Raw genomic sequence first — 59,561 nt, 5'->3', positions numbered from 1 at the left:
ATTGTTCATTATTAGTCTATTTATTAAATACATTTGTAGGGAAAATTAAATAATATAAAAAATAATGATGTAAAAATGAAATGTTGAGTTAGGGAGAAATAAGGGAGAAATAAGGGAGAAACCAATGTAGCACTTGGCTAAAAACTGGGGATAAATTTTGGTGCTGATGTGGCGCTGATGTGGCAGGAGTTAGGGAGAAATAAGGGAGTTTTTAGGGAACTCCATTGGGAGTGCTCTAAACCTGCTTTCTGAGGTTGAGAAGAACCTGATGCCCAAACCCCCCTTTTCTTGCTTTTCTCTCCCCTTCTTCACTTCCAATTTCAATTCTCTCTCTCTCTCTCTCTCTCTCCATTATACATCCGATAACCTCAATTTCACACCCGTTTTTCTTCACTTAGCAAAGAGTTTCAAAGCTAAAAAGGTGTGTATGGAAATATCCTGCTGTTTTTCTTTTCCGTGGTGGAGGGTTTGGAGCAAGATTTTCTTGATTTCTTCTGCTATTTTCAAGATTTTTTTGGTTGTATCCTCTCACATCTTCATCTTTGTCTCTTGAACTAAACCCCCATTTTCAATTTTTTGGTGATAAATTGGTTGATATGTCTGTGATTTTATGATCTGTGAATAGAAATCTTTGACGGACTTTACACAAAGTCTTCCCTTTTGTGAAAGCAAACCGGTAAATCTGGTCTTCCATCTTCTTTGAATGATAGTACTGTTCTCGATCGAATTAATTTTGTGATTTCGAATCCGAAATACAAATATCGCTTTCTTGAAATTGGGTTTTGGGAGTGCGTAAGCGCTTAGTTGTCTGCCATCGACGAAATTTGTGTACTTTGCCTTGGTTTGCCCACATAAAATGACGATTGATTAGGGTCTTATCTCTACTTAATCCCCCCAAAATTGGGCCTTTTTCTTGCTCTCCCATGCCGCTCCAAATGTGTCTTAGATCACTCATTACGACCACATAAAATGACGTTGAAAGAAGGGGTCTAGAATCTACTGTTCCCGTCTGAAAACATTTCAAACTTGTGGTTCTTGTGTTGACGCGTTCTATTTGTGTGTAATCCTTGCAGGGTTGATGGATTAATTGGAAAAGTTGAGATCTTTTTTCTTTAGGTGAGGTGGGGTTTGTTTAATTCTGCGGTGGTGGGGTAGCGGAGGCGCGGCCTACTGTTGTTATATATATCCGGCGTTTTTGGGGAGGGGAAGAAGTTCTTGTGACTGTTTTGGCTAAACAGCACAAGGAGGAAGACAAGGATAGCAGCAGATGTTATCCACTGAAAACCCTCCTTCAGATCTCTGTGAAATCCCTCAACTGAAAAGTGGTGATGATGGCAGTTGTGAGAGTAATCAGCAGCAGCAGCTGCTTGGGGTAGATCTGTTGAAGTCAGGCCTTGATGACAAAAACCCACTTCCCAACTTCTCCATAAGGTAAAAAAAACACTCTCTTTTTAACCTGTTGTAAAGTCCTCCTCTCTCATGGTCATGTAATTTCTTGGGGCCTCCTTGATTGGTCAGATCCAACCAGTATCTGATGATCTGGTTGTGAGATATAGATTTGTTTCTTTGCTGTGGCCTTTGAATCCTCTGTCAAGAGCTCTTTTTTTAGTGGTGTTTATGTTTGCTAAATATAGGCCTTTGTTGTTCAGTTTGGGTGATTTGATGGTCTCTTCTCTGATGCAAATTGTTGCTGATTTTTTTTTGGTTTTAGTGTTGAAGTCTTGACTGTTTTGCTGCAGGGATTATGTATTCAATACAAGAGGCAAAGAAATCAAGAATAACTGGCCATTCTCTCAGAAGAATTTGCAGCTTTGTTTGAAGCATGGAGTGAAGGATGTATTGCCTCCTTTCCAGCCTCTGAGAAACCCATCTCAAAGTGTAGTTGATAGTTTGAGGTATTCTGATGTGAAATTTCCCGAGTCGAAAGGCTGCGGTGTTTGCAAACGGCCAGCTCTTAACGTTGACAACGTGAACCCGAGTGAATGTGAAGAGGATAAAGAATTTCCATCAATTCGAGAGTCCAAGAAGGCTGAAATCAATATTCAAAGCCCAGTTAAGAAGTGCAGATTGATTGTTGAACAAAGAGCAAACGGAGATACTGCTGTGGTTTCGGAAACAATGACTTCGAAAGTGTGCCCAGTGTGCAAGACATTCTCATCGTCTTCTAACACCACTTTGAATGCCCACATAGACCAATGCCTTTCTGGAGAGTCAACAATCGAATGGACAGCAAATCCCAAAGTGAACAAACATAGAATAAAACCACGGAAAACAAGATTGATGGTCGACATATATGAAACAGCGCTACGCTGTACCTTGGAGGATCTTGATAAAAGAAATGGAACAAGTTGGGCTTCGAATACGGGCCTTCACCCTCAGGATCTGGAGGTGTCGATTGAGGAGGAGAAGATGAATAAAACATGTTCTCCACTGGATTTTGAAGACATCAACTGTGAAGGCGGTGCTGTATATATCGACTCATGTGGCACTAAACTTCGAATTCTATCAAAGCTCAACCATCCATCTTCAAAGTCGAATGTTAATGATTCCGGAGCATGCAAGTTGGTCAAAAGAGATAAAGGAATCCAATTGCATTTGACTAAGAAGAAGAAGAAGAAGCATACTGTCCAGAGACTTGAGGTTCAGAAGAACTCTCTTGATGGCCAAGGAAGTTGCTCCCCCGTTCCCGATCAACTTCCAGACTGCCCTCCACATGGTCCTAAAACTTACTACCCCATGCTTGAGGTATGCCATGTCTTCACTTTCTTTTTATCTTCATCTGCAGTACTCTAGTTGAATGCTCATTATATTGTCTGCCTTATATTCCACGAGTCGATAGAAAGATTTCTTTGGGAAAAGCTGAGAAATTAGCTTCTAAATATTTGTTTCAAGCTAATATGGAGATCTGTTGCTTAGCATTTTCATCTTATATCTAACTATTTGTCTATATTCATTCTATATAATCATGATTTTGTGGAGTCAGGCTCGTGACAATTAGTATGTATCGAATGCTTAATATGTTTGTCATCTCTTCTTTGAAGTCTCCCCCGTGTTGTTCACAGATTAATGATGGTCAAACGAAGGTTCATCCCTCTGAAAGTCACAAGGAGGACGATCCTACAGAGTCCCCTACAGCCTCTGATCATATGAAGTTCAATGATTTTGGAATGATTAAAGGGTGGGTACGCTCCAAGCGTACTGGTCTTAAAAAGAAGAACAATCTTGAACTAGAAATTCAGCATCCAGATAAAAGTTTGAAGGACTTGCAAGTAAAAAGTGTTTCGTTACTTGGTGATAGAGGAAATAGTGCCCCAATATCCCCGATTTCATCCAATGAAAATCCCGTGTTACCTCCTGAAGGCCTCAAAAGAAAGGAGAACCCATGCAGATCTCTTGAAGGAGTCCATGAACTGCCTTGTTTAAGAAAGGGACCCGGATTTTCTTCATTGAGATCTGAACACAGAACTGTAAAGAAGAATCATTTGGCGTCCAAATTTAATGTTAAGCAGTCAAGAAAAGACATCTCATCAGGTCATGAGCGGCTTTTGGATCCTCCAAATTGTGCAGAAAATCAGGCCCCTTCTCGCAGTAATAAGAGAATCGGGAGCAGCAGTCTGACGTTGAAAAATGTTAGCTCTTTTGGCGGCTCAAGCATCTCCCACCATCGTACTTTTTCTAATGAAGGTGTGATAGCTACTCCCAAAAAAAGGTCGTTGGGCCATGCAATATCACCTGGAGGTAGGAAATTTTCGTCTTTGAGGACAATGCTGTTGTCTGTTAAGCATCCATCTGGTGAGGAACCGAAGAAGAACTTAGGGAAAGATCTTTCAAGTTTCAAGAACCCTTGGATGCATTGCACATCACGATCAGATGATGAGGCAGTAGTCTCACAACCTACATTTCATGTAGAAGATAATCTTGTAGTGAAAAAGAACCGTGGTGAGCCTTTGAGAAATAGAACTGGGGTTTTGAAACTTCATAAGAGGATAGGGAGATTTGTGAACACAAGTGAAGGAGACATGACGTCTAAGGGTTCAGAAACATCGCACGAGTCTGATAGTGATAATGTTGGGAACAAAATTGATTCTTTTATGGCTGGCAGTGTTCCTATTGATAGTGTTTTGGGAGAAGAGGTTGAAATGATGGATGATTTTGTTTGTGAACCAGCTGAAACTGATGGAGAAGATTTTGTTTCCTTTAACAAATCACTGGATTCTGCATTTCCTGTTGGATCCGTTTCACAATATTATAGCAAAGCATATGATGGACATTGCCCGACTGAGCTAGTGTTCCATTCTGACCGAGAGATGTTTCGTGCAGACAATGCCGGTGAAAACTTGGTTACTCCTGATAGTCATGAAATGTCAGAAATGGATGGCGATGAAGCTCAAGGAAACTACTTTGTTGATGTCGATCCAATTCCCATACCGGGACCACCAGGCTCGTTTTTGCCGAGTCCTGGGCGTATGGGGTCGGAAGAACTATTGGGACATTCATCATTGACCACTTGCCGGATACAATCTTCTGATGGTGGGCATGAAGTTGTTGATATGTATTCATCGGATTCTCCCATTTCTGCAATGTCAACAGTGTCGAATTCCATTGCAGGAAGATCTAGTTCGATATCCACCACTAACTTATCTGCACAATCACACTTCACAGCAGAGAGGAACAATCCTGTTGTTGAAGGTTTTCCTCCCTTTGAGCAGATTGGTTGTGTAGAAAAAGAGCCTAACCATGTCAAGATGAGTTATGAAGTCCAGAATATCCAACCATGTTGTTGCTCTAGGAAGGATGCCTCGCTGCAAGGTGGTTCTTTGAATTATCAAGAATCACAAATTTTAAGGCGACGGGCTGTGACTCCACTCTCAGCTATTCCCCAGGAGAAGAAGATAACCAAGAATGAAATCTGCTTCATCGACTTAACTGCAGAAACACTCTCTGAGAAGGAGCCGACGAATTCAGCCTTAGGTCATGTTCCTCATAATCCCGAGGCAATGTTCCGAGATATTGAGTTTCCAAGCCCTTCTACTTCAAATCCTGTCCTGAGACTGATGGGGAAGAACTTAATGGTTGTGAATAAAGAGGATAATCTGCCTAGCCAGTCGAGCACGATGATAGAGCATCCCGGTGTGAGGTTATGTGCTGAAAATGGCAGACATAACCAGAATGAGCCCAACTCCTTTCACCATATGCTATCTCAAGGTCCTTCTTACATGCCTGCACACCACTCAGACTACAATCCTTCTGATCCTTTCAAGATTCCTCCTAACTATAGGCCACCTTGTCATCCGCCAACGACAATGAATCCGAGTGTGAAACCCACTTCTGCTCCGGGATATCACGAATATGGTAATGGGTTCAGTTTGATCAGCCCTGACACCCGCACAACAGCGTATGATAGCGAGTGGGCACTCAGAAGGAAGATTCTTCTGGTGGCGGATGCAAGGAAATAATCATCATCATCGATGACTCACCAGAGAGCGAAGAGGTGCTTGACGAACATGGAATCAGTGCCGTTGCCAGGTTCTCGTGATGACCGGTTAAGCGACTTTGTTTTGCATCGAAATGTGGCATCTGATGGCTTGAGTTTTCATATTTGAAAGGGGCAAGATAATATATAGAGTCTGATGAAGGTGATGATGAGAGATGAGTGTTGATCTTGTATACCGAGTTGCATTAAGATAACTCTTTTTGTGTGTAAAAGGAAAGGATCTTTCTTTGAATAATAAGTTGAATTAAGATAGTAGTAACTGTTTTTGTATGTTTGCTTGTAGTAGAATGCATTAGGATAGATCACTTTGTTTTAATCCACATATAAAGGTAAAAATATGCATGGCAAATTCATGGTTGATATAGATAAATACTCCCTCCGTCCCCGATAATTCGATTCAGTATTTCATTTCGGGCCGTCCTACATAATTTGTCCCACTTCACTTTTACCATTTTTGGTAGTGGACCTCATATTCCACTAACTTATTCATACTCACATTTTATTATAAAATTAATACTTTAAAAGTAGGACACACATCCCATCAACTTTTTCAACTCACTTTCCATTAGATTTCTTAAAACTCGTGTTGGGTCAAAGTGTCCCAAATTATCTGGGACGGAAGGAGTAGCATGGTATGGTGTGAAGAAAGTAAAAATATTAAAGTGAATTTAATTAAATAAACATAAGTTGATTATGTTGGGGTTTGGTGATGGAATGTGTATCAGTGTATGGACATGTTGAAAGGTGGACAGCTAGCTACTCTACTCCATAGTAGTGATAAATGAATAATGAGAATAATAAATTAAAAGATAATGCTACTAATAATAATGATATATAATCGTTTCAGATCGCATACGTTGATAAGTTGTCTCCCATTTATTCATCTTTTGCTAATATTCATAGATCACTAACTTAGTCTCTCAAATAATTATTACTCCTATTCTCTTTTGAGGATTCGCTTCAAAATATTCTTAGGTTATTTATCATGAAAATACACCCATATGCAATAATATGGACGAAGAAAGGAACAGAGATAGCATGCATGACATGACAAAAATGAGGTAGAGCAGTTATAGAAGTGGAATTTTATTCACAACTTCACTTTATTCTTTCTATATTAAATAACTAAACACCACTTTATTTCACTAACATTTTTGGAGTATTACTACATTTTCTTACAAAATTGAAGCTTCTGATCAATCAATCTCTTTTCCGATTCTCAAATGACCTCCGTATCCACAACCAACACCGCAATCCCGATATCCGGTATTGAAATCATTTTTCGATTGACAATGTATTGACATTTTCTGTTGGGGTCCGGTGGTGTACACCTAAACTCCACATTAATATGATATTGTCTGTTTTGGGCAAAGCCTTCACGGTTTTGCTCTTGGGGTACTTCGCAAACGACCTCAAACTGATTAGGGTTGGACGGGAATTATGTACACTTTCTAGCTTTCCTCAGACTCCCCGATGTGAGATTAGTTTGTATCAACAAACCTCCCCTCAAACTAGATCACATCGGGAACAGATAGACGCAGTCGACACATAGAGACATTACGGGCCCAACTCGAACTTGACAAGAGCAAAACTGTAAGGACTTTTGTCCAAAACGGACAATATCATACTAATATGGAGTTTGGGTATACAACTTGAGAAGATTCTTGAAAGTGAGAATCTCAACATTTTCTATCTAATGTTATCTATCATTAACGTCAAAATCTTGAAATCTATCACATATAAAATATAGGATTGATGTAATATTGAATGGACAAAGAAAGGAACAGAGGTAGCATGACATGACTAAAGAAGTGGAATTTTATTCACAACTTCACTTTATTCTTTCTATATACTCCCTCCGTCCGCGAATAAGAGTACTGATTCATTTTTACCATAAATGGTAATAAGGTCTCACCTTCCACTAACTCATTCCACTCACATTTCATTTAAAACTAATATATACAAGTGGGACCCCTATTCCACTAACTTTTTTCCACTCACTTTTTTTAACATTTCTTAAAACTCGTGTCGCTCATAAATGAAACTCCTAAGAGCATCCGCAATGGTGCTTAGGCCAGCAATAGGCCAGCCATTCTCTCCCCTGCCACGTCAGCAACGCTAAAAAATCTACCTGCCACATCAGATTTAGGCCAGCCATAGGCCAGCCGCAATAAAAATAATTCAAAATATACTACATTTACGGAATTAAAATTACGATTAAAATACGGAATTAAATTTACGAGACATATACGGGAAAATTCCTTAATTTTATTTAAATAAAAAAAAGTACATTAACTAAAAATCATAAAAATAACATAATAAAAAAAAATCCGGGCTTCCACACACGAGCCACCTTGAATCTGTTATAGTTTGCCGCTAGCCGGACGGGGATGACATGTTTCTGTTTTAGGTCTTAATTTTGTATTGGGCTAGTTGTTGTTGTCCATCGCTAGATGTTGCTCTTGTACAGAAATTTAGAGATAGAGAAAATCGCGTTTATATATTTTTTCAAAAATTAAAAAAAGAATTAAATTTTTTAAAAAAAAAAAAGAATTAAAAAAATTAAAAAAAGAATTAAAAAAAAAATAAAATTCGGCGCTGGCCGATCGCTGGCCGATCGGGCCGCCACAATGGCGGCCAGCGCCGAGCGATCGGCCAGCCCACGCCGATCGGCTCGCCAATTTCGCGCTGGCCGACTCCAATGGTTCGTCTAGCCGATCGGCCAGCCCACGCCGATCGGCTCGCCGATTTCGCGCTGGCCGACTCCAATGGTTCGTCTAGCCGATCGGCCAGCGCGACGAATCGGCTAGCCGGTCGCTAGCCAACCATTGCGGATGCTCTAATGGTGGACGGAGGAAGTAAATAGTAACTAATCAACACTTTATTTTACAAACATTTTAGGAGCATTACTACATTTTCTTACAAAATTGAAGCTTCTGCCAGAGTTTGACCAATCAATCTCTTTTCCAATTACCCAACGACCACCGCATCTGCGGCCAACACCGCAGTCCCGATATCCGGCATTGACATCATTTTTCGATTAACAATGTGTTGACATTTTCTTTCAACATTATTTATCGCCCGTTAACATAAAATTTTGAAATCTATCCATTTAAAATCTAAATTATAGGGTTGGTTTGTTGAAAAGAGTACATAATATATAGTTGATATAATATTGAATTACATGATTACCTATGTATAATAATGTGTATATAGTAAAAATTTGTCGAATCAAGAAAGAATTATATTTGATAAATTTCAATATTATTATAATCCACTCTTTTATTACAGAGAATGAATATGAATAAAAAAGGGCTGTAAATTGGGGCCCATAAACGTGGGCAACACTTGTGCCTACTGTGCACTGTACACCTCGTCGCATACGATCCGCTCTCCAAATCTAACCCCAACAAAACTGAACCATCATCTGCCGGAGTTTGACCAATCAATCTCTTCTCCGATTTCCCAAAATGACCTCCGCCGCCGCGGCGACCTACACCACAATCCCGATCTCCGCCATCGACGTCATTTTCCGATCCACGCAGAACCTCTCCGCCTCCCTCTCCCGCTGCCGCCCCTGGTCGGAGTTCCTCGCCACCGTCTCCGCCCTCGACCTCCCCCCCTCCCTCTCCGCCGCCTCCATCCGGTTCCGCCGCAACGCCGCCTACTTCTCCCCCAACTACGCCGTCGTCGTGACCGCCTGCGCCGCCGTATCGCTGATCACCACGCCGATCGCGCTGATTCTGCTCGGCTTCGTGCTGTTCCTGTGGCTGATCCTCCACTTTTTCCGGGAGGATCCGCTGCTGGTTTGGGGGCACCACGTCAGCGATTGGGCTGTGATCGCTGGCCTCGCGATGCTGTCAATTTTGGCTCTGTACATCACCGGGCCGCTGCATAATCTGTCGATTGGAATCATCGTGGGGCTGCTGATCGCCGTCGTCCATGGCGTGTTGAGGAATCCGGAAGGGCTTTTCCTCGACGAGAACGACGCCGTTTCCACCGGTTTGATCGCGTCTCACTCTACTAATCGGAGTGGTGGAGCTTCGTTTACTCCGCCTGTGTGAATAACAATCGAATCTTCTTCTGTTTTTTTCAATTTTTTATTTTTATATTTTTCCTTTTAAATTGATTTTTTGTGTTTGTCTGGTGTGATTCTTTGATCGAAATTGGTGAGGTTAATTTTGTGTTTTTGTATTCTGGAAAATTATTGATTACAAAGAATTATTTGGGGGTATTGTCTGCTGCATTATTTGATTTTGATAACTCAGCATCAATTCTCAAAACCCTAAATCTGGATTCCAGTTGATTGTCTCTTTGGGAAATGTAAAAAAAAAAAAAAAAATTCTCGGAACAATGACAGATTCGGGTAGAGTTAGGGGCATGACTTGACGGACCTATGGTTGGTCTATGAAGAAGGATAACTTTCATTGAATTCGATTTTTAGAGTCTTCGTCAATCTTAATGTACAACAACTCTCTTATGTCCGTTGTTGGCAATGACCTTCTTTGTTGTTTCCTAACGTACAACAACTCCCATAAACCAAATAAATGAAATTGACTTCTGTTTTTCTTCCGTCAATTTCTGCCGGGCAATATTAACGATGACTTTCTTCGTTGTTTCCTAATGTGCAACAACCCTCTTAATCCAAATGGTTGAAGTTCACTTTCATTTTTCTTTCGTCAATTTTTGACTTTCTTCGCAATTTCTAATCACACGAGTTTCGTTTTCTGCACACATTATTGTCTTTCTTGCGAAGGAAAAGGCAGTTTCGTGAAGATTTAATCACTCTTTCTTGTAGATTACCGCAATTAAATTAAGTAAATCAGTCCCCTTACTTAAAAGGCTAAACAATTTCCCTCGAAAGGGACATGTTTTGCGTTAAACAATTTGATTTTGTTTAGTGGAGTAAGTAAACATTTTTACTTTTAAAATTTGAGATTTTCATTAATGTGGATGCAAAATATATTAATCCTAGTTTTTAATGACCATCTTCTTTCAGAATTCTATGCACAAATAATCAGAAGATATTAATCAATAGTTACTAGTATAATTTAATTAAACTATAATTACTGCTTAGCATTATTAAGCTCTATAGGGTGGGCCCCCACTCAACACAAAATTGCATTCAGCAATTGAATTGAAGTTCAAAACCAACGCCAACGGTATTCCACTTAATTTCATACAAACCCCACATTTAATTAATTGCCAATTTACCAAAATTTAAAACACCAATCATCTAAGAGCATCCGCATCGCGTCTTCATGCGGGCTCTATCTCGTCTCGAAGAGACGAGACGGTGATGCGGCCTCCATCTCGTCTCGAAGAGACGGGACATCTCGTCCCGTATCTCCTTCCGAAGAGGCCGGCCACGAGACGTCTCGCCACGCGCCTTGGCGACGTGGTGAGCTGTGGTTCGTGCGTGACGCCCACTCGCCGACCCGCGAGTGGGCGTCGTTTATATCCGTTAAAATTGATTTTTTTTATTTTTTTTTAAATCAGAAAAAATTCAAAAATTAAAAAAATATATAAAAAAAAATTCCAAAAATTATACTAGCCGTTTATAGCCGCTTTTTTCAATTTTGCAATTTTTTTTCAATTTTTTTAAAGCCTCCAATCACTTCTATAAATACCAAATCATTCCCACAAATTATCTACCATAAAAAAAACTCTCTATTCTCACTCAAATTTTTTTAATGGTGTGTTTTTTTTTTTATGATTTTAAATATGTATTTCTAATTTTTTTTAGAATTTTAATTATGTATTTTTTAATTTTTTAGGCTTTTAAATTGTAATTTTTATTTTATTTAATGAAGTGTGTTTTTATTAATTGAATTTGTTGGAATTAAAAATAAAAAATGAAATTCAATGAATAGTTAAGGGATGAGATGATTAAGAGATGGAGGGATGCAGGTGCTGTCTCTTAGTTAAGAGATGAGGTGAAAAGTATAGTGGGGCCTATAAATAGTGAAGAAATGAGATGGTTAAGAGACGGATAAAAGACAGAGATGCAAATGACCTAACAGCCGAGCCACACAATTAAAATAATAATTAATTATAGTACATTCGATCCAATTCAAATAAAATAAAATAAAAAAGCAACTTTGGAAAATATTGATCTTGTCAGATGTATTAATATTATTAAAATAGAAAATAGTCAGGTCATGAGGTGGGGTGGGCCCAAGCCCACGTTGATTCCACCGAATTCATCTTCCAACTGTTCTTTTTTTCTTGATTTTTTTATTATTATTAAGAATAAGAATATGAGGATTAAAATTTCCTGATCTAAATCCATCGATCTCCGCATCTAGGGTTTCCATTTCTCCCCCAAATAATTTTCAACCTTTTTTTTTTAATTTATGGAGACCAAACCCAAGGTACGTTGTTAATCACACTTTACTTCCTCCAATTTCGTTTTGGCCCCATGAATTGTTTGTTTCTAGCTTCGGAATTCACTTCTGCTTCAATCAATCATTGCAATCAATATTCCGTTTGGGGAGTGAATCATTGATTTTGAGGTATTGGATAATCCCGTGAGCTGGAATGATGGTTGGTTGTTCTCGATCTTGATCTGGATCATCACTTTGGAGTGTCGTACTTGAGTAATGATGTTTTCCAGCTGCGATTAGGCGATTTTTCTTATATATGGAGAACGATTGTTTGGTTCGTGAATTAGTAGAGGATAATGAGGGAATTAAGAGTGATTTGATTTTGGATAAACTGGAGAGTGCGAGTGAATCTAAGGTTCAAGCTAATGGTTCTCATGGAGTGGGAAATAGCGATAGGGATGAGTTGAATCTGAAGGGAGCTGATGTGGAGCTGAAGCCTGATGTGTCGACCTCGACTCCTACGAGGAAAGGGTTTGGATTGAAGAAATGGAGGAGGATCAAGAGAGATGTTAACAGAGATGGGGATAGTGGCAGTGATGCTGTTGCTGTGGTGGCGCAGGACTCTCCGCGTGAGGTGTCGTCTAACCCTAGCAAACGGGTGCAGAAGAGCGAGGGCTCTGTTTCTTCCACGAATGCTGTGGTTAGGAATTTCGATGGTTCTGCGCTGCTTGATGAGTCGAGTTTGGGGCTGAGTCCATCGTTTGCAGCTGGAACAGATTCTGAGAATAGTGAGGATCGGAGTAGCAAGTCCTCTACTGCAGCTAGTGCTCCAAGGATGAGGTATGAGATACCGGTGATTGGGGGATTTCCACGCGATAAGAGCAAGATAAGTAGTTACAATGGGAAGAATTTGACGCATGCTGTGCAGTATGGCCAGCATGGAAAAGGTCGGATTGAGGGCAGCAAGAAGGCTAGAGGAGAACGGGTCAAAATCGAGAAAGAAAACTCTCATTCCAGCGTGGAATCTGACTCGCGGAGCTCCAATTTTGTGTTTATGCAGGGAGCCTTCTCTTTGAATAATGGGAGACTGAGTGAAGGAATAAATGAGTATGATGGACAAAATGGCGACGAAGTTCAGGGCATTGAGAAGCACGTAAACGATGGAAATCAAAGTGTATATGGCAATGATAGTGGGAGGGGAGGGTTTGAGGACTTGTCACCTGAAGAAGGAAATGAGAATCATGGTCCCATAAGAGATAAGGATCCGCTATCTGAATCTATGCGCGCACTCCAATCTGCACAAGAAGCACTAGAAGCAGGTTTGCATTCTTTTCGATCACCCTGATAAATGATAATTCATTTTTGCAAGTTTTTCAAATCATATGCATTGAAAAAATGTTAGCTTTGTGCGATTAGTATTGTTGTTCTTTTCTGATCAGTTGCCATGGTGTATTATGATGCAGAGGTGCTTAAGTTTAAGGAAATTGGAAATGATGTATCAGTAGATGGTCCTGTTTCAGATTTATGCAATGAGTTCATAGATGTAGAGCAAAAACTTCAAGAAACAAGCGGTGAGGGCTCACAAAGCTTTTTGCAATTACAAAGAGAAACTAGTGATGTTGTAACCGAGCTGGAAGACCTGTTCAAGCAGAAGGTTGAAGCTGAACTAGAGTATTTGGTATTATCAAGAACGGTACAAAAGATGAGGGTAGCAGCTGTTGATCAAATTACTGTATTAGAAGAACAAAAGGCTCTGAGTTCAGTGCAGACGCAGGTACTTGACCAGCTCGGAGATGCTGAACACAAGGTTGCTTCGCTTAAGAAACAGGCTGACAAGTTGGAGAACTTCTGCGAAGAAATTGCAAGTGCGGACGAAATATTGAAGCTGCAGAAGGGGGCGTTTAAGTACGGTTCTTGTTTCGTGACGCAACTAGTTTTGTTGTTCGTCATCTTGGGCGTATTTATACTCCAATTTTCGGGAGATTATGCGGAGGTTGTTCCCACCTAGTTCTAGCTCTAGAGCTCTTGACTTCCTTCCCTCCTTTTTTTACCGGTGATGGCTACATCTTTTTCTTCCAGAAGTAGATGTGTAGATCAATCCCTTGAGTAAGCTCTCCTTATAAAGAATTTCAATGTGTATTGCCCTGATTTTGCAGCCCTTTCTTTCTTCTTTTTTTTCTTCACTTTTTATGTAATAAAGATTATCCCTTTATAAAAATTCAGGATATGAAGATGTTGATTGTTGATGAGAATGAATTTGTTTTGTGATATAGTAAAAAATTGTAGTGTCGATTCTTTTGGTTCAATAGAAAATATTGTGTTGGTTTAGACATAAAATCAGAAAGAAACTGGTTTTGTGATCAACTTGTCGGCGGTTATTACAAATAAAGATTGTTGGGGATCAATAATAATTTTCTATTTATCCTAATTATTTCGACGTATTTAATTAATAATGGTTTCTAATATTGTCACAAATAAGTATTTTCCATATACAAGTTAAACACGTGAGTTTTTCCTAAACATTCCCTCAATTTTTCAATTTTTTTCTTTTTATTCACAATAAATTTTACTGTCTAGCGACAACAATTTAAATCAATGGCTATATTATGTATATTTATTTATAGATTTAAGTATTTTTCACATACTAGTAGCATTTACTAAAATTCACTCAATTTCCCAATTTCTTGTTTTTTGTTCACAACAAATTTTACTGTCTGGTGTGGTGACACCAATCAAAACCAATGGCATGATTGGTTCATTCGTAAAGGCTATGATCTAATTTCCCTATTATTTGAGGTTCTGCTCAGTCATCAGTGTATATCCCCGGCATCCCTACCTAAGTATTGGCGACATCCAACTTTTCCGATGAGTTGTCCTTATGCAACATACGAAGCGGATTTGTGAAGGGAATGTCAAGCAAAGATTCGATCGCTAAAAAGAGCCAAAAAGCCAAGGCTATCGGAGAGAGAGCTGTTGAATCGCAGAATGTGGTTAGTCGGCATCCTACTGCGTACTATATTTGATCACATTTCACACATGACACATAACAAAAAAGTCTTTCAAGTAAGTTAAACTTGGGTGAAAGTTCGAAACATTGACAAGTGGTTGAGTGACCTAGAATTTGGTTGAAGCACACCTCAGACGGCTAATACTCAACAAGCAAAGGCTCCGGGACCACCGGGACCACGGGTTGCCCGATTGGTGGGCCTAAGTTAGTCAAAGTCAATTGACACACTAATCCTTCAAAAAAATTTAATAAAACAATACTCGAAGTTATTAGATTTAAAATATAATCAACCAAAAATAAATATATGTAATTCAATTAAACTGAATTTACATAAAATAATTTTCTTTTTGTTGGAATTTAAAATTGAAATTCTAATTTCTTTTTTTCAGGTGCTTTCAGCTATAGGCCAAGGGTGAAAACAATGGTCTCGAAATCCTCTTGTCGACTAATTTCCAGAGAAATCACAGACTAAATGTAAATACATGGAACAGTTGACATAATCTGAAATACTCATGGTAAGGCGTAGAGGAAAGATCATGAAAAATTAAAGAGCGTCAATGGTTAAACGTCAGCAACAACAAACTACAGTATGCCATATTCCTCAAGGAAAAACGTTCTCATTCTGTTCATATGAATTCTTCTTCGTTGTCAATTAGAAAGATCGCAGCAACTTCTCAGTCGTTTCTCTACAAACAATATAAAAACGAGAGAGGGAGGGAGGAAAATGAAGACCTGGAGTCCCTCGAGAGCAGACATCCCAAGTAACCAACAGTTAAAGCCTGTTAGCCTTGCATTTGTTGGGATGACTTGTACTCCAACATTTCAGCTTTGTATCTTTCCTTGTCTCGTAAACCCTTCTCCTGGTATACCTGATATCACCGCAGAGTTAAGCAATTATTTGCAAGATACAATTGTGCCATACAATTGTGTGTATGAGTTGGAACTGAGAGCTCCTATCAATGATCAAAGAAGTATTTTACATCCTACAGAAAACACAACGGTGAAGTTCCAGGTCAAGTGAATAGCACAATTCCAAAGCAGTTATATTAAGGCCTGATGATAGAGACAATAATAAATATTTTTTGGGGGGTGGGGGTGGGGTTACAATTGACAATAGGTTGTGCAAACAAGACAGCAAGAGTGAATATACATGGGTCCTGCCTTGTTTCACTACCCTTTATCTATTAATATCGTAACTTACTACAGACAAGGAAGAATTAAACCGACAACACTTGAGCAAGTCATTACGCTAGTCCCTGGATATACACAGATCTAGTGGCTATAATAAAGCCTAAGCCTTATCATCTTTGAGGTTTCAAGTTTCTACAACAAGGGGCCAAGGGTCACACAAAAACATGCTTTGCAAAGGAAAATAACTAAAACAAGAATTGGCTATTGATAACTATATTAGCAGCTATAATCTATTTTAAGCAGAAATCTGAAGATACAGCAAATAAGTTTCCTAAACTGTCAAGAGTACTTTTATTTTACCTGTTTTTCAGCCTCCGTCAAATTGCTCCATAGATGCCCAATTTTTTTGCTAATAGCTCTTTCTTGTCCATGGTATGAAGGCCTCAGTATCTGGTATTGCTCTGCAAAAAAGAAGGTGTAACCGCTTCTATTTCGCTTGGGATGAGCTGGGTCTTTAACGGCTGTATGATTCTTTCTCCGGCTAAGGTGAACAGGCTCGTCAGAAGTGCTACGACTTTGGTATGCATCCTGTTCTGGACATGAGTGATAAAGGACGCCTTTCAGAACTTCAGATCCCACCTTCATTGTAACTAAATATCCATCATCAAATTTTCCGTCTATTGTTCCAGAGATTAAGCTTCCATCGCCCAAGTTAGAATTTGCTGCTTATCACAAAATGTGATCCCATGTTAATATTTTCAAGAATAAGCAAGTTAAGTAACACGAAATAGACCACAACAACGCTATATATATAGTTATATTGAATCCCCACCTGAGAGCTTCTCAGATGCAGCACCATCATCATCCCCATATGACAATGTTTGACCTATTTAACAGTTTTGGGCAGATTAAAAGCTACACACCAGGAATTGAAGACAAAGAAGAAGAATACTATAATCACGTTGTGAAGGTACCTGCTGCTATGACGGTTGGTTCTTCTTTCTGAAAATAATAAACCTGCTCAAAATGATAAAGCAACGAGAGATAGTACTTCCGCAAAACAAATGATGCACTTGTAATAGAAGTTGGGAAGTTGAAAGCAGCAATGATTTCCTTCCATCTGCGTTCTTTTATGACCTGCCACATGTATATATAATAGTTAGCAAAGCACATCAAAATAAACTTTTAAGTTATGGAAATAGTATAAGTGTAGAACTAGTAATCAGCTTCAGCCAATCAATAGGTCTCGCCAACTTTGCCAAGTTATTTTAGAGCATCCATTGAATACCCACTATCTGCTGGCACTGCTGCTCATAAAATAGTGTTGCTGAAGAATCAGCTAACCACTAATAGTTCACAAAATTTTCATTTTCATCCGAAAAGCACCAGTCATCTTTTCTACAGAAATCTGATGTAAAATTTAAATCCACATGCTAACGTCACAAGTCCCCTTATCCTTTCCCTAAGGAAGAAAGGCAAGTTTACAGATTGAGTCATAGAATAATGACATATAACGTTTAATATGTAAAAAGTCATACCAATTCCCAGCCTGTAAATGAATTTTCCCGAGTAATTGATCAGAAAAAGTTAGAGAAAGTTTAATGTCAAGTGCTATTCAAAATCTTATACCAAAAACTCAAAATATATAACTCCTCATATCATGATTTTCATGATTCAATAATGTTACTTTTAAACAGTGGGTATCTACGAAACATTACAGTAACATTTTTTTCAACAAATAGAAAAAAACTTAATTATGAAAGGTAAACGCACCATAAGCAGTCATTTGTTACAATCTAAAATGTACAATAAAAAAGATACAGATAGTAATGATTCGAAGAGTTAAGAAAGCATACTTTTTCAATACCACCTCGAGTGGTCACCTCTATAAAAAGTTGATGCAGATCTAAAGAACTCCCTCCCACAATAGGGACCCTAAATAGCGAAGGACAGAATTAACACAAGATAATAAGTGATTTCTCAACAATTTTGCATGCGGTTGCAATGATCACCAAATTTGCGTCAACGAAATCACTATATCATCTATTGTGCCGAAGTCAGGTTTCAGATGCATGCAATAGGAATATGCAGGTGAGAAACCAAAAGATTATGCTACTCTAAAAGCAGTAATTATAGCTACTATCATTACACAAAATATATAACATGTCTCAGATATGAAACTTGATTCACAAGGAATGAGACTGAAACAACTAATTTCACTTGAACTAAAAGTTCGAACAATTGCCAATTGATCTAATCCTATGTCATAAGCAAATTCATACTTCCAACATCATGAACTTGTTCATGGATCAAAAAATTATTTTCTTCTTCCATGCTATAGTTATATGTTAAAGTAGTAGCCAAAGAGTGCAACGAAGATATACATAAACGGAATATCTATATTTGGAGTCCCTACTCCCTAAGATGTCTTACTGTAAAGGACCATAATTATGAATAGCCAAAACAGAATTCATGATTTCATTAGAGAGGCAAATCCTAGTACAACAGGTACAACATTTCCCTGAATCACAATATGGCATGTCATATAGTGTGATGTAACCTCTGACCTCTCTTGCAAGTTTAAAATTCAAAATTCATTTTCACGGAAATACCTCCCAAACGAGACATTTTTACTCTAAAACCTCATTCTCTATATAAAAGTCATGTATGACATGATACTAACACTCCAATAGCTAATAATCGCACATGTAGGTTTAATTTTCTACACACTAAGCTCAAACGCTAATAAAAGCCAAACACCAACACCAGCATTCGAGTGAAACAAATCAATAATTACACAGGACAAAAAGTAAGAACCGGTTTCTTTATTTCTACACATATAAGACACTACGTACATGCCCTAGATGTGCACAAACAGAACCCCATCGAAGATACAGCATAAAATTGCAGCACCATCTGTTGAACTACCATAGTATTTGCAAAAATAAACTCAAAAGGTAACAAAATGTATTCCTCAAAGTAAATTGGATTAGAAACACTGAAACACATTAGCAGTCAGTATAACTAATTAACTATCAATAAAATAGTGCAGTACATAGGTTTTTCCAACATTACTAAAACATATTGATATTCTTCCACAAATTACTCTTTTCAAACAACAAAACCAGAAATCAAAAACCCCTACTAAATCCCTACCCCCAAAAAAATTGGAATATATTAAATCAAAAGCACAAATCAGCTCAAATCAGGTCTAGAAACACTCCAACACCGCCAAAACAACATGCACAAGCGAATTATGCAGCTCGAAACAAATTATTCAAAAAAAAAGTAAGTAAAACATAATCGCAGCAGAAAAAAAGCAGTAAACAAAGTGAAGGAGGCGGAGCAGGAGAGATACCGGAAGTTTGTGCCGTAGAAATCGTGAAAGGCGCGAAGCTTCTCCAGAAAAAAATCAGGATTTTGAATAATCTGTTGATATTGAGCTTCGGGTTTGGGATATGAACTGTATATTGTCATAGGCGCTTCCGAAGATGGGCCGTTTGACATTTTATTCAGCAAACAATTATGGTTCAGATAATAAATACCATTTTAATCATTTCTATGATAATTATTGAATTAAAATAGGGTTTTTACACTCTACCCCTAATGTAAAACCCTTCCATTTCTAACCTCCGCCGCTCTTCACATACTCGATTATTTTAATTATTTATTAAATATCCCTTCAATAAATTTCATTAAAATTTTTTTTATTCTTTATTTATACCGTAGTGTAAGAGCACTTACAATGCAGTTGTTTCAGGCGAGTGCTTTATGACACAGAAAATGGGGGACATTCCAATTCCAATTCCAATTCCAATCCCGTATGGCTGAAAGCCCAGTCGTTCGACGACCGGGGGTAACTTTCATTTTTATTTTTTTAAAACTTTTAATAGGAGTACTTAATATTGTCATTTCCTACTTATTTTTCACACTATCTCATTTGTACATAAATACTACTCCATATGTCTCATAAAATTTGAGTCACTTCATTCTGTGCACTCGTTTTGAAAAAATCGTAATAAATAGTTAAAGTGGATAAATAGTAAAGTAAATTTAAAAATAATGTAGAGAAGACTTTTATCTTACGTTATTCTCGATTTTACTTTACTATTTATCCATTCTACCTATTTATTATGATTTTTTCAAAATCAGTGCAAAAAATGAAGTGACTCAACTTTTATGGGACAGAGTGAGAGTATCATGAAATATGTTTAATTCATAAACATCTTATTCCCTAAATTTGTGGTTAAGAAAAGTAGTTTTATTTTTAGACTAATTAAGTCCGTAAACTTTTTTAGCTATATATTCTTACGTGTAGAATTGCAACACATAAGTTTTAGTCTTCCAAATCGATTTCAAGATTAAATATGGAATAAATATATATTCATTGTGAATAGAAAAATTATAATGGGTGGTGAAGAAAGAAAAGTAGAAGAATACCGTGACTCTAACGCTTCTGAGAAGCCCTTTATTTTAGAGGATCAGTCAAAGAAGAAAAATAATGAATTACCTATTTATTTTTATTAGAAAAAGGGGAGAATTATAAAATACTATCGAATTCAAATTTGAATTTATAAGTATTATGTAACATAACTTCATCCCGTCGACAATCTGATGTGATTTGAGTGTTTTCAAAGCCATTTCACCCTTTTTTGTTTATGATAAAGAAAAGAGAGAATAATCATCTTATACAATAATTTTCCCAAAGAAAAGGTGTGTTTATCTGCAAGATTACTTCAAAGTTGTACTACTATAAAGTAGTTCTAATTGAGAATAAAATTATGCTCCAATTTGCATCAATAAAATAAATGTAAAATTTAAATAGGAATGCTTTCGCAACAGCCTAACTTATGATTATATTTTACAAGTAAACCGCATATTATGGGTTCCAAATGTCATAATTTAAATTGTCTATAGTGTTATTTTTGGACATCAACATCGCGACTGTGTTTGGCTTCGTATCGGTCAAAATAGCAATGCGGTGCTATTAATTAAAATTTTTATAATTTCGATTATTAGTTTGTGAATGCAGACATAACTCATTTTCACTTTCATCTCAATTGACGGAGTGGCGGATCTAGGGGGGCAAAAGGGGACGGTCACCCCCTCCCTGCCATTTGGAGAGCCTAAACTTTCCCTTGAATCGAGTCGAAAATAGCATATCCGCCCCCTCCGTAGAGTATAGAAATTTCAATAAATGTCATATAAAATGGAGTAGTCTATTGGTTTGGGTATTGGCTTTTTTCTAAGGGGACAAGAGCATATTTTTTTTCATTTTTTACTCTTTTAGTTTATCAATTCATATTTCTTTCTTATCATCGAAATAATACCTTTAAATCTAAACTTTTACTAATTTGCATATGTTACGTTATTATATTTATTCTAGTTAAAATTATTTTAATCTTGTGTTAATGTTTTTTTTTCCTAAAATATTGATCCATGCATCATAATTATTCTCTATGTAACAAAATAAACATTTAAATATTTTTAAAATCTAAATATTTACTAATCTACTTATACACTTTTGTAGTATATAATATTTACGATGATTTTCAATGTAGGAGTATATAATATTTATAATAATTTTATATTTTAAAATGAATAATACATATTTGCAAGCTAATGCATGTTTATATTTTATTAACGAAGCTAGTGCTACTTAATATAATATTATTTATTTTATTGTTAAAAATAATATTAAATTTTCGCCCCGCCATTTTCGGGGTCCGGATCCGCCACTGGACGGAGTGAATGTTAAAGTCTTCAATATGGAACCACCATCAAGTTGTTTAGAAACGAGGAAGAAGGTGGCAATAGGAAAGTGAAAGAAGACGGCCACTAAAGGAAGATCTAATAACTAACAACAACCAAAAGAACAATATCTTTTGGGAGAGCATCGGCACAAAGTATGACGAGCTGAAGTCGCGTGGGCACTTGATCGTGATTACGATCAGTTGCACAACGTTGGACTCTAGTGTAGTATGCGATAACGAGCATATATGCAACACTAAAGACGTTGCATCTTCACCAATTCACAAAAAGGTAGTAGTACAATATTTGTCAATAGGCGAAGGAGGATTTATTCGATGACGAAGGAAAAATGTTCAAGTACAAGGATGTTAGGGTGATTCTAATGCGGCAATTTTCTGAGGCTTTTGGTGTCTCGAATAGAACCAAAGTCCGCGATGGAGGAGAATGTGCATTGCACCCACCCAAGACCCTCAACACGCCTAGTACTCTTCTAGAGTGGACAAGATCGGAGACACATTGTTGGTAATACGGGATACGAGACGATGAACGAGGATAATAGATCAAGAGTTGCAAGTAAATTATGAGTTGAAATTATGTATTGTAGGTTTGTAAATTTGGATTTTAATTTTATAAATTTTGATTTTGAGTTAATATTAGTACTATAATTTTAATAATTTCAATTAAGTACTAAGATCGATGTCGCCGGAATCGGAAAAAATGAAGAAACAATCGATTCCCCAAAACAAAAGCCTAGTTATTTTAAATTGATTTAGATTGTTTGAGAGAGAGATTAAGCAATCAAAAAGAGTGTTTCAGTAGATGAATCATGAATGGGAAGAAGAAGACGACAGATTGAGCAAAAGTAAATGAGAATGTATACACAACAACAGGTGCTAGAATACAGTAGACATAGCTAGGGTTTGAAATTGAAATTCAAATTGAAATTTCAACCGAAGAAGCTGGGGTCGTAGCCATTGCTAGAGGTGGCGAGAACGTAGTAGGCGACGATGTGGCCGATGGATCCCCAGGCGAGCACGTCGACGATGTTGAATCCAACAGGATCGTTCGATTTGAGGAGGCTGACGTACTCCTTGGCGCGGACGTCGCCGGCCTCGAAGTGCGAGATCCCGTTCTGCTCCGGCACCTGCTTCGCCACGTTCTCCCTCTGGAAGTTGAAGAACACGAACCTGCCTAGGAACAGCGACAGCCCCGTGCTCAGGCTTATCACCAGCGACGGATTCAGCTCCGCCTTCACGGCCAATCCGCCACTGCGCTTGCTGATGGTGCTGCGGCGGAAGGCGGCGGAGGCGGGCTTGGAGAGGAGGAGGGAGGAGGATGAGGAGTCGGTGGCCTTGTTCAGTGGGCGGAGGCCTTGGAAGGTTGGGGCGGAGAACAAGGCGGAGGCCATTGCGATTGTGGTTGCGGTGGAGATTCGATCTGGATTTGGATTGGATTTGAAGTGGTGGTGGTGGGATTGGATTAATCAAAGATGATGAGGTTTATAATTGGGGATTTTGTGAGGAGGTGAACGAATTGGAGCTGTGAAACGGAGATTTTGAATGCTGATTTGGCGCCGTCTCATTGGTTGGGTCTGGATCACAGATATTTGGTGCATTTTCTTACTTACTGTTTTATTTCTAGTTATAGCTTTTGCAGGCTGAATTTAACACCCAGGATCCGTGGCGCAATGGTAGCGCGTCTGACTCCAGATCAGAAGGTTGCGTGTTCGATTCACGTCGGGTTCAATCCCGATCCATGCGGATTTCTATTTTTTTTTCTTTTTTTTTTTGGAGAAATTTTATTACTAGTATGAAATAGTACTCCTGTATAAAATCGTTATGCCCAAGAAAATATCAATCCTTCATAACATGGGAAAAAGGTTTTTAAATGTGTAGAAAGAAGCATAGTACTCCATGTTTCAATATTTTACATCAAGGAGAAACACATTACCTAAACAAACACATGATTAGGGCATCCACAATGGGGCAGAGGATAGCCACCCTATGCTCGGCCACATCAGCATTCTATCATCCGTCCCTTCCACCTGCAATGGGGCGGACTATAGCCCCCCTTAATCCGCCCTATAATTTTAACGCATATTTTGTGTATTTGTTTTTTATTTTTTATGTTTGCAGACATATCAATTAACAAGAATAAATATAAAAACACCACAAATTAAAGACAAATCCTATTGTCAATATTTATTTTTTATTTTTTTATGCTTGCAAAAATGAAAAATCGTCGGAATTTATTATTGAATTTAGAGAGAAATTGGGATGGGGAAGAGAGTGGAGTGAAAGGTGTGAAATAAAGTAAAAAAAATTGGTGATATATATAGAAAAAAATATTTAAAATTTTTTTAAAAAAATGAAAAATGTATGCATAGTCCGGACTATCCTGCGCACCCCCTGCCTGCAATGGAGCGGAGGATAGGCTGAAGGATGCATCCTCCGTGTCATAGTCCGCGTAGTCCGTGGTGCTGCAGTGGCAGACTAAGGGGCGGTGGATGCATCGTCCGTCGCATCCTCCGCCCCATTGTGAATGCTCTTATACGACTTGATTTTGTGCTGTCGACCATACTCTCTTCATACAGTGAGATTTGTCTGTTACTACATTATTAAAGGACTTGATTGAAAGATTCGTTGATTTCCATTCACTAAATTATCCAACACAAAATATATGAAGAGAAACAGCAAATTGGAAAACGAAATTAAAATTGTCCAAGAACAGAAAAGGCAACAAGTCCAATTTTTCACAAACCAAATATGACAAGATTCCTGACCTCCATAGCTATTGTTTGTTTTAAAATTTAATCATGACACAAACTCATATCCCTAGTTGGAAATGCACAACCATTTCACCATAACTATCTATCCTCACTGTACACCCTTCACTCATAGCATCTGATCTTCCCTTCACCAAACCTCTAAACTAGGATACCAAAATAAATTGCATTGCACAACATGACAACTATACACCTTCATCCCGCTCGCATAACAAAACCCCCTCAGACAATAGTGTCGAGGTATGAGTACTCCCTCTGTCTGCCAAACTCAAGAAGGCTACCATATGTACGGTCCCACACTCCAATGAAGAGGGATTCTGTATCAGGACTAAACGACATACCGGATATCTCGCCAAAGAAATCGATTTCCTGCTCCTTCTCATACCCACTATTGACATCAAATACATGGACGAAATCTGCAGGTTCTGCCATAGCCATGAATCTGCCATCTGATGTATAGCGGATTGAACGAATGGCTCCAAGGTTTCCCTTCAAGGCAGTGACTGATGCTGAAAGATTCCGGATATCCCAAACTCGGCAGGTTTTGTCCTGGTTCCCGGTAGCAAAGGTCAATCCACCAGGGTGCCAAGCTGATGCAAATGAGTAGTCCAAGTGACCCTGAAAAGATGCAATTGCCTGCAAACATTGTTACAAGTTTAGGAACCCATCATTACTCAGCACGGAAGTCTCTGTGGTGCAAGGAAAGACTCGTATACCTTTCCAGTCCTGGAATCCACTAACATACCCGCCGGGTCATCACCAACAATAGCAAGAAGCTTACCATCGGGACTTAGGGAAGTATGCTGCATGAAGAGTAAAGTCGGTTAACATCATCACGAAATATTGAAGGACTACACTTGCATCTGAAAATAACTTATGCAATTGTAGGCATAAATGACAATCTCAGGTTAGGCAACAAGATTTTGCACCCCAAAGTTGTAGAAAAAATGTTGAATTGGTCCCACCCCAATTAGCTACCTAGACAAGTACTCCAATCATTCCCATCACAGTAGCGTTACTTTAGTATACACATAGAGGCAGGTGACCAACTCACATAAGACACTTAAATAACTTGTGTACGTGCAAGTGTGTAATGTCAATCTATAAACTGGTTGATATCAACAAACATATGTGAATGTTCATGCACAAAAAGATGGCCAGAGACTCACATTGACTGGCCATGTAAATCGAAAATGGTTAGACGGTTGAAATTTCTCCATATCAAAGTCTCTAACTCCATTGTCATTATTCGAAGCCACAAAATGCACTGCCCCACTGGAATAAGAAAGACACTTTCATGAATGTCCAACCAGTAAAAGGAAAAAGAAGGGGACAAAAAGAAAACAAGGGGGGGTCACAGGTAGAGAGAGAAAAACAAAAAATCCACAAAATTGGGTAAAGAGCAGATACCTGCTAGATGTATATATCTCAACCGCATTAGTGATGGCATTATCTTCATAAGTGGTCCGAGTACAGTAGGAAACTCCAGGCCTATCCAGATTCTGCAACGAAACAGGAAAATATGGATAGCTAATATTCTAGCAATAGTCATTAGTTTGGTGCGAGAAACTGAATATACAATTAAGAATTTATCACAACTACCACGAATGAAAAGAATAGTATTATAGTAAACAGATTATATCTGTTATATGCATATTTAGAGCTGTCTGGCTAGTTGAAGGTATTTGTAACTAAAAGTCCAGATAATTAGTTGAACGAATTGAAAGAATCTACAAATAGCATGTCTTTGCCAGTTAAAACTTAAAACCAATAACAATATAACTGCCAGCAGAAACCACACCACCTGTCAGTCAAGCAAAACAGTGTACCCTCAAAAGATAAGGACAGGATATGCTGGACAAACACACCAAAAAAAAAGAATATGCTGGACAAAGCAAAAATAAATAAAACTGTAACACCATTAAATAAAGATATTGTAATGAATGCACACCTTGCAGATAAGTTCTCCCTGAAACCCTCCAGCAACTAGCAACTTATCTTTCACTGCTACCGTGCTGACCTGAGTCTGGGTAAATCCTTCCAACAAGCTCCCAGGGTGTTTCTACATTAGGTAAGAATAATGAAATAAGTTAGATTGAAACACCTGCAGGACAATATTATACACACGCAAAGAGAGACACATCCACTATAAGCAAAACTGAGAGTAGATGCTAAAGTGAAAGACTACCTCACAAGGTGCTACATGTCCTGATACATTAAGAACTTCAGATTTGGTGCATGATAATGATGACCAATGCATGATAGAGAAATGAGACAGGAAGTAGACATCATGTTTGGATGTAGCCCATACCAAATTTCTCAGCTGCAAAAAAACATAAATATAAAAATCACATGTAAGCAATAGTAATCCAATTTCAACACTGCCAAGAAAAGTCATGGTAGAACAGAGAGAAGAAAAAAAGTCACATGTTTAGGGCTGATACTCAAACCACCCGTTCAGGATTTAGGGCTACTCCAACTGAGCCAACTGCTCCCCTAACCCTAAACCCCTCTGCTTTTCGAGCTATCCCAGCAGACAAGTGAATTTATAAAAAATATTCAGGGATGAAACAAAAAGTATTATGCATTACACATTATTCAGGCAAGCTCTTAAGGACTCTACTTAAGACCACAAAAAAGAATAAGAAAAGAAATTTCCAAATAACCAAAATAATATGGGAAAATATGCTACCCAGAGAGTCATAGACAAGGAGGATGTATTATTAGATGAGATACGGAAAATCGCTCAAGCATTGTACTCTGAGACAATTTGTTTATGCACTCATTACTTAAATATGTCGTACAGATTCATACAAGAAAGGCATTTAAGCAATTAAAACGAATCGATAAAGAAAATATCCTCGGCAAACTATTTCAAATACCTGAAAATGTAAAATGGTAGATTTTGCAGATCTTGAATTTCGTCTGAACACATAGTACGGGCCTCCTTTTTCAGTAGATTTGCAATCCTATTTGAAACCGGAAAAGGAAATAAATTGAATTGCAAAGCAGAACCAACCAAGAAAAGATTAAATAAAGCAACAAAATAAAGAATCTACCTTTTCTGATCCCTCTCCAGATTTAGGAATGTTTTCGTAATTCTTATATTGTTCTAGTCTAGTCTGCCTATATTTCTCTCTTGTCACGTGCAGCCGCTCCCAGGGAATCCCTTGGATATCTCTACCCTTTCTAGCTTGAGCCGCAGTTGTGTCTTGCATTCTATTATTCTGCGAGGAAAGAGGTGATGTTCAGCAATTCATATAGATTAGATCTGATTGTCAATAAAGTGAGAGTATCAGATCAATGCTAAATGGGTAGCTCATCTAAAAGATTCTATGGTAAATAGGTAACTTTTGATTTTTCGAAAATATCACGCTTCTCATGTGCAAACTGGTTAACATTTCAGCAGAGCCACACACTTTAATTATTTATAAATGGCTGGCAGTGACGTTCGAACACAAGACATTTCATTTGGCTATCATGCAATATGAACATCTCATCCAGAAGCTTCAACAGGGAGGATTGAAAACTTTTTAATGTAATTTTCATTTTTTTTAAAATTAAGATAAGTTGAAAAAAAAGCAGCCACTAACAGTTCAATTTGCAAGTTAAAAAGTATGAACGAACCAAGTATTCATATTCGTCCATATCAGAATCTGAGCCACCAGCATCTCCTGCGTGGAACTCATCATCCATATCGTCATCTGCATCTTCCATCTCATATTCCTCTTCCATTTCTTCAGCTTCGTTTCCTTGTTGATTGGACATGATCTACGTAGAAAGAACAATCAACGAAACTGCTCAATGACTACATATAATTAGCATTCACTTAGTCACAAATATCAAGACAGCTATAAGGATCGAGTTAAATGGTATGTCACGTTTCATGATACATCATGGACGATCGGGTCAAAAATAGTAAAAAATGATAGGTTGCAATAAATGTACTTAAGAGAAGAGTCGCTACACATTCCGCCTTATCTTGTGCATAAGGTCACGTAGGAAAGAACCAATCAATATAAACAGGTTTTATAGAACCGTTCAGCTTCTGATATCATTTAAGAACATGACCTAGAACTAACAACATAATTTATACAGTATATCATTAGTACAGTCGAAGAATAAGGTTTCTAAGACATGAAAACTGATTGGAGGGTGTACGCTACATTCTCAGTACCCCTATTATGACATTAATTATCATATTATATTAGGAGCACCAGTTCCCGACTCTCGCAGTAACATCACGTAGAACAAAATGTAAGAGGCAGAGATAATCTAAGCTTAACATTAACAGAAAATAAAGGTAACTCCAAGCATACATAAACTGAAACTAAAATTTGTTAATGACTAAACAAGCTACAAGAACAAAACTTGTGCACAAAAACAAAGGAAACAACACATATGAGGATACAGAACAATCGTTTCCGCAATATATTAATTGAACTCCATAATTTTAACACTGTAAAGGCAATAAATTAAATGAATTCCAAACTAGTACAAATTTAAAACTGGAAAGGCCATACCGGTTGTGAAATAGTAGTAATTGACAAGCAAAAAACGCAACAATTGTGATCCCATTCGCACCAATTACAAAAATTCCTTCACAAGTTGACGAGCAGAGATGAAAACACGATTGCACAGAATTAAACACAATAAAAAAGCAGTGTTCATCAACTACGGACAATTAGGTAACATGGTAAACATAAACCCTAGAATTCCAAACATGGCAGCATAAAAGCAACAGCGCAAAAGTCAAAATTCACACCACGGTAGACGCATTAAGCATGGTCGTTGGTGAACAATGCACAAGAAATAAATAGTTCTGCAGAAATCTAAACCAAGTGTCGAGATTCTGACCTCCCTGGGAATAGAGAAGTCGTGTAGAATCAGGAAGGTCTTGGGGAATGAATTCCGATTGAGAGATGATGCTTGATTAGAAAACAAATTCGACAAAATCAGATTGTAAATTGGCGAAATTTGTGAGATAGGTCTAGAAGGAGAGAGAAAGGGGGTGATGATATATATCAGCAATCTTTATCCACTGGTTTTAAGCGAGTTTCCAATCTAACAAGAAATGAAAGGGACGCTTGATTTTATGCAGTGATTTATTGTTATAGCTCAATCTTCGACATTTAGGGTCAAAAATTAATTTTTTTTTTCTTTTTTAGGTATCTTTTATAATAACGACAATAATTTGATTAATAATAGTAATATTAACATTAGCTGTATGAGAAAAGACACACAAATGGCAGGCTAATATTAATAAAATCAAAATAATAATATTAACTTGAAATTATATAAATTATACTTTGTCGCGTGATTTTGACTCTTTTTTTTATGAAAATTATCATGAAAGAAGAAAGTTGATATATTTGTATTTGAAAATGGAGTAAAATTTAGAAGAAAAAATGTTGAAATCTTCTTCAAACTTTTAGACACGGGTGGATAAATGAAAAAAAAATAAAAAGTCAGAGAAATAAGTGAGAGTAAAATATGTGATAGAATAAAGTAAGAGTAATTAGATGTTAGTATTTGTATTAAAAAGAAGAAAATGACTAAACTTTATTAGGACCTCCTAAAAAGAAATACGATTAAACTTAGTTGGGACTGAGAGAGTAATTATTTACTGTATTACTTTCGATCCATGAGAGTTATGAAAGAGGAAATATGAGAGTAAAATGCATTTGGACTATTTATCATAAATATGAATCAAGTTAATGATGACCTCCTTATTGACCTGAAATTCAGTGGTCAGTCCAAACCACAGTGGTATTATGAAATGGTGTGTCGATTAATTTTTTATGGCAAATGAAAATATAAAGATGGCCACGTCCAACTAGATATACAATTATTTAGGAAACATTCATTATACCACTATTATGGAAAATTGCATAATCTAAGTATGGACATTACCAATATATTTTCACCTCCTGTATGTATTGATTGCATATTTATCATAAAAAAAAAAAAAGTTGAAACCACCCTAAGGGCCCCCCACATCCCGGTCCGACAGTATTGTGAGGGGTGTTAAATCAGGGTACGCAGTGACCCGCTAAGAGAGGGCCTAACCCACTGCCTGCCAGAAGCTACATACGCATATAATGATGTAATCAAATGCAAACTCTAAATATTATACAAACTCCAAACTATGATCTGGAACGTTGAAAAATGTCAACAGATGATAAAATTACATCAACAGAAAATATCAACACAGTGTTAACGGTTGATGTTGTGTTGACATCGTGTTGACATTTTGTGTTGACGTAACTTTATCATTTGTTGACATTTTTCAATGGCCCAGATCATAGTTTGTACAATGTTTAGAGTTTGCATTTTATCCCTATCCCAATCATATAATATAAATATAATCATATAACACTTGCTAGAGTTATTTTATGGATATGATTTCCTTTTTCTTGTTTATGTATAAATATATATAATTGAAAATTTAAATAAATTTTAAAATGCATGACCATAACTTAATTTTTTAATATTATTTTAGTGTGTATAATCAATTATATATCTACTCAATAGCTTAATTGTAAATAAAAATTAAATTATAGTCATGCTATATATATATGCTATGTATACAAATAAAAAAGAAAAAGAAAATCATACCCATAAAAAATACTAGTAACAAGTGTTGTATCTATTTTTTTGTTTGTCGGTACATATAAGATGTTTTATTATATTGTGTATATACAAATATGCAATATAATGTATACTAGTAGTAGTAATTTATTCATAAAAGAAAAAGAAAAGCATACCCATAAAAGAATACTAACAAGTGTTGTATGGAGTATTTTTTTATTGTCGGTACATATAATATATTTTATTATATTATGTATAAATATGCAATATAATGTATAGTAGTAATTTCCATATTTGAGATAATGTAATTTTCTATAATAGTGGTAAAAAGAATGTTTCCTAAATGATACTGTGTCTAGTTGGATGCGGCTCCTTCATGATATTTTTATATGTCAAAAAATAATTGGTTGGATACACCACCTCATAACCCCACTGTAATGTGGATCATCTACTGAATTTTTCCTCATAACATGACATAATAAATAATTCAAATGTTTTTTTCTCTCATATCTCCTCTTCCATACACTTATACATTATTTGTTTACTTCATCTCATCTCATAGTGTCTTTGATTCGATCCAAATTTTCAGAAATATAAAAAAAAAATCAATGCAAAAATTTAATAGAGCATGGATCTCATTTTTATATTGTTTGATAGTAATATATGAATGACATGAATAAGTGAAATATAAGTTCTATTTATCAAAAATTTTAAAAGTAAATTAGTTATTTAATGATGAACGGAAATGATAATATAAGACATTTAACAGCTGACGAATATACCAATGGTGTGTGTTGTTAACTTGTTATCACAGAGAATGTGTTGACCACCTCACCTTATTCACCCTGTTTCTTGTTTTCCACCTATTATGCCAAACAAAAGTGTCTAATTTCACTTGTAATTAGGATTATATAATCATTGCTATTTAATCAACTTACTTTTGCAAATCAAATTAAATAGGAGTATGATATAAAATCAAAATTAGTGAAATACAAAAATATTAGTATAAATATAACTCCCTTTCAACACTAGGAGTAATTTGAATTTCACAATAGTTTATAACAAAAGAATACAGAGTTGCCCGTGCAAACCATCAAACAAATAGCAGCGAAAGAACGAGGAGGAGGGCCGTCACAGGCAGCAACTTGTATTCGATCTGAACTCCACTGTTAACCTCAGATTTCTCTTGTGCAGATCCCGGCCCTGATGCGTCGCACACGAGGCCAAGCTTGTCCTCACGGCACTCACTAGCGAATAGGCCAGGTGGATACTTCCCGGAGAGATTGATATAGCTGAACATGGTTGAAGCACAGTCGTTGGACAAGTCATTCAACTCGTCCGCATATGGACAGGCAAACTCCTTCAAAGCTGAGCAGCACAAGCTTGGTGGGTATTTAGGCCCCTTGCATTTGCTGGTGATGATAGTGTAGTTCTGAAACTCAAAGTTCACAGGGCATGCTGCCACCACAGGTTGGTTAACCATCAAGCTCAAAATCAGTTTTAGTTACGCAAAATTATTCGATACAATATCGAGGAACAATACCCTTCTTGTGAAACAGAACAATGTGCATATTCTATTCTCTATCTCACTTTTTGTATCACTTTACTAAGTTACTTACATAGATAGATGTTGGGATTATGTTGATCACTACACACACATAGCACAAACTGTGCACACACACACATATTGCACGCACACAACACACATTGCACGTGCAACTCATACCAAAGTTTTAAATTTTGATTGATTTTTTGACATACCATATGAAGAAGTTGAAATTGGAACACAATTTATATCAATTACTTGATGTTTGCCAACAAACATCAAAATGATACCAAGTGACCTATAAAGCAATTTAGCATCACTTCAATGAAGTGGCATTTGGATAAAACCCCTTTCTCCCTTAACGATGACATTCTCCAATAGACAAAAGAAGATCAAAGAAACTCTGCTCAGGTGTATTTTAGTACTCACTTCAAAATAATCTAGCTAGAGAACGAGGAAAACATTGACAACATCCAAACCTATCCTAGTTTAAATTTCCATATATTATTTCTAACGGGGGACAAAAGTTAGCCACTCAAACTTCACGAATGAGAACCGAACTGTGCTTGTTCTAACTTTTCAGCCTAATTTTGGTTTGTTGCCATCTCCAACCATTTACACTAAACTCAAAATTTTGAGTATATATGTCACACGAAAAAGTAGTTTTACTCCAACCATTTACACCAAATTCAAATTTTACATCATTTGTCCCACAAAATTTTTGCGATAGCACCGTATTTGGCGTTGTTCCATAAAAAACCCAAAAATGGGTTTGGGTTTGGTGTATGGTTGGAAAAGTTTTCTGCACCAAAAATGAGTTTATATTGCTACTTATGCTTGATTTCCAGCCATTTATTTCACCAGATCACATTCTCAACGTTTTTTCCGAGATTTTGGTTTCTATTTGAAGCACCAAAAACACTCCATGCCACTCACATTTTCCTCTCTCATAAAATTTGGCACAAATAAAACGCCAATTTCAGTGAATTAGGGCAAGAAATAACTTCCTTCACCCCAATTTTATCATTGAAGAACTATTCACAATTTCTATAACCTATTCATGCTGGAAAGTGGAAAGCATATTTACTTTTTAAGAAACAAGCTAAAACTTGAAAATTTCAAAGGTATTAGTAAATGAAGTATTGATTGCAATCTGAAATTTTCCATAAACAATCAAATAACCAACAGATTCAAATAACAAAATCCAAAAAAAATGGAAATTAAGGATAAGAGAGAGAGAGAGAGAAATAAAACCTACATTTCTTAGCTTGAAGGAGCCTTCTCTCACCCAAAACCGAAGATCCAAATACAGCATCTGCGTCGGTTAAGATGAACAATCAGTTTTCAGCCAAAAATTAAACAGAGAATCCGAAAAACAAACCTGAAATGAAAGTGGAAGCGCAGAGAGAGGCGGAGAGCGAGAGACAGAGAAGCAGAATGAAATAGAGCTTCGTGTGAGCTGAATTCAGCATGTTTGTGGTAGAGAGGACTCCGTTTGGTTTGGCGATCCAATTAAATCAATTTGTGTAGCCTGAAACTGTCGCAAAAAGGTCGAAACGGTGGTTCCGTTGCAGATCCGTTTCTCTCTCTAGATTTCCGGTAAATGCAATAAATGAGCTGAGAGATAAGTATTAACTGATCAAAGATCAACTGATTTAGCTTTTGGGTTTGGAATTTGGATAGATAACTGATGAAGAGAGAAGATGGATAATTTTATGAAAAAAACTTATTTAAATTATTAAAGTGGTAATGGTTGGAATAAATGAAAGACAGCCCACTGCCAGATAATAACGCGATGATCATTTTCCTGCGTTTCCGTGTCTACACCAACTATATGTTTAAATAGTAGTACCAAGTACTATAAAATAAATTTGGATTTTGAGTTCAAATTTCGGTGTGGATTTTTGCTCGATCTTATTTGATCAAAAATTTTAAATGAATCAAATTCGAATTATTCGAAAATAAAAAATCTAAGACCTTAAAAATTTGGAAATCTAATACTACCAAATTCTGAAAATCTAATAACTAAATATACATGTATATTTAAATATACATGTATATTTTGTATTTCGGATTACTTTGAATTTTAAAATATCCAATCAGATGTTGAACAATCGAACTTTATAAAAAATCCGATCCGGCCTGAACATTCAAACAACCCGGACCAACTTTTCTTGTTGCACTTCATGCTTGGTATGATGGAATGGAACGCGGGTGGAATGGAATGGAGGGTAGAATGGATTGGAGATAGGAATGAAATGTCAATTTCCTTGGATTTCCTTTGCATTTTCATCCATTCACTCTTTCGTTCTATCACACTAAGCAAATGAATAGAATGAAAGTAGGAATCACATTCCATTCTACCATTCCATTCCATCATACCAAGAAGCCCCTAATATGTAATCAATTTTTACCTAATATTAAGATTTAAATTTTATTTTTAGTTGCATGTGATATGTATAGATATAAATATCAGTTGAAACATTAAATTGCATCTAACCCACAAATATCGAACCACAACATAAGATGACAAAGCGAGCAACATAGGGCATCCCAAAAGTGGCTAGTCCCCAACAAAAAGACATAAACATCCCAAAACAAAATGAGCAACATTAGTCAATCAACCATTATGCTACCTGAATATGAAATTAGAATAACCTAATAGGTTAATCCTAACCGTCGTCTTCAAAGGAATGCGCTGAAAGGTGAGAGCTGGGCCCATCTATATGTCGGAAATCCACTTCACGGTCACCTCCACGACGAATATGATCTAGTGACTCTAGCCATAATACGCTGCGAGAGTAAGCGAATGTATGCCATCATATATCGAAGAGTACCCTAGCCATGCTTCGATTGTTGCATCCGACGGTCCAAGCCAATCTAAATGTGTGCCATGCTGAGTAGATAGCAATAAGCATTGACTTGGAACTAAGAGCTCCACGTCAAAGCTAAAATTAGCTCTAAAAGAACCATTGACTATGTCGTTCGACCACGTCCAACTGTTCCTCTTGCGCGTCCCGATGCAATGGTGAATGAACCATCAATCTTGAGCTAGACTCGGGAAAATGAGTTTTTAAACAACTGTATTTCAATTGTATGAGAAATTGTATATCATTATGTGCAGGGATGCGTTATATTGGTAACTATTTAAGTTGCTAACTCTGTTAACTCATTAATGCAATGTATTAAAAATGTCAACACAGTCACATTATATTGAAGTTCAACAAAATCATGTGTTGACATGTTAATGTCATCGTGCTGACATTTTTAATACATTGCGTTGATGAGTTAACTAGTTAGCAACTTTAAAAAGTTAGCAATTGATCACACCCCATCGTATGTAAATATTAATGTCGTAATTAATGATTCTATCGTTGCAAAGCCGACTGTTTTAAAACTTAAATAGTTGAATTCATTTCATTAATTGTAACTTATCGGCTGATTAGTTTAACTGGGGCTTCAATAAAGTATATCATGTCCTAAGTTAAATGTTTTAGCTGTAATCAACGAATGAAATCATATTCTAATAGATAAAATTAACTAGATTTACTCAATCAGACACAGAATTAATTTATCTTGTAATGAACCGCGAAATATGTTTCTACTTAGTATTTTTTATTAAATGGCAATTAGTACAATTAATCATTGTTATATTAATCTAAATACGAGCAAATTTCTTAATTTCGTATTCACAGATGATCTAAAATGAAAAAAAGCGTCATGTTTTCGTAGACAGAGAAAGTACTATTAGACCTACCTAAGAATACAAAATCCACATCGTGGACGCCACAACTCTATGTTGGTAGTGTGTGCACGACAGCTTTCATTCTAACAACATGCTGCTTCCTAGTTCCTTAGTTAATAAACAGAAAAAGGAAAAGAAGTAAAGCAAAAGCATGGATCTTTCCTCGTATAAATATTAGCAGAGCAGTTACATCTTGATGAAAACTGCTTCATTTCTACATGTTTGCTCTATTCTTTACCGACATTATATTTGGAGAAAAGAGAGCCTAACCTAGTTTATCGGAGCACGGTTAGATCAACTATTGCCTTTTTTTTACACTAAAATGTATACACTGTCCAGTCAACAACGACCAACTGCATTCCTCCGAATACGAAATCATAACTGAAGCTGCATTCCTCCCGCGTTTAACACTTAACAGAAAAACCTCGGTTTCTGCAAATGAGTCCAAACTAGATCAGTAAGATTGTCTGAGTGAGGCAGTGCAATTGTGAAATTGAAGCGCATGCCCTGCTCGGCCAATTGACTTACCTGAAACTCGGACTCTCGCATATTCTCCAGAAACTCTGCTATATGGAGCTGCTTCACCACTGTCGCGTGCAACACCTGGAAACAAAAAAAAAGATACAGTTTAATTCATGTCGGCCAGAACTCAGCTGAGTTATGACCGAATCTGGTGGATGATTACCCTCTTTGTTTTCTCAAGGTCGCACTCCATGTTCTTGATTCTATCAAGTGATTGCTGAAGCATTTGGTCCTTCTCAGCTGGAAATTCTCTAGGTTTGCTGTTGAGTTCTTCCAGCAAACTTTCAAGCCTTTGGAGACGCTGTATGCATGGACGAACCATCTCCTCTCTTCTCACAGCTCTCTCGTGGATGTAATGGTTGGTTTTTGGTGCAGGGTCACTCCTTAGTACGTTTGGTGGACTAACATTGCTCCGTCTCTTCGAATATTCGATAGGTACCTTTTGGACTAACAGTGAAAGCTTGACCAGTAAAAACACCAATGGTCTGGACATATAATGCAAACCTCTCTTCACGACTTTCATCTTATGCTTTATGGTACCTGACACAGTCCCAAAACACAATCTTAAGCAAAAGAGTAGAGTATATGGTTAAAACAATTAATTAGTGGTATAAAAACACAAGAGGACTACATACACTCACAATTTGCTTTCTCAATTTAATTAGATCAAAAGGTATATATAAGGAATTAAGATAAAAAGAACGAGCGATAGCTAATCAACATGCACCACACAACAAGAGAGACACATTAAGGAGAATAAACAAATCTCTCATACTTGGTTTGGCATCAGCATCTCTATTTCTTGCACTGTTCATATACATAGACTCATTATCCTGTCCATACTCATCTTCTCCATCACTGCCCACTGCACTAAAATACTCACTGGAACTGCTATAGGTATGTGCATCTGATCTTCTGCCCTGAAAAAAAAAGTTATCAATTTATGAGTAGGCAACCACACTGCATTGCTGCCAACAAATATTCCACAATGACTACATAGATAGGTGCGTTTTTTAGTTGGTATGTGCAAAGTGAGCGAGAGGAATGAAGGGGGAGGAGAGAGATGGAAGGAGGGGGGGGGGGGGGATTAAAGTAACCATATTTTTGTTTACATATTGTGCAGTGATATATTTTAGAATTACTAATAGTGATTTGCATGTATCAGACTCACTTCTTCATGAACAGAAGCCAGTTTTGTATTCACGGAGCTATTTAGTTTTGTTGGAGAAAAAGGATCATCACCATCAGACCATGATTCAAGAGTAGAGATATCCCCGCATTTACCCTGAGAATGTGATATACCAAAATGTGACACATGATATAACAGAAACTAAAAAATGCCAGTTATGAAAAAACGCTACCTTCAGTGAACGGATTTGAATATACGAGTCACTTGCTGATTTTGCAATATGCCCGACAAGAGCTGGTTCTGCATTGAACATAAGCTACAAAAGGACGATTATTTGCATTAGTAAATAATTACAGATATACAGACTTCGACATCTTGAGCGATGTTCTGCAAGTTGCAATTAGAAGTACGCGAACTACTCATAATTGTGCTAACCTTTTGTATCTCTGGATCATTCCACGGACCCTTATTAGATCTTAGGCAACCTCCCTCAGTATTGCAAGAGCATGTTCCGCCCAAAAACTCAGGTAATTGACTATGGATAAAATGAGAAACTGTTAGATGACATTTTGTTGTAAAAGATATATGAGGCAATGCAGAAGAGAAAATTAAACCATGGATCAATGGCTTCCAGTAGTTTTCCAGAAGACTTGGGGTCCAAAACCTGTTTGACAATGAATTTTTAGATCAGTATGTCGCCGGAAATGGGACAAACAGATATAAGGCATGAATGGATTTACATATCCTTACATGGATTTTAGAGAGAGTTTTTGGATCCAGAAACTTCTGTGCAGCAGGCCAGAGAACCTTCTTGAATCCAGTTCCAGCATTAACAATGTACAAAGAGTGAAGAGTCTGTATATATAAATGGAAATACTTAAAAAAGGGAGCACATAAATAGTCTCAAACAAATATTATCCCTAGAACTAATTGACAACAACAATAATAACAATAATGATGTTTGTGGTGTTAATACTGATATTACAACAAAGATGATAATGATTACCTCTGGGTAGTAACTATTATCAATCTTTGTCATGGAAGCCAGTAAACTGGTAGCAGTCTTGGTGAAATTCTTTATCCCCTGAAATAACCACCATTGACATTATTCTAGACATCTATTTTCAAAGTTTATCAACAAATGTGAAGACATGAAATGTAAGATAAAACCAGAAAACAAATTCCTGAGTTCCCTGCCACTCAGAGAACTATTGTTATAGAAAAGGATGCTCCTTTATTCGCAGAACACAGGAAGCGGGAAAAGAAGTCAATTATAGCAAAACATAGGATGTAAGAGTCTTTTATTCACAAATCCCATTATAATTATCAGGGAATCAGGAACTAAAATTGTTTCAGAGTTGAGTTGATTGACTAACCAGGCCTTGTACATCCAAAATTGTGGTGGAAGAACATATTCGCTTCTTTGCAGAAACAGAACAAGCAGGGAACTTCTCATATATAACCTTCTCAAACTCCTGAACATGATATTTCAAATACCGTTCAATAGAAGTGATGCGCATTAGTTTGCCAGGGTGGGCCCTCCCAAGCCTTTCAATGTATATAGGTCTGCCTTCTTTGTCAACACCATGGTATCCTTGGGGATAACATTGTAAGACTTCCTCCAGCTCTGTAAATTTGAAGTCCTGAAGCAAATGATTACACATTTCATCACTAAATGGTGAAACAATCACTAACCCCCACCTAAGGGTGACATATGTACAAGAGTGTATCCACTCAGAACTGCTTTTCAACTTTTATAATGTATACTCGTACCTCCAATATGGTGTCCGCTCCATTCTCTTTCCTCCACTGAAGCATTTCTTTCCACATCTGGATGGTTTTGTCAATGTTGAAATCTCTTGCTCTCAGGAATCTGTATACAAATCAATATCATTAACAGTTAGATTACTGCAGAAAATAAAAGATGGAGGAACCTTATATGACATGGTGAGGATGGGGGAGTGGCAATGACTGGTGCCCCGACCTCCCCACCCAAACCCCTTTTCTTCAACAAAAACACAGACTTCAAAGATGAAATGAAATTGATTACTAAATATTGTTGGATACTTCTCCATATAGTCATAAATTACTATCATAGAACCAAAAGAAAAGAAACACAAATTCATGCACCAAATTATACAAAATGAAACACAGCATTTCATTTGCTATGATCAATTATCATCATGCGAAAAAAGGGGGGTTGGTTCAAATTGTCCAGGCAAAATGACTAATAGCCAAGTTCCTGACAGTGTTACAACTCTTGAAAGGTGAATATGTTAGGATTCAATAATTACAACTGATAGAGCTCCAACAGTCCTAAATGCTCTGAAGTCTGAAGTCACATATGCCGATCGAGAAAGCCAACCCAGAGAAAAGCTCACCTCAACAAAGTATGGTAATCATCATGTTTCAGTGGCAGCAATTCCATATCAAGAAGTTTTTGACGCAAGTCACAGACAGCACTCTCCTCTGTTGCATCGCGTACATCCTCAATGGAAATGGAAGGCAGGCCAAAGTGAACTTTCCTTTTACCTCTTTTCTTGAGAGAATGAGTGAACTTGTTTGAAGCATTTATAGCCCTTTTCCTGAAAGCCCCAATTCTTGATTTCCTCCTCTCATCATCTGAGTTCTCACAGTCTGATTTGCTCTCCCTTGTTTCGTCATAACTATCGAATCCATCCTGGCCTAGCACATTGAACAAGTCAAGAGCCAAAAGCATCATTTCAGAGCTTGTTTCTCTCTTCAGATAATGGATCATATAATAGGCATTCATATTCATATTAAGAAAAAGCAGCAGCTTATTAGCCACCCACCTGACATTGTCGCCAGGACCAAGATGTATAGCTCAGAGGAGAGGATATCAGATTTTCAAGGTTAAAGTCGCCTGCTTCGCAAAGAAAATGATGACGCCCAAGCTGCACTACAGTAACAATAAACAATTGTATTGGTAACAAATTTGCACTCCATAATCCAATGTGTAATCAACTATTTATTGCCAATGATTCATCAAACTAGATAAGATAATAACCACATCAAAATAACAAAAGGCAAGTTCAATGATCAAATTAATCTCATCAGAAAACAGCTCAAATTTACGCTACCGTCAAAATAAATTGGAAGACCGCGAATTCCATTAGTGAAGCTAGATCACAAGCACAACATTCCTCCGGTTCTCATAATCCACATTCACAATCTTCATAAAAGGAGAAATTCAATAATGCAATTAAAATTTCCCTCGGATCTCGCATTGCATTTAGATTCAAAAGGCTTACACAATAAAAAAAATTACTCACACACTACAAACGATCAATCAATGCGATGAATGGATAATCACGAAACGCGAAGCATCTAGCCATAGCAAAACTTACACTAAACCGCAGAATCCGTAGCAGCTGGATCGCAACAGCGAGAGCCTACTGCATTGATTTCTTCGGCCTTGAATTCACAGATAAGTGCTAAATTTAGTTATATAAATAAATAAAATAGAATCGGAAGCGAATTTTCCTCGAAAAATAAAAAAAAAGGATTGAATGAAAACGAAAGATCTAACGACTAATATTATATAGGGATAGGGATTAGGGGGAATGTGTACGTATAGGTGTGCTGTGTGTACGTCTTCTTCTCCTTCAAATCTCAATCCTCTTTGCTGTGCTGTATTTTGCGGTCTCACTCAGCCAAATCATATCAAACCTTTTTTATTTGGTTTCGTATTTTCGGCATTGCTGTTATTTGTCGCACCGCTGCTGCCCCTTTCAACTGCTTACGTGTCATTTTCCTTTTTTTAAAAAAAAAAAATTAACAGAGGAGAGGGGGAAGAATGAAGAATCTGCTGCCGTGGCGGTAAAACCGGAATAAAAAAAGTTACGGCGTGTCTGTAATTTTGCACTTTTTAGGTTTTAAACGAGGTAAAAAGTGATTCCACGGCCAACAGACTAGTGTACCCGCCATATTTTTTATTCATTCTCTTTTGGAATCTGGGTAAATTTTTTATTACTAGTAGTAAACGAAATCAATTTTGCCCTTATATTTATAGGTAAATGCTCCTTCTGTGTCCTATTAGTTAGAGCATCTCCAAACATTTACGTTACACTCAAATTCATTTTAGTGTAAATGTCACATCAAATATTATTTTACTCCAATCATTTATACTAAACTCAAACTTAAAAAAATATACTCAATATTATGCCTTTTTTACTCACAAAAATTGAAAAACTTTTAGGTTTTGGTTTAGTATAAACCTAAAGATAGGTATTTTTTTCTCAAAAACCAAAAATGGAATTGTTTTTTTAGTACTATTGGAGCTAAATACCTATCTCATTTTAGGTTTTAGTGTCCCCTTGGAGATGGTCTTATAGCGAGCATTTATGAAATATAAATAAAAATGGGTTGAATAGATTAATAAAATATTAGTTCCACTTATATATGTATTAGTTTTATAATAAAATACGGGTGAAATAAGTTAAAAATGCCTGAGACCAAAAATCTCAGATTTGAATCCTCTATGTGGCCACCTTTAAATTTATGTTCATTTAACTATAAAAAAAATAAAAATAAAAATAAAAGAAAAAGAATATCACTCTTATTATCAAAAAGATCAAAATGGTAAAACAAAATTATTGTTATGGGCCAAGGAAGTTATAAGTGACAATGGAATTCAATTGCCACAAACACTGCACTATTTATTATGTATGCGTAAAAGCACTTAAATTATTTATATTTATCTATTTTATTTTTCTCTTTCAACCAATAAATCAAACTAATTGTTTTACCACCGCTTGAATATTTGCGTCAAAACTTTTAGAAGCATTTAGTATTAGTATATTATTATCAGTATTTTACATCTTCCACTATTTTATACTCCTATGTTTTGTTCATCCTATATTTCACTATTAAACTCTTCAAGTTTTTTTATATGGTTTAATTAGTGAATTTGCTTTCGATCACTATTTTGAAGTTTATGGACAAATAATTGAATGAAAATGTATGCACAGTAGATTATTGATGCTTCAATATTATATACTCCTATAGTGTAATAAATTTGATGGAAATATTGCATATACTCGTAGTATTTTTTTAATTTAAAATTTTGGGAGGTAACACTAGGTTTATAGAGTTAGTTGCGTTAGTTACATAGGTGGTCAGGTTGAGAATTTATAATTGGTAAAGGTGATACTAATTCCATAAAAATTCCGTTTTGTTGCTATCATCATTAATTACGAAATAGAGGACGATATGTACAAAATACGACGATATGTACAAAATACAATCTTGGTCATAATAATTGAGTCATATTTTTTTGAATTATCATTATGAAATAGAGGATGATATGTACAAAATACGACGATATGTACAAAATACAATCTTGGTCATAATAATTTAGTCATATTTTATTGAATTATCCTAAATTAGTCGAGTAAATTTTTTTTTTAGCCAAAAATTTATCTATCTTACGTTAGTCTATCTTCATCTCTCATATATTCTATGCACTCTCTAACTTTACTTTTTCAATTTTAACATTTAACACATCAATTTCTTATTCTTGTGTCTAAAAAAAATGCCCCAAACTACCTTGGGACAGAGGGAATATAGTTTATTTTTAGGATGATGGAGTACAATATAATACTTAATCTGTCCTAACTAAGTGTAAGTCGCATTCCTTTTACATATCGAAATAAAAAGTCGTATTTCTCTTTGGGATGTTCCAACTAAGGTGAGTCATTTTCTTCTTTTTTTTTGACAAAAAAAAAACTAATTACTCTTACTTTACTTCATCATCTACTTTACTCTCCCTTTATCTTTCCACAGCTTTACTACTTTTCAACACAATTTATTAATTTTTGTGGTCAGAAGTTTTTACTCAACTTAATTAGAATGTTGGAAGTAGTTTTTTTTAGGATGATAAAAAATGTTGTTCATTTTTCAAACAAAATAAAAATGCAAGTTACTGAACTTGATAAAAGAGTCAATGACTCAAATACATTCAACCCACTTAAATACATCAAAATGAAATGTATGTACATTCAAAGACCATTAACTATACGTCTATATACCGTTATAAGGCATTGACCACTAAGCTCGGTCTATATACAATTATTTATCATAAATGAGAAATTATATTTAATAATTTAGATGGTCACAGAAAATGTCAAACAATTAAAAATCCATGGGTCAAAGATTTGATTTTATGTACTTACAATTGAAGAAAAATAATGGAGTAATGTAGTGTAACAAGGGATTGGGTTATGTATAGTGGGCTACAAGGTAGCAGTGTTTAACTTTATGCATGTGGAGAGTTGTGTAATAATTTTGTTGTCATCCAAAAAAAATGTCAGATCACTGGTTTCAAGCTATCACATTATTTCTATTCAAAAATATTTTATTGGGTGACATACCTAGATCTTCTTCTTCCCAACACCATTGACAAAAGAAAAATAAAATAAAGGGGTTTCTCTGATTAAAGCTGTATTGCAAAATTGCAGTGTTAGGTAGGGTTTTTGATTAAAGTACAATGTTGGTTTTGTAGGTTAATATTCACATAGGAGTACAAAAAACAATGGTAAAAAGTTGATAAGGAGAAATGGAAAAAGTGAGGGCAGAAGCAACATTGAATGCAATGCTCATTATTGTATAATACTATTAAGTTCTTCGTAGTATTTGAGATTATTTTGAAAAGTCTCATCATGTTGTAATTTTATGGAGTACTTAAATTCATAACAAGGCATTTTCTTGAAGCAAAAACAAGGGAGGCTACAAACAAGGCTATGGCTCTGCTGAAAAGAAAAGAGAATCCATGTTTCAATGTATTGGCAAATCAATAAAGTTGGGTATAGATAGAGTAGAGGGAAGTGTATATATGAATAAAAACAAAAAGGAGAGAGAGAAAAAATAGGTTTTGGAGAGATGGGAAAATAGCAACTTTATTGTGAGAATATCTAAGTGAAGGGAATCTAAAAGATTTCAAATCCATGGGGCAGATTTGATGAATGGTTTCAACTGGCACAGCATGCCGTCCCCTAGAGAATAGTTGTGGGGTCAAATTTGTAAAAGCACTATCCATACAAGGATTTTTGGTAAATGGTAAAAGAAAATTATTATCACGTTTTGTCAAATTCTAGTTTATTCTACAAATTTCAAAATTGGCATAATTATATCATAACGACGATATTTTTCTAAATAGTTCCATAGCAAAACGTTCTATCATTCTACGTTTATGTATTTATCAACGTAATGCGTTTGTATGTAAAAATTTAATACATAATTAATTAAATGTATTAATGAAGTCGTTTAAATATTCAAATATTTTGTTAGCATGATATTTTTCATTTGCCAAAAGCATACATAATTTCCCCCAAGTCATAAACTATGGGAGTTAGTCATTTCCCTTTTGACATTCTTTCTCGTACTTTTTCCTTTCTACTTATTTCCTCTGTTACTTTATTCACTCTTCACTATACTAATAATACTCCATTTTCTTAAATCTTGTGACGAAAAGAAATGACTCTCTTCGTAAGTGATGGAGGGAATATCATTTTTTTAAAACGACTGCGAAAAAAAATATCTCAAATAAATGGGACAGATGGAGTACTAAACTTGGATTAGAGAGATGATTTTATTTACAATTAACTCTGAAATATATATAGTATCAAGTCTTTTTATCTACAGAATTTAAACTTTAATAAAATTGTGATTTGTATATCAGCTTTTATAATTTGCATGTAAATTTACTATCCACTTAATCTAATTTTGATAGAAATCAAGATTTCGATATGGCTTAATGACTCACTTACTTGGCATGACTGGACATAAACCAAAACCACGTCACATTATGGCAACAAAATGACGGTGCATTATAATCCACCAAATTAAATAGTCTCACTAGGGACGGATCCAAAAATTCTGTATAGGTAGGGTAAAATTCCATACAAAGACATTTTAAGGATTTTAGAAGGGGCATTTATAATGGTATTTCAAATTTTTTTAAAAAATAATGATCAAAATAGCACTAATAAATTTTTTTAAGGTGGGACATTTGCCCCTTGTAGGATGCAGTGGCGGATCCAGGATCCGGAAACGGAGGGGGCGGAATATATAGTATTAGCTTGATTTAGTGCGGACATGGCTATTTTTTTCGTTGTTCGGGGCGACGCCGGAGGCAAACGGAGGGGACGAACATGGTATTTTTACGTCCCGATATGGGGAAAATAGTCGCACGCCCCCTCCTGCTCCCCCTAGATCCGCCACTGGTAGGATACATGTACATCCGTCCCTGACTAGTTGTATTCTCGTTTTATCTCTTCTAATTCGCTACTATTTCTTAAAAGTCTGGTAGTAAAATTAGAACAGATGATCAATAGTTGAGTAAATTAGCAGATTATCCTATCAATAATGGTAGAGTTTTGATGGGATAAAAAGAAAAAATGGAAATGAATAAAAACAAAGTAGGAAAGGGGAATGAAGAGAAGCGTTGAAAAGGTTAAAAAGGTAAGAAAAAGAAACAAGAGGAATTGGAGATGCGGACGGCACGGTCTAAATCACAGAGCCTTGTCACTTTCACACCTCGTTGCAGACATGGACACCACAGTGGCTGCTGGGGTCACTCTCCCCACCCCCTATATATGAACATCATCAATATTCATCTTTTTTTTTTGTTGATTTATGTACATTACAATATTGATTGACCTCATGTGAAATACTAGGTGGGGAAATAGGGAATAGGACAGTGCAAAACAGACTAGTTTGGTGCAATAAATGAGATGGAATTTAATAGGAGTCAGGGGAAATTATTATGACATTATGAATTTAGTTACATAATAAATGAGGGCATCATCATCATCCTCAATATTAAATGCCACTCACACACCAAGGGAAGGATTGGTCGGTGCAGACCCCCACAAACAATAATATTGCCAATCATCCACTAATTATAACAATAATCATAATTTTACTATTGTTTTTACGCTATTAATTAATTGATATATTTTGTCAAATTAAATGTAATTGTGACTAGTTCTCCTAAGTTTAGTAACTACCTCAAGTAATGTAGACATCCAACTATATCGTTTAGTTTAGTACTTCCTCCGTTCCTTCGTAGCTGAGGCGAAACTTTTTGGCACGAAATTTAAAAAATGAATGTTGAGTATGTTAAATAAATAGATAAAAAAGTAAGAAAGAGAAAAAAAGTAGAGAGAATAAAATAAAAAGTGAATAATGTAGAGAGAATAAAGTAAGAGAGAGTAAAGTAAAAAAGAGAAAAAAGTTACTACTATATATGAAAATGACTCAACTATGAGGAAACTTCCCGAAATAGAAAAATGACTCAACTATGAGGGAACAGAGGGAGTATACATCAATCGTTTGAAATATTTAGCTATTTTAAGTGTCCCCTTTATTATTAATTTGGGTCAATTGACAATCTTTTGAAAAATATGTACATTTGAGACATAATATCTTTGTCCCACTTTAGGAGTTCTGATTTACTATTTTTGGGTGTCCCACTTTAAGAGTGTCGATTAGAATATTGCATAAATGGTAATAGGTCTCACATTCCACTAACATTTTTGCACTCACATTCTATTATAAAACTAATTTACCTATATAAAAGTAGGACTCACATTCCACTGTCTTTTTCACCAACTTTCCTTTATATTTTTAAAACTTGTGCCAAACGCAAATGAGACTCCTAAAATGGGACGGAAGGAGTAATTTTTAGTTCATACGCGAAATCATAAAAAATTATTTATACAGGCATAGTTACTCCTATACATATAAAAAACTAAAAAGAAGATGGGGACCTTATAAATATTTTTCTTGGGATTTTTAAGGATATGATATTGCATACCTTTTCTACATGTAACTGTGGGGACAAATCTCACCCTCATTCCATACTGTTTTAGTAACATTTTAGGTTAGAAAAATATTGATGGATACTCCCTCCGTTCATGAATAAGAGTCCCGCTTTTCCATTTTGGTCCGTCCACGAATAAAAGTCCCGGTTCATAATTATCATAAATGGTAAAGAGACCCCACATTTCACTAACCCATTCTACTCACATATCATTTAAAACTAATATATACAAGTGAGACCCTATTCCACTAACTTTCTTTCACTCACTTTTCTTAACATTTCTTAAAATCCACGCCATTTAAAAGTGAGACTCTTAATCGTGGACGGAGGGAGTAGCTAGCAAATTTCTCTAGCATTATACGGCACATAACATATTGCAAGCAACACCATAAGTTTTACTATATTTATTAGCTATTTTAGGACTATGCGGACTCGAAACGACACTAATTATTCTACTGTTAGGCCAACACACACGGCCTAAACCCTAAAGTTCTAGTAATTTCATGTATGTGAATATATCTATATGTGATTAGATGGCTTAAATGATCCAATTTTTGATGTAAAATAAACATGAAAATTGAGAAGAAGTCACATGTGTACCAAATTGTTGAGACATGGAAATGGAGAAGATGGGAGTTTGGTAAAGTCTCTTTCGAATGAAAACTGAGTTTGATCAAATACGAAATAGGATGAAAGTAAACAAACAGAACAACACAAGCAATGAAACTGTAATAATTTGGTTTTATACAATCTGTAGTTGCTTCACAACAGAGACGTTTCGAGTGTGCCCCCACCCTTTTTTCGATTATGGACCACTGGTATGTATTTCAAGATTCCCTCCTTATTTTAACTTTATTATTTTATTTGTATTTTATCAAATTCATTGCTACAGAAGCTGTGTAGTTAGTGGTGGTATTCAAATCTTTCGATTTTTTTAATTTAATTTGAGCTATGAATTTGTGTTTGGAAATACAAATTTGCTCTTCTTGCTCACTTATAGTAGCATGAAATATGTAGTAACCATGATTTAGAAACCTTTTTTGTTTTCAATTTTTATGCCATTCATTCATAAATAAATGTCTCATTTTGACTCGGCAAAGTTATAACAAAAACAAGATATATAAAGTTAATGGAATGTGAATTTTGCATAGTTATATTAAATTTCAAATAAAAAATATAAATAAGTTATTCAATGTTGCAAATTCAACAATAAAGAATAATCAATATTTATTGATTAGTTTTTAGTGACTTGTGCATGATCTAGAATTGAAATGTGAAAACCCATATTCTTGAACTTTGGATTGATGAAATTGATAATCAAGCCCAATGATCTAGTAAGGCCCATTCTCCCTTTAAAAGTGACATGTAATAAATTGATTATTTTTTTTAATGAAGTGCATATTTTCAATATTAAGAGGATTAAAATGAGATAATATTCCATTAGGGTAGTGATAAAATGCAAAATTATATATTGTACAAACTCAAAACTCCTCAACACAGCTTCAACACAGTTTCAATACAATATCAACACAGTGTAAATTTCATGATTTTAATGTCAACACAATATCAACACAACATCAATCATTGACTACCATTGAAATTCTGTTGACATTTTTCTGTTGATGCTTTTTTGTGATCTGTTGACATTTTTCAATGATCCAGATCATAGTTTTGAGTTTGTACCACATTTAGAGTTTTCATTTGATCACATTTCTGTTCCATTAAATCTCAAACTATTTATCACTTAAACTTTAAAAATCTTGAATAATTGATTTCATATCACTTGTACGTACGACACTACTACTATCATCTACAAGTGAACCAGAACCAAATAGTTGATGTGGCTTGCTGAACTGCGATAGTGTTATGTCAAGTGAGTTTTACAAAAGTGTGCCCATCACTTATTCGGGTTTCCGAAACTAACAAGATGACAATTTTTTTTATTGAAGCACTTACACACATACTTCTTGCACTAAAATCTCAATTCAGACTTTTCTCGCTATAAAAGAAAATAGATAAAATAAAATCTGAAACAACCGTGGCTGCAGATAGTTGATAGGTTAGTACTATAAACAAAATAGTTGGTTAGGTAATTACACAAAAAAAATGGCTGATCAACGTCCAACTATAGCAAAATAAATTGTCATATATTGTTTCGTAACATAAATAACTAACTCGATCGTCAAGTTGTTTTATTCAACTAATTAATAGTATTATCGTAAAATTCAAATGCAAAAAACGCGTAAGTCTATCCCACTCAATTAATTAATCGGCTGTAAAAAATCCAGAACAACATCATGTTAAGAAATACTCCAATTAAGAAATTCCAAACTACATTGAATCGGTAAAAGGTCAAATAATTTCATCCACTAATACATGGTATACAGTGGCGGACCCAGGATCCGGAAATGGAGGGGGCGGAATATATAGTATTAGCTTGATTCAGTGCGGACATGACTATTTTTTTCGTTATTCGAGGCGACGCCGGAGGTAAACGGAGGGGGCGGACATGGTAATTTTACGTCCTGATAAGGGGAAAATAGTCGCACGGAGGGGGCGACCGCCCCCTCCTGCCCCCCTAGATCCGCCACTGATGGTATAGTTCATCGTACACCCATAATCTCACAACAAATACGACCGAACACCATGCATAAATTAGTACTCCCTCCGTCCCACAAAAGATGTCACACTTTCCTTTTTAGTTTGTTCCACAAAAGATGTCACATTTTCATTTTTGGAAAAAGTTCTCTCTCACATTAATATAAAAATTATATTTTCTCTCTTCATCTAACAAATAAAACAAAACCTCCTAAAATCCCGTGTCATCCCACAAGTGTGACATATTTTGTGGGACGGAGGAAGTATTTGAATTTCAACTACTTTTTATAAATCAATAAATGGGTGCAGAATGGCCTATTTATCGGCAATTAATTAACGATAGCTATATATTTTAACGAAACATAATGCAATTATTCATATTCAGTATACGTAGTATCATCATATATAGAATTTGTTTCGTGAAATAGCTAATTTTATTTTAACGAAACATAATGCAATTAACCTCTCTTGTATATTATTGACATGAAAAATTGAAATCCTAAGGTTAAATTAGTCGAAATCAAGGAATCGAAGTAATTCATTAATCATTAGTTTTTATTACGATTAGACAGTATAATTAATTATTATTACTTTCTGTACGGATTATATGTAGTATTACTATAGGTTAAGTTAAAAACCCTTATTCTAGACTATTTTTTTTAATAAACACTACAAATACAATGATTGAAGCACTCTGACGTATGCGTCCTTCCTCTAGTATAAAAAAATTTATTCACCGATTAAAAAAAAGAAAATAAAAAAAAAAGATAAAAACAATAATTTTTTGATACAACAAATTAAGAGCCTACAGTCTATATTTTCCTTTCTTTTTAACGTGGAGAGGTATGTGAGTAATTAATTATTGAAACGACAGGTATGTAAGAAATTTAATTAGAAACGAGATGGGTAAGTAATGTTTAATCAAAATAGTTTGGTGAAGTATTTAATTAGAGAATTGAAGATTGGGGGACCGAAGTCCACTCTAGTCAAACAAAACTCAATAATTTGGTTGCCCTAGGATCAGTTTAACATTAATATTCAACTAATAATTGCTAGATTAAAAATCAAATGCAAACAAACGCATAAGTCCATTTCAATCAATTAATAAATTGAGAGCTCTCTACAAGATAATTTAACATGTCCCTTACAAAAAAATAATCCCACACATAAAAATTCACTAGAGGGAAAAGATATTCCACACATAAGGAAAGATATGACATAAAAATGGTTGTGTATTATAAGTAGTTTTACATTCAAAATCATTATTTTTAGAGTAGTATACTATAGATCAGTTCGCAAATATATTAATATATATAAAAAAAATTCAGTTCTCAAATTTCTCATTGAAAAAAAAAATACTCACTTAAACCACTCTCTGTAGTAATAAAGCCGTGGCAACTATTTTAATTCGCGTAATCAAATTAATGTATTTATTCCACAACAACATTATTTTCACTCCACTAGTTATTAATGTAAGTACTCCATCCGTCCCAGTTTTGGAGTCACATTTTACCATAAAAGTCTGTCCCAGTTTTAGAGTCACATTTAGAATTTTCAATATTTGGTCATACAATTTTACCCCGTTGTTCATCAAAATTACATCAAAATGTCATTATTTACATTAAAAATAAAAAAGGGACCCATCTTCAACCAACTTAGGGACAGATCCAATGAATAGCTAGGTGGGGCATATGCCCCTCCTCAAAATTTTCTACTAACATATAAATTTCTATATTTTTTTGCTAATTTACACCTTTTACTCACTAAATGCCCCTTCTAAAATTCTTCAAAATTTTCTCTATATATATTTTTGCCCCTCTTGAGATTATTTTCTGGCTTCGTCCCTGAACCAACTCACTTCATTTATTACCCACTTCATCATCTCACTTCATTTATTACACACTCCACCATCTCATTTCATTTATTACACACTTCACCATCTCATTTCATTAATTACACACTCCACCAATTCCTTAAAACCCATACCATAACTAAATGTGACTCCAAATGTGGGACGGAGGGAGTATTACATTGTAGTAATCCCTTTATTGCGCAAAACCAATCTTTTTCACCAACTATTATTATGAATATATTAACAAAACATTCTATTTAGTTAATTAACATACATTTAGTAGCATTTACGTACTAGTTAATCATTTTTATTCATTTTTCTAATCCATAATGAATAAAACTCATATATTACTCCAAATAAACCTACCATTTTTTGATGGATTAATTAAGCCAATTTGATTGAAGTCATGAAAATATAGTTACATGCCGTCCACTTTCCTCGGCATAACCTTATACATAACCAGGAGCTGATAAGCATGTAATATTAAACAAAGATAGTTTGTCAAAACAATTACCCAATTCCAAGTTAATTAAAATTTGATTGTCATTAAGTGGGGATGCTTACATTCAGTGACGGAGCTATCTTTATGTTTTTTTGAAAATTGGTGGAGGTCCATGGAAGACCCAATGCTTAACCACACAGTGAAACCCACATGCATATACTATTACTCCAAATATAGATATATTGCAACTGGATATTTTTTCTCCCTTATAAATTGCAAAATCTATCAAAACTAATCATCCAAAAATAAAGCAACAAAATTTCTGGCCGGGGCTTAATCTTCGTACGTATGAAGGTAGGCTTTTCGATTCATATATAGACACATGCAAATTAATAACCGTGTGTGTGTTTATATATGTGTAACTAAAGTGAATCAATATATTAGTACTACTATATGTTTTATGATTGTAATTTGTAATGTAGAAAAAGATAGTGATAAATGTGCCGATGCATAGTGAGAAGGCTAAGTCCAAGGCCATGAAGATTGCTGTGGCTGTTGAAGGTACTAGTATAATTTATCTCATCGTATGTACTGCATCCACCTTTCCTTTTTAGTTTGTCTGATCGTTCTCATTTTAAGATAGTATCCACGATCTCGTATATATCAATGGATTTATGTGCAGGAGTGATGTCAGTGAGTGTAGGAGCAAATGATAAGCTAGAGGTGGTGGGAGAAGAGGTGGATTCGGTGTTTTTGGCAAATTGTCTCAGGAAGAAGTTTTGTTTTGCAGAAATCATAAGCGTCGGAGAAGCCAAGCCACCGCCTCCCAAACCCCCGGTACCGCCGGTGTGTCCACCGCCGCCGTATTGCCCCCCAATTTGTTGCGAAAGCGTATACGATCCTCCTCCTTCCATTTGCTCCATTATGTGATCATTTATATATGTATTGTCTCCTTGTTGATAATTAATGAATATTTGCAAGTCGGATATAAATACACTGTACCAGATATGGAGATTTGTCTCCTTTCATTTGTTCAAATGTTTCCGAATCATATATAATAGTTACATAACTTACAAACCTATAGGATTTTTGTCTCAAATTAATAAAGACGCCTGATTATACTATAGATCACAAAATTTTGACATTTTCTCTTCTTCCCAAAATGAACACTAGTATCATATAAAGGTCACTCAATACAAAATAGCCGACACAGATTAAATAACATGCATGTATTCTTTCTTATATTATACTCCCTATATAGTAAGGGCTCGTTTGGTAGGGTTTACGGGTTTTCCTTAAGTTCTTGTATTAATGTTAATCCCATATGTTTATATAAGTAATCTTAATTAGTATGGCGTTTGGTAGATCTCCATAATTGGTTATTACAATGTGTGGTAGCAATATAACCTTATGCTAAAGATTTGTATAACCGATTGTTAAGACTTCCTTGTCCCCAATTTACTAAATGAAAAGACATCTAACCCCTCGTCCGTCCTTGCTCCTATGCTTCTTGGCGGGGAGAAATTCAGTCGTTCGCGCCATCTCCAGATCATCTCCTCTATATAAGCACATGCTCCAACCCACAGACGGCCAGATTCATATTCCCGTCGCTTTATTGAAAATATCATTGATCTGGATATCCAATACGAAAAAAGCTGATAGTAAAGTATATGATCTAAATTAATTTATTTTATATTGTATGTGTTGAAGTATGAAGCTTAAAAGGAAGTAAATAAAAAAATTGACCCCTAAGCCAAATTCCATGTGAAATGTGAATAGTAAATCATGTGTTTTATGCCCAATATCGTTTCTTATCCTCATTATAATACAATCTTATTTGGACTAATCTTAACAAACTTTTTGTATGCGAGTTTCCAATAATTTCATAAGCTTATATTGCCGCAAACGCTGAATAGTTTGAAAATGATGCATAGACTATTTTATAAGTATATCTATCTAATAATAACACTACCACGATATTAAACACTATTCCCTATGTCCATAAAATGTTGTCCAGTTTTATCATTTTGGTCTGTCCATGGTCCACTTTGCTTTTTTTTTTTTTAGTTTACAATCACATTCTATTATAAAACTATATATAAATGTGAGACCCTCATTCTATTACTTTTTCAACTCACCTTTATTCATATTTCTTAAAATCCGTGTCGAATCAAACTTAGACAATATTTTATGGACAAAGGGAACAGTAGCTAGTTTCAATTTAAATAGCACTGAATAGTCAACTAGAATAGCCCATCAATATTACAATATTGGTTTCTTTAATAATATAGTACTAGGTTAACTATATACTTATATATTTTATACGTTATTCGTGACGACTATCTTTCTTACCAATTTGACTGCAAACGTAAGTACTACTATCATTTTCTACTCTTACTATCATATTTACTTTGTTTCTTACTAAAAGTCTAGAATAAAAACACAAATCAAACTTTGACCAATGTAATTTATATTCAGATTGAATTTAGAGGTAGTTTTCATTGCCGTTTGCAAATCTCTTCAACATTTGTTCTACAAAGTCACAAATGTATTGTAATACGAAAGATCCCTTTTGTAGCGAGACAATTAGTTAGTTGATGCTAGTTGCATCAGACCTTGTAATATTGCAGTAGTCAATTGCCTCAAAATTGTCTGTTTAGATTTTAGAATAGAGTAGCTAATTAATAGATTGGGGAGGGAGATGTAGAGAAGGAAGAGTTGACCCTTGACTGGGTCTTGAGGGGACCTGTAATGTGTGGGATGCAAAATTGGGTCCATATATATACTTTGAATATTCATTATGAATTAATTATTAATGTCATGACCACTATTTCAAATTTAACTTACTCCCTCTGTCCCACGTAATTTTACACAGTTTGACTTGGCACGGATTTTAAGAAATGCAATAGAAAGTGAGTTGAAAAAATTGGTGGGATGTGGGTCATACTTTTAAAGTATTGGTTTTATAATAAAATATGAGTATGAATGAGTTAGTGGAATATGGGGTCCACTACCAAAAATGGTAAAAATGAAATTGATAAAATTATGTGAGACGGACTAAAATGGAATATTGGGTAAAATTATGTGGGACGGAGGGAGTAATAGATTGATGTAATAATACAATTTGTGGTTCCTTTCAACAATCATAAATGGAGGAATATATATGTGCAAATACTCATATAAAAGTCGAAACTTCTCCATTGCTTGTTATACAACCCATTATCCCAAGTTATCAACTACTACCTTCTTTTGGTCTAACTTTTTATATTTTATTTAACAATTTACATCCTTAATTTAATTATTTTAATAGTATTAGTAATGCATCATAAATTAATATTTATTTTGGAATAAAAAAATATACCCTTCTTTCGAATTTAATTATCAGCTCTAAATATAAATTGCTATCTAATAAAAATGATAATAAATTCTTCAAATTTAATTATATACTCCAATTTGATGCAACAGATTCTTAATAATAGGTATACAAAATTTTACTACTAATATAATGTAGTACTACTATATTGAAATTAGAAGGAATAAAAAGAATATTTGCTAAAAATTGTAAAACCAGTACATAGCGTGGATTAGGTTTTGGGTCATGGGCCTCAAGTCTGCTAAGACAAAAAAATAGACTAACAAACTATTGTACTAGTATTATTAATGAGAGGAGATTAATTCCACATTTTATGGCTCATTCACCGTGCCTCATGTCTAAATATTTTAATAGTAATATTTATTATAAAATTAAATTTTATAATATAATACTTGGTAATTAATATTTATTTAATATATTAGAATGTTAAATAATTATATGCTATACTTTTTGCAATTTACGCTTATATGAAAAATATGAAAGTTTAAACATCAAATATGAGAAGCTAATAGAGGATAAGATTAAACTCGAGTCTAGTGATATTCTTGTTTATTAGTTTATTTTGGTTGGGGTGTGTTAAGGGTCCTTACAGCATCTTAGTTTAAAACACAGCACAAATAAAAGTTCTTGGATCCTTAGATTGGATAGTTGTGATAAACTACATTATTATACTAAACCATAAAAACGTACATTATTAGCCGAGGTACATATTTAGAATGGAAATGTACATTATTAGACTAAAATGCTATATTATTATCCGAGCTACATTATTAGGCTAAAAATCTACATTATAAGATGACATGTGTCATTAATCTGACCATTAGATCACAAGATCCAATAGCTGCAAGTATTTTAAGTTTTACTTTATACCTAACATTTTAATATGAATACACCTTTTTTTTTAACCACATGTTGGTATATCATTATTATGCAATGGGATTAACTTATAAGCCCATTATCTATTCATTATCTATCTTTGTAAATGAAATAAGAGGTCGTAAGTAAATAAATTCATAACTCTTAGTTGATGAGTATTAGTCATCGTTGGCGGGCCGGCCCATTTCATATAAGCCCACTTCCTAAATCATTGCATTTGATATCCATTACATTTCAAATTCTTGTTTTAAGTTCGAATTTAGCTAATTAAATGAAGGAATACTGGTTTACATTCGTAAATGTATGAATTGTACTTATATAAAAAGAATTTCTATTTTGATTTATTATGATTTTATCACAAAATTTAAATTCACAAATTTGAAATTGGCGTAGAGACTGAGAGATTTGCCTATATGGATTAGTTGTTCGAGTCTTTGGTTGCTTTTTATTTAACGTCATTTTAAATTAATTTGATGACTTTTGAATAGTACTCCATTAAATACTTAGTATAGTTAGTACTCTATTATAATTTATAATTTATAGACTTTTCCAACGAGTTTAATTTAACCCACGGCCGGAAAAGTCAACTTTCCCTTTTCTTTCTATCTTTTCTTTCAGAATTTGTGAACGGCATATTCCTATTTTATTCTTAATCTTTCAATATATTTTTCAAATTTGGTTATAATCTTCTTAAACATAGAAATTAATATTTTATTCTTCGTCGTGAAACTCGACAAAACAACAACATCAAAAATACAAGATGATAGTTTGTGTCTAATTTTCCTTTTTATGTTTCTTTATTATGCATATGAGATTTGAATATTTCTCTTTTATATGGATTATACTCTAAACTCCATAAAGTACAGAGTACTTATTAGTGAAATTCTAATTAGAGTTAAGCATGAAATTATGATTAGTCGTGATTGATTTTATCACGAAAAAAATCAAGACTTATAAGAGAAGACTAATTAATAATTATACATGACATTATTATTACATCATGCTTATATTATTTAATCAAACAATTTATACTTAATCTTATTTAAATTAAGCGACCGGCGGCTCATTTCTTTAATAAATAAGTTTCTTAATTAATCATTTTTAGCTTTGTGGGTGACTTTTCCTTTTCTTTTCGGAAATCGGTGTGGTGGGTGGATTTTCATAATCAAATTAAGCTAAACCGCCCCATTCATTTTATTAAATAAAATATTCTAACATCCCACCTCTAAAATAAGAAAATAATATCATGATTGTTTTAAGTCAATTACGGAATACTACTAGAACTACTCCTATATATTTTCTTGATTATTGCGGGATGATTAAGACGTGTCATTAGTGTACGCAATTGAAGTTTTAAAATTCGTCTAATCTCCAATCATTGCATGACACCTAATAATTGAGTTCCTTATGGCTAATATTGAGTGTGGCCCTTTTCCGTTATTTTCAATTAAAGTAAATTGCTAAAAATAAATATGAAATTTGAATAAATATTTTTTTTACTTAATTTTAAAAAGTTATCAAATATATTAGGGATATTAGTTCCTAAAATTATAAATTTTGCAAACTTTTTATATTTTCCATGAACTTTAAAATTAGTCATAAATATCACAATTTTGTTTTTATTTTCTACTGCATGTCAACCAACATATTAGACTAACTTACATGCATTTTTATCCTTCTTAACACTACTAAATAAACTTGGTTTCTACGAGCTTTTTATCCTATTTGTTATGAATTTAAAAAGTGATCTAAAATATCATAAATATTTCACGGTTGCCCATGTAGAATAAGTTTTTCACCGAAGATATCTTATTTGGGTTGGAAATAACAAACAAAATACTACTCCCTCCGTCCCCGAATACTTGACACGGTTTGACCCGGCACGGGTTTTAAGAAATGTAATGGAAAGTGTGTTGAAAAAGTTGGTGGGATGTGGGTCCTACTTTTAAAGTATTAGTTTTATAATAAATGTGAGTAGAAATGAGTTAGTGGAATATGAGGTCCACAAACAAAAATGGAAAAAGTGAACTGAGTCAAGTATTCGGGGACGGACCAAAATGACAAATTGTGTCAAGTATTCAGGGACGGAGGGAGTAGTATAAAATTTGTGATATTTTAAAGCAATTTTAAAGTTAGTGAAAAATATCAAATTTGGCCAAATTTAGAGACAATTTCTCATTATTTTATTATAAATAATTCTGTGTAAATAATGTCATTTTTTATAAATAGACTATATTGTTTTATTTTAAAACTATTACAAATAAATTTAAAATTGACTTTTAAAGTTCTGAGACTAATCAAAATTTGCACAAAATAACTTTTTTTTTTGTGAGTCATTGCAATTTTGAGTTTTGACAGTAACTTTTTATATCCATCACAGTTGAGACTGAGAAGGGTGAAATTGTCGTGTTGTAGAGGACGACAATGATCACGTGGCGAAAAATTTAGGAAGGAAAGCGTGGTGGGTAGAGAAATGCAGATCACCAATCTCTGCTTGTCTATTAAACCCATTTAATTAAAGTTAAATACGTAATTAAGGAATGTTAAGT

At 35.2% G+C, this 59,561-nt stretch overlaps 9 protein-coding genes and 1 non-coding gene across 11 annotated transcripts; 5 read left to right on the top strand and 5 right to left on the bottom strand.

Annotated features, from left to right (window-relative positions):
• The first annotated feature begins 237 nt into the window (after positions 1 to 237).
• Positions 238 to 5,764, top strand: LOC125222182 (uncharacterized). The gene is made up of 4 exons (XM_048124670.2): positions 238 to 421; positions 1,074 to 1,431; positions 1,740 to 2,745; positions 3,063 to 5,764. The coding sequence occupies exons 2-4, from the start codon at positions 1,268 to 1,270 to the stop codon at positions 5,454 to 5,456; spliced, it is 3,564 nt and encodes a 1,187-aa protein (XP_047980627.2). The 5' UTR covers positions 238 to 421; positions 1,074 to 1,267; the 3' UTR covers positions 5,457 to 5,764.
• A 3,032-nt stretch (positions 5,765 to 8,796) lies between these two features.
• On the top strand, positions 8,797 to 9,728 carry PRA1.G2 (prenylated RAB acceptor 1.G2). Its single transcript, XM_048122110.2, has one exon. It carries the CDS (start codon positions 8,965 to 8,967, stop codon positions 9,556 to 9,558), a length of 594 nt encoding a protein of 197 aa, XP_047978067.2. The 5' UTR covers positions 8,797 to 8,964; the 3' UTR covers positions 9,559 to 9,728.
• Positions 9,729 to 11,761: 2,033 nt separating this feature from the next.
• On the top strand, positions 11,762 to 14,076 carry WIP2 (WPP domain interacting protein 2). Its single transcript, XM_048125698.2, has 2 exons — positions 11,762 to 13,139; positions 13,284 to 14,076. The coding sequence occupies exons 1-2, from the start codon at positions 12,137 to 12,139 to the stop codon at positions 13,826 to 13,828; spliced, it is 1,548 nt and encodes a 515-aa protein (XP_047981655.2). The 5' UTR covers positions 11,762 to 12,136; the 3' UTR covers positions 13,829 to 14,076.
• A 1,274-nt stretch (positions 14,077 to 15,350) lies between these two features.
• Positions 15,351 to 19,480, bottom strand: LOC125219111 (high mobility group B protein 10). The gene is made up of 6 exons (XM_048120988.2): positions 19,317 to 19,480; positions 17,815 to 17,893; positions 16,933 to 17,095; positions 16,791 to 16,844; positions 16,319 to 16,680; positions 15,351 to 15,696 (listed from the first exon to the last, which is right to left on the bottom strand). Exons 1-6 carry the CDS (start codon positions 19,463 to 19,465, stop codon positions 15,610 to 15,612), a joined length of 894 nt encoding a protein of 297 aa, XP_047976945.2. The 5' UTR covers positions 19,466 to 19,480; the 3' UTR covers positions 15,351 to 15,609.
• Positions 19,481 to 22,561: 3,081 nt separating this feature from the next.
• On the bottom strand, positions 22,562 to 23,194 carry PSAG (photosystem I subunit G). The gene has a single exon (XM_048120184.2). The coding sequence runs from the start codon at positions 23,115 to 23,117 to the stop codon at positions 22,656 to 22,658; it is 462 nt and encodes a 153-aa protein (XP_047976141.2). The 5' UTR covers positions 23,118 to 23,194; the 3' UTR covers positions 22,562 to 22,655.
• Positions 23,195 to 23,382: 188 nt separating this feature from the next.
• Positions 23,383 to 23,454, top strand: TRNAW-CCA (transfer RNA tryptophan (anticodon CCA)). Its single transcript has one exon. It is a non-coding gene; the product is annotated as a tRNA-Trp (tRNA).
• A 952-nt stretch (positions 23,455 to 24,406) lies between these two features.
• Positions 24,407 to 29,563, bottom strand: LOC125222446 (putative WD repeat-containing protein C2A9.03). Of its 2 annotated transcripts, none has more exons than XM_048125067.2 (10): positions 29,352 to 29,563; positions 28,122 to 28,265; positions 27,554 to 27,721; positions 27,377 to 27,463; positions 26,683 to 26,817; positions 26,446 to 26,556; positions 25,905 to 25,996; positions 25,664 to 25,769; positions 25,211 to 25,297; positions 24,407 to 25,130 (listed from the first exon to the last, which is right to left on the bottom strand). In XM_048125067.2, exons 2-10 carry the CDS (start codon positions 28,260 to 28,262, stop codon positions 24,717 to 24,719), a joined length of 1,341 nt encoding a protein of 446 aa, XP_047981024.1. In that variant the 5' UTR covers positions 28,263 to 28,265; positions 29,352 to 29,563; the 3' UTR covers positions 24,407 to 24,716. The 2 variants fall into 2 exon arrangements, with proteins under 2 accessions (XP_047981024.1, XP_047981025.1); XM_048125068.2 differs by lacking the exon at positions 29,352 to 29,563 and adding an exon at positions 29,018 to 29,325.
• Positions 29,564 to 32,032: 2,469 nt separating this feature from the next.
• Positions 32,033 to 34,411, bottom strand: LOC125185342 (GPI-anchored protein LLG1-like). Its single transcript, XM_048081866.2, has 3 exons — positions 34,013 to 34,411; positions 33,890 to 33,946; positions 32,033 to 32,543 (listed from the first exon to the last, which is right to left on the bottom strand). Exons 1-3 carry the CDS (start codon positions 34,101 to 34,103, stop codon positions 32,179 to 32,181), a joined length of 513 nt encoding a protein of 170 aa, XP_047937823.1. The 5' UTR covers positions 34,104 to 34,411; the 3' UTR covers positions 32,033 to 32,178.
• A 2,104-nt stretch (positions 34,412 to 36,515) lies between these two features.
• LOC125224534 (phosphatidylinositol/phosphatidylcholine transfer protein SFH13-like) lies at positions 36,516 to 41,763 on the bottom strand. Its single transcript, XM_048127946.2, has 16 exons — positions 41,620 to 41,763; positions 41,396 to 41,462; positions 40,841 to 40,947; positions 40,409 to 40,712; positions 39,801 to 39,900; positions 39,404 to 39,670; positions 39,034 to 39,111; positions 38,778 to 38,882; positions 38,642 to 38,691; positions 38,463 to 38,562; positions 38,260 to 38,343; positions 38,070 to 38,183; positions 37,674 to 37,818; positions 37,062 to 37,438; positions 36,905 to 36,979; positions 36,516 to 36,808 (listed from the first exon to the last, which is right to left on the bottom strand). The coding sequence occupies exons 3-16, from the start codon at positions 40,845 to 40,847 to the stop codon at positions 36,788 to 36,790; spliced, it is 1,827 nt and encodes a 608-aa protein (XP_047983903.2). The 5' UTR covers positions 40,848 to 40,947; positions 41,396 to 41,462; positions 41,620 to 41,763; the 3' UTR covers positions 36,516 to 36,787.
• An 11,288-nt stretch (positions 41,764 to 53,051) lies between these two features.
• Positions 53,052 to 53,795, top strand: LOC125218396 (heavy metal-associated isoprenylated plant protein 16-like). The gene is made up of 3 exons (XM_048120052.2): positions 53,052 to 53,117; positions 53,246 to 53,324; positions 53,446 to 53,795. Exons 1-3 carry the CDS (start codon positions 53,112 to 53,114, stop codon positions 53,691 to 53,693), a joined length of 333 nt encoding a protein of 110 aa, XP_047976009.2. The 5' UTR covers positions 53,052 to 53,111; the 3' UTR covers positions 53,694 to 53,795.
• Positions 53,796 to 59,561: the final 5,766 nt, after the last annotated feature.

This window comes from Salvia hispanica, chromosome 1 (genome assembly GCF_029641045.1).
Source record: "Salvia hispanica isolate PSC_SH4W2 chromosome 1, Shi_PSC_v1, whole genome shotgun sequence".
Classification (NCBI taxonomy): domain Eukaryota; kingdom Viridiplantae; phylum Streptophyta; class Magnoliopsida; order Lamiales; family Lamiaceae; genus Salvia; species Salvia hispanica.
The sequence above is the reverse complement of the archived record's forward strand: the minus strand, read 5'-3'. Positions and strand labels throughout refer to the sequence as shown.

Coding starts and splice junctions, on each gene's coding strand:
- LOC125222182 (XM_048124670.2), top strand. CDS start 1,268: ATGTTATCCACTGAAAACCCTCCTTCAGATCTCTGTGAAATCCCTCAA. Junction 1,432..1,739: donor CTTCCCAACTTCTCCATAAG/GTAAAAAAAACA, acceptor GTTTTGCTGCAG/GGATTATGTATTCAATACAA. Junction 2,746..3,062: donor CTTACTACCCCATGCTTGAG/GTATGCCATGTC, acceptor TGTTGTTCACAG/ATTAATGATGGTCAAACGAA.
- PRA1.G2 (XM_048122110.2), top strand. CDS start 8,965: ATGACCTCCGCCGCCGCGGCGACCTACACCACAATCCCGATCTCCGCC.
- WIP2 (XM_048125698.2), top strand. CDS start 12,137: ATGGAGAACGATTGTTTGGTTCGTGAATTAGTAGAGGATAATGAGGGA. Junction 13,140..13,283: donor ACAAGAAGCACTAGAAGCAG/GTTTGCATTCTT, acceptor ATTATGATGCAG/AGGTGCTTAAGTTTAAGGAA.
- LOC125219111 (XM_048120988.2), bottom strand. CDS start 19,465: ATGTCAAACGGCCCATCTTCGGAAGCGCCTATGACAATATACAGTTCA. Junction 17,096..17,814: donor CTCGAGGTGGTATTGAAAAA/GTATGCTTTCTT, acceptor TACATGTGGCAG/GTCATAAAAGAACGCAGATG. Junction 15,697..16,318: donor TGACGGAGGCTGAAAAACAG/GTAAAATAAAAG, acceptor CGGTGATATCAG/GTATACCAGGAGAAGGGTTT.
- PSAG (XM_048120184.2), bottom strand. CDS start 23,117: ATGGCCTCCGCCTTGTTCTCCGCCCCAACCTTCCAAGGCCTCCGCCCA.
- LOC125222446 (XM_048125067.2), bottom strand. CDS start 28,262: ATGTCCAATCAACAAGGAAACGAAGCTGAAGAAATGGAAGAGGAATAT. Junction 27,722..28,121: donor TGGACGAATATGAATACTTG/GTTCGTTCATAC, acceptor CTTTCCTCGCAG/AATAATAGAATGCAAGACAC. Junction 25,997..26,445: donor AGGGAGAACTTATCTGCAAG/GTGTGCATTCAT, acceptor GTTTCGTTGCAG/AATCTGGATAGGCCTGGAGT.
- LOC125185342 (XM_048081866.2), bottom strand. CDS start 34,103: ATGCTGAATTCAGCTCACACGAAGCTCTATTTCATTCTGCTTCTCTGT. Junction 33,947..34,012: donor CGCTTCCACTTTCATTTCAG/GTTTGTTTTTCG, acceptor TAACCGACGCAG/ATGCTGTATTTGGATCTTCG. Junction 32,544..33,889: donor GCTCCTTCAAGCTAAGAAAT/GTAGGTTTTATT, acceptor CTGTGGTGGCAG/CATGCCCTGTGAACTTTGAG.
- LOC125224534 (XM_048127946.2), bottom strand. Junction 37,439..37,673: donor AGATGCTGATGCCAAACCAA/GTATGAGAGATT, acceptor GGACTGTGTCAG/GTACCATAAAGCATAAGATG. Junction 36,980..37,061: donor ACCTTGAGAAAACAAAGAGG/GTAATCATCCAC, acceptor TTTTGTTTCCAG/GTGTTGCACGCGACAGTGGT.
- LOC125218396 (XM_048120052.2), top strand. Junction 53,325..53,445: donor GATTGCTGTGGCTGTTGAAG/GTACTAGTATAA, acceptor ATTTATGTGCAG/GAGTGATGTCAGTGAGTGTA.